The 72,089-nt window shown below is 36.0% G+C and overlaps 4 protein-coding genes across 4 annotated transcripts; 2 read left to right on the top strand and 2 right to left on the bottom strand.

Annotated features, from left to right (window-relative positions):
* Nucleotides 1–23,780: 23,780 nt before the first annotated feature.
* LOC131648727 (uncharacterized mitochondrial protein AtMg00810-like) lies at nt 23,781–24,815 on the top strand. The gene has a single exon (XM_058918455.1). It carries the CDS (start codon nt 23,781–23,783, stop codon nt 24,813–24,815), a length of 1,035 nt encoding a protein of 344 aa, XP_058774438.1.
* A 7,713-nt stretch (nt 24,816–32,528) lies between these two features.
* On the top strand, nt 32,529–34,782 carry LOC131649664 (lysine histidine transporter-like 6). Its single transcript, XM_058919416.1, has 7 exons — nt 32,529–32,867; nt 32,953–33,092; nt 33,161–33,544; nt 33,648–34,147; nt 34,262–34,353; nt 34,429–34,497; nt 34,583–34,782. The coding sequence occupies exons 1-7, from the start codon at nt 32,832–32,834 to the stop codon at nt 34,679–34,681; spliced, it is 1,320 nt and encodes a 439-aa protein (XP_058775399.1). The 5' UTR covers nt 32,529–32,831; the 3' UTR covers nt 34,682–34,782.
* A 1,192-nt stretch (nt 34,783–35,974) lies between these two features.
* LOC131649665 (ATP-dependent Clp protease adapter protein CLPS1, chloroplastic-like) lies at nt 35,975–37,951 on the bottom strand. Its single transcript, XM_058919417.1, has 3 exons — nt 37,780–37,951; nt 36,838–36,988; nt 35,975–36,460 (listed from the first exon to the last, which is right to left on the bottom strand). The coding sequence occupies exons 1-3, from the start codon at nt 37,835–37,837 to the stop codon at nt 36,199–36,201; spliced, it is 471 nt and encodes a 156-aa protein (XP_058775400.1). The 5' UTR covers nt 37,838–37,951; the 3' UTR covers nt 35,975–36,198.
* Nucleotides 37,952–42,648: 4,697 nt separating this feature from the next.
* On the bottom strand, nt 42,649–44,195 carry LOC131648728 (uncharacterized). Its single transcript, XM_058918457.1, has 7 exons — nt 44,078–44,195; nt 43,915–44,005; nt 43,667–43,829; nt 43,373–43,578; nt 43,213–43,270; nt 42,997–43,127; nt 42,649–42,724 (listed from the first exon to the last, which is right to left on the bottom strand). The coding sequence occupies exons 1-7, from the start codon at nt 44,193–44,195 to the stop codon at nt 42,649–42,651; spliced, it is 843 nt and encodes a 280-aa protein (XP_058774440.1).
* Between the last annotated feature and the right edge of the window lie 27,894 nt (nt 44,196–72,089).

A 72,089-nucleotide genomic window follows, 5' to 3' on the forward strand; every position in this document is an offset into this window, starting at 1 on the left:
ACTGACAAAAGGAACGTTAAAGCTACTAAAGGCTACGTCAGTAGACACAGCGTGAACAAGGCTCGAGGTAGTTGACAAAAGCGTATAACATTAAATGCAAAGCTGTACGGAACACGCAAAGCATTAAATGCATTCAACGGTCATCTTCTCAACGCCTATAAATATGAAGTTCTGATGAGAAGCAAGGTTAACGATTCTGCTCCAAAACAATTCAAATTAACTTGCTGAAACGCTGTTCAAATCAAAACTCAGAATCTTCATCTTCATCAACTCACTACATTGCTGTTGTAATATTTTAGTGAGATTAAGCTTAAACTGTAAGAGAAATATCACAGTTGTGATTATCGCTTTTAAGAAGCATTTGTAAACTCTTGAATAGATTACATTAAGTTGTAAGGAACTAGAGTGATCGTGTGATCAGTATACTCTAGGAAGTCTTAGCAGTTGGCTGAGCAGGAAGTCTTGGCAGTTGGCTGAGCAGAAAGTCTTAGGAGTGAACTAAGCCTAGAGTGATCGTGTTGATCAGTAGACTCTAGAAAAGTCTTAGGAGTGAACTAAGCAGTTGTTCCTGGAGTGATCAAGTTGTGATCAGAAGACTCTGGAAGACTTAGTTGCGGCTAAGTGGAAAACCATTGTAATCCGTGCGATTAGTGGATTAAATCCTCAGTTGAGGTAAATCATCTCTGCGGGGGTGGACTGGAGTAGCTTCGTTAACAGCGAACCAGGATAAAAATAATTGTGCAATTTATTTTTATCGTCCAAGATTTAAAGTCACACTTATTCAATCCCCCCCTTTCTAAGTGTTTTTCTATCCTTCAATTGGCATCAGAGCGCCGGTTCTAAGGTGCAAGCACTTAACCGTGTTTAGAAAAGATTCAGGAAGAGAAAAACGCTTCATTTAAAAGATGGTTGATGAAAGTGAAAGGATTACACCTACACCTGCATCTACATCTGGCTCTGCTGAGCAATACAACGGTAACAATGGTTATACTAGACCGCCGGTATTTGATGGTGAAAACTTTGAATACTGGAAAGATAAACTGGAAAGTTACTTTCTGGGTCTAGATGGTGATCTATGGGATCTTCTGATGGATGGTTACAAACATCCAGTAAATGCCAGAGGCGTGAAGCTGTCAAGGCAAGAAATGAATGATGATCAGAAGAAGCTTTTCAGGAATCATCATAAATGTAGAACTGTTTTGCTGAATGCTATCTCTCATGCTGAGTATGAGAAGATATCTAACAGGGAAACGGCCTATGACATATATGAGTCCTTGAAAATGACTCATGAAGGAAATGCTCAAGTCAAGGAGACAAAAGCTCTAGCCTTAATCCAGAAGTATGAAGCCTTCAAGATGGAGGATGATGAAGACATTGAAAAGATGTTTTCGAGATTTCAAACTCTGACTGCTGGATTGAGAGTTCTTGACAAAGGATACACCAAGGCTGATCATGTAAAGAAGATCATCAGAAGCTTACCCAGAAGATGGGGTCCGATGGTGACTGCATTCAAGATTGCGAAGAATCTGAATGAAGTTTCTCTGGAAGAGCTTATCAGCGCCTTGAGAAGTCATGAAATTGAGCTGGACGCAAATGAGCCTCAAAAGAAAGGTAAGTCTATTGCATTAAAATCAAATATCAAGAAATGCACTAACGCTTTTCAGGCTAGAGAAGAAGATCCTGAAGAATCAGAATCTGAAGAAGAAGATGAACTGTCCATGATTTCCAGAAGGCTAAATCAACTCTGGAAGACCAAGCAAAGGAAGTTCAGAGGCTTCAGAGGTTCAAGGAAATTTGAACGTGGAGAATCTTCTGATGAAAGAAGATTTGACAAGAAGAAGGTCATGTGCTATGAATGCAATGAGCCTGGACACTACAAGAATGAATGTCCAAATCTTCAGAAGGAAAGCCCCAAGAAAAAGTTTCATAAGAAGAAAGGTCTTATGGCAACCTGGGATGAGTCAGAAGATGATTCAGAAGATGAGCAGGCCAACTGTGCGCTGATGGCGACAGAAGATGACGGATCAGAATCTACATCAGAATCAGATTCTGAAGAGGTATTTTCTGAACTTACTAGAGATGAGTTAGTTTCCGGATTAACTGAACTTCTGGAATCCAAGTCTCAGATTTGTATTAAATACAAAAAGCTGAAAAAGCTATTTGAATTTGAAACAAAGAGGCTTGAATTGGAAAATTCTGAATTAAAAGAAAAACTTTTAAAATTATCCAATAATGTTGGATCTCCTTCTGATTCAGAAAAATCCACTCCCAGTCTAAACCATATTCTGAAAGAATATGACTTAAGTTTCAGGAAGTTCTTATCTAGAAGTATTGGCAGAAGTCAGCTAGCTTCTATGATATATGCTGTGTCTGGAAACAAAAGAGTCGGCATTGGTTATGAGGGTGAAACCCCATACAAACTTGAACCTGTTAATGAAATGAAACTCACATACAAGCCATTGTATGATCAGTTCAAGTATGGCCACTCTCATGATATTAGGCACACTTCACATGCACAAAGTTTTCACATTACACACACTAAGAAGCATGTGACACAACCTAGGAAATATCATGAAACTCACATTAAGAATTATCATGCTGTTCCTCCTATTGCTTACAATGTTAAATCCAAGTTCAATCAGAACTTGAGAAAATCTAACAAGAAAGGACCCAAGAAGATGTGGGTACCAAAGAAAAAGATTATTTCTTTTGCAGATTCTCTTGATAACAAAGAAGACAACATTCAACATGACATGACACCTGGATTCAAGTTGGTCTCAACACTTGAAGGGAAGAAAGATTGTCTTTCAAGTTCTGGTTCTTAAATCTGTTGAAGAATCTATGTTTGTAGGAATTCTGAAAAGAAGCTTATTAGTCTTGGAACCATCTATGATGTTTGCCTCTAAGTCTTTGATGTTTCTTTCTTGATTATTCTGAATGCTCTAAATGCTACAGAATATACAACATTGAAACATTGATTGTGGACAAATCAATAAACATCTGTTTTGATGATAAACTTGTTTCTGATGAAACAAAGAGCTTGAGATTTTCTGCAGATACAGTTTTATCTTATCAAAAGCTGCAGAACAAAGAAGTGAACCTCCAGAAGCTGTGTACATCAGAAGTAATGGATCAGAAGATCATTCAGACTTATATCAGCACACTTCAGAAGGAGTATCTCCAGAAGAGAAATTAGATCATTTCAGAAGCAGTAATCAGAATTTGAAGGCGTAAAATCTCTCTGATATTTACAGCTGTCATCTATTATCCTATGATGAACACGTGACTGTACGGTTTGTACAAAGCGTGCAGTTGAAAAGACGCCGACCTAGGTAACTGTATTAAATCATTTCATTTACTGTGTTCTCTCTCCTAATGTCATTTCTCATTAAATGCATAATGATTTCTTTTTAAATCTTTTAAATAACCCGCTTCATCTTCATTCCCATTTTTTTCTCTCTTTCTCTCTCTTGTGTGCATTCATCTCGTTGCATCTCTCTTCAAACCCTAGTTCTTGATTTGATCACAAAGCATTATCATAATGAATCCATCTTCTCGTTCATCAATCTCTAAAGATAGTATCACTTCCACACAGAACCGTTTAAGCAAAAATGATGCTCCGTTGAAAACATGCTTAATGCCCACGAAAGAACTGGAAGTTCTATGTGAATCGGCTGTGGACGTCAACAACCTTAAAGCAAATGGCTTTCAGTGTGATGCAAGAATCTTTGAGCAAGGATGGTCTAAATATCTTGATAGATTGGCTGGTCCAATTTATCCTGAACTTGTAAAGGAGTTTTGGGTACATGCAACAGTTACCCCAACTGCCATCATTTCATTCGTGCTAGGGCATGAAGTGACTATCACTGAGAAACTCATCAGAAAGCTGTACAATCTTGATGATGAAGAAGGCTGGTCTGAGTTTCAACCACATACAATTGACTGGGCTCTAGTTGAAAAACAAATCTCTACGGTTGTTGGAACTGACTCTCATTTTACGGGCAACTTAAAGCCTTTTTATAAAGTATGGGCTGAGATTATTCTGGGTTCTCTTCACCATAGAAAAAGGATGCGCTGCTCCTCCTACATCAGTCCTACTCACAAGTATACTCTTTTCTGCATTGGCAAAAAGATAGAGATCAACATCTCTCATATTCTATTTGAAAATCTGAAAACCTCTATTTTTGAGTCAAGAGAAGATGAAAGGGCGAAGTACCCTCATATTCCAAGAACAACCATTCCTTTCGGAAGAATGATTTCAGACATTCTGATTGAAAGCAAAGTGGTGGACTTCGTCAGGAATTCAAATGCATCGCTTTCTCTTGAAGCAACTCATGGTCCCATCTTCAATGGTGTTGATCTGTTCGGACTGGAAGTCATTAAGAATGTACCTGTTATGTGCACGAGCTTTCCTGACATTCTGTCTAGAAGAATTGCTGTTAAAGGGTTCATCTCTCTGTTTCATAAAGAACTTGATCAAGTTGTTAAGTTTTACTTGGAAGATTGCGTGAGGAAGCAATCAGATGTTGATCCTGCTTGGATCCGTGGCAGAGTACTTCCGTCTAAAGAGGATATTCTGAAGAAGGATAAGAAGGAACGACAGGCGAGGTTAAAAAGAAAGGCTGAAGAAGATGAGGCTGAGAGAGCCAAGAAGTTGAGGGTCACCTATGATCCTGACAAGGTGGACTCTAAAGAAAGAAGAGATAAAAGGATCAGAGATTCCTTTCGCAGAACCAGATCTTCTTCTTCTTCTGTACAAATCTCCAGAAATGTCTTTACTCCACCTCCTTCTGTCCCTAAACCATCTTTCCAATCACCTCCATCTGAACCAAAAGTAAACTTCACACTACCAAATCCTTCTCCATCATCCTCCTCCTCTCCCATTCTAAACCCCACACCGTTGAGCATTCTTCCACCAACTCCTTCTGATAATTTCCCCTCACCAATTCCCTTTACAAATACTCCACCCTCTCCTCAATTCATCCCATCTGACACTCCAACCTCATCAATCATTCTCTCAGATATTCCCTCCTCCTCAACCACCGCACCTCCACCTTCTTTATCCCATTCATTACCTACCAGAAAATCCCAACCCTACTGTCTTCTCTATCCTGACTACAAATTCACCTTCAATCCGCCTGAACCTGAACCTTCTACATACCTGGAACTCTTCAGACATGAGGTGATTAGCAGTCTAGACCTTCTGAAGGATGCATTCCAAAATGGTCTGGATGATGTCTCTACAAGAAATCTCTGGAGAAGATTTCGCAAGGATTTTCAAGTAGAAGCAATGGGAGTTCAGAAAAGACTAGTGGCTGCTGCCCCTGGTTACCCTGGTTATCTTCTGGAGGAAGATAATGGTATATACTACCATCCTCTCAGAAATTGTGTTGCTGCTGAGGAGAAGCCCTTTGTGGATGAGATGGAACAGTTGAGACTGGCTGCTGAAATGGAAGCAAACCCATGCAGGGACATGGTTATCTGGATTCCTGAGTATCCTGTTCTGCTTGGAGACTTCAAGACCTTATTTGACTTTCTGAGGGAAAACCCTTCTAAGAAAGACCCTAGCTTGGTCATTCCAGAAGTTGTTGACCCACCAGAAGTTGAAGGCCCTTCTGCTCCAAGGAATCTAGCTGCCATTCTTCAGGCACTTGAGAATGGAGACTCGGAAATTCCTGCTGCAGAGTATGGAGATGCTTCTATGCAAGAAGCAGATGCTGAAGATCATGTTGCTAAATCAGACCCTGTTGAGGATATTCCAGCAAATGATACTTTTATGGAAGCTGCAGATCAAGTTGTCATTCCTGTGGTTGAAAGCGGTGAAGCTTCTTCTGATGAACCTTCTCGTCTTGCAAGGACTCTAGAAGCGATTCAGAGGAGACAGGATGAGCAAAGCTCACTCAATGAGAAGTATGATGCTTTCATTGAGAGGCAAGAAGGACACAACAACGATGTTAAACAGATGCTGGCCAAGATCTTGTCAAGACTAGGGCCATCTTAGATTGAGTCTATGTTGTTTCTTTCTTTTCTTTGCATCTGTTTTGTTTCTATGCATCTGATTTTTTTTCTCATCTTGTACTTCTGTACACATTGGTTGAACCTTAATGAAATCATCTTCTTCCTCCATGTGTTCTGTTTTATTCATCTGAATCTTTTCTATTTTTTGATGATATGACAAAAAAGGGGGAGAAAGATAAATGATAAATGAATGATAAATGATTTGATTAAATCTATCAGTTGCCGGTAAAGGCTCCCACACATTCACTAACAAGAACTGCAAGTTCTATATGGTTTAAGTGTTTTGCAGGTACAGAGAAGTGAAGAAAATCTTCAAGAAGCAAACACTAGAAGCAAAACCATAAGAAGCGTTATTCTGTAAAAGGAATAAGCTCATGGAAACTGAAGCAAGCTGAGTGCTGTCAAGCTTCAGAGATCAGAAGCAAGAAAGAAGAATGAATCAGAAGCACTGATAATAGAATTTGAATATCATTGTCTATCCTGTTATGACAAAATTCTATTTGCTCTGATACATATAATGTTATGGCTCTGATACATTATTTGCTCTGATACACATTTGTAGCCTAAATGCTCTGATACATTTGGCTCTGATACATATCATGTATTTGAATATACATTTTATGTTCTAACTCGTTCATGCTGACTTTTGTCGTTTAGTTTTTGTTCTGTAACATTTCAGGATGTAGAGATGCTCAGATGATGCTCTGGTACATTCAACAATGTTCTGATACAAAGTTCTAGCATGAAGTGATGTTGGTAGACATTCAAAGTTCTGAAGCTATCCGAGGGAAGCAGAAATCAGAAGATGTGAATGTCCTAAAAGATCCAGAAAATTCAAGTTCTGAAGCTGTCCTGAATGGAAGCAGAAATCAGAAGCTGTGAATGTTCTGAAGATCAAAGAAATTCAAGTTCTGAAGCTGTCCTGAATGGAAGCAGAAGTCAGAAGCTGTGAATGTTCTAAGGATCTAAAGAAATTCAAGTTCTGAAGCTGTCCAATGGAAGCAGAAGTCAGAAGCTATGAATTCTCTGAAGGCAGAAGCTTATATGATCGTCTCTACCGAAATAATCAGGGAAGTCTTTTATCAAAGTTCTTCGAGTATTTATTTCAGGGGGAGATTATTTATCTCAGGGGGAGATTGTTAATCTCAGGGGGAGACATATTCATATGCTTATGCTATAGCTGTGTAATTTGTCTTTTGCCGTCTACTCTTTCTGATCGCAAATTCATATCATTTATATATGTTTTTGTCATCATCAAAAAGGGGGAGATTGTTAGAACAAGATTTGTTCTTATCAATTATCTTAGTTTTGATGATAACAATAATATGAATTTTGCTTAAGATAATATGGTACTCTAATCCAATGCAATTTCCCTTTCAGGAAATATATAAAGAGTACGCATAATTCAGCGCTCAGAAGTGGTATCTCAAATGGTTCAGCATGCAACATCAGAACATGGTCTGGCAAGACATCAGAAGATGGTCGAAGCAGAATCAGAACATGGGTCTATGAAAGCATCAGAAGAACATGAGATCAGAAGCACTGAAGATCAGAAGATGGTATCACGCTCAGAAGCACTTCAAGGTCAGAAGATCAGAAGATGCTATGCACCAAGCTGTTTGACTCTGATGATATTCAAACGTCGTATTCACAAACATCAGATCAGAAGGAAGTACACGTGGCAGACTACGCTGACTGACAAAAGGAACGTTAAAGCTACTAAAGGCTACGTCAGTAGACACAGCGTGAACAAGGCTCGAGGTAGTTGACAAAAGCGTATAACATTAAATGCAAAGCTGTACGGAACACGCAAAGCATTAAATGCATTCAACGGTCATCTTCTCAACGCCTATAAATATGAAGTTCTGATGAGAAGCAAGGTTAACGATTCTGCTCCAAAACAATTCAAATTAACTTGCTGAAACGCTGTTCAAATCAAAACTCAGAATCTTCATCTTCATCAACTCACTACATTGCTGTTGTAATATTTTAGTGAGATTAAGCTTAAACTGTAAGAGAAATATCACAGTTGTGATTATCGCTTTTAAGAAGCATTTGTAAACTCTTGAATAGATTACATTAAGTTGTAAGGAACTAGAGTGATCGTGTGATCAGTATACTCTAGGAAGTCTTAGCAGTTGGCTGAGCAGGAAGTCTTGGCAGTTGGCTGAGCAGAAAGTCTTAGGAGTGAACTAAGCCTAGAGTGATCGTGTTGATCAGTAGACTCTAGAAAAGTCTTAGGAGTGAACTAAGCAGTTGTTCCTGGAGTGATCAAGTTGTGATCAGAAGACTCTGGAAGACTTAGTTGCGGCTAAGTGGAAAACCATTGTAATCCGTGCGATTAGTGGATTAAATCCTCAGTTGAGGTAAATCATCTCTGCGGGGGTGGACTGGAGTAGCTTCGTTAACAGCGAACCAGGATAAAAATAATTGTGCAATTTATTTTTATCGTCCAAGATTTAAAGTCACACTTATTCAATCCCCCCCTTTCTAAGTGTTTTTCTATCCTTCAATGTTCAGCTGGGGATTTACGGTTTCTGCTTGGGGATGATCAGTAATTTGATGTACCCTGATTTAGAGATATAAATGGACCATGTTGAAGAAGAGCAACTTGTTGGAGAAATAATAGTGTCGAAGATGTAAACTCTGTTGGGGAGTCATGTCTTTGTCGGGACGAGCACATTTGAAGATATCTTCTTAATGATAACTCTGAGGGGATATGATCTTCTGGCTCTGTGGGGAGATGTGGGTGTCTTGAAAGTTGCCCCCAGTATCATAGTTATTTACTACTCGATTCAGGACACGCTACTGAGTATTGATCGAAATGTTGAACTGGACTTGCATAGATTTGCCCCAGTTAACAGGAACTTTGGAAAGATTCGCCTCACGAGGTCTTTGTGAGATGTACACTATGGGCAATATGCCCCCAGTAATCATAGGCTCATGACAATGTCTCGCGTGGATTGGGGAGTAGCTTTAGATATGCTTGGATGCATGCCCCTGATTGTTCGACCATCCATGAGAGAGTCTCGGAATCTCGACTTGATTGCCTCAGATTGATTGGGCAAAACGCGTCATGCCCCTTGTATACGTAAGAGACATGGCTTCTTGGAGAAATTTTGTTTTGTCGGGATAACTTTCAGTCATTAGTTATACTCTGTGCAAGTTCTTTCTGATGCTAACATTTGAAATTATGTAGCAGGATATGTTTAATAATGTATTCGTGAGATGCAATGCATACGTTTGTCTCGAGTTTTTGAAAAAACATTAAAACCGAAGATGTAGAAGCGTGATATTTGTAAAAACATGCTATTTGTAACAATGTGATGTTTGTAAAAGAGAAATATCAACTCAGCATTTTAGGTAAACCTTAAGGAGTCGGGATACCTTTGTTATGACAGTATGCTTTCGAACTAACCATGCTTCAGTTAGGACTTTCAAGGGTTGTAACGTGGCTTGGTTCACAGTTTAAGAAGCAAGGGATAATTGCTCAAAATTTAATTATACCCATCCCCTTCTTCGTGATGTTCTTCAGTCCTAAGCTCAGTTGATTCGTCTTATGCATTCAGATTCCAAGAGACTTTTGGATTTACACCTTTGGTAATGACGATGGTTCACGAGCAAAGAGAACTTTTGAGACGGCAGTCACTTCCTTCTTTTAGTAGTCACAGCATTGTGTTGTTCAGGAATTTATTGACTTCTCTTTTTTCATCTTTTTGATATCCCTAACTTTTGCCTGAACTGTTTATTTTGAGTTTACAGTCAGCGGAATGCCTTGATTTTTGCCTAAGTCATCTTTTTGATTTTTGACTTAGCAGGCTTTTCTTTGTATATATGTTTTTTCCATCATTTTTCTTTTTGAAAGATACTGACTGCCTTGTTTAATGATTGATGAACCGTCATTGTCTTTTGGTTGACATCTCCAACACTTCTTTGATGTGTGTGGATGAACGCTTGTGATTGAAACCTTTGTTGAAAGGTGTACTAAATGATTCTCTTAAAATAGAATGCATAGCCAAATTAACTGAGAACTACCCTGCCCCAGGTTATAATCAAAGGTTTTAATTAGTACAAGAAAGAAAACTTCTACTTCTTAGGCTCAAAGGGGTTAACGAGGGATTAACATCCTTATATCTCCACTGTTTAGGAATTGAAACAATGCATGTACATCGTCAGCATAGTCTGTTCAAAAGCATACTATGTGAGGTTGCGGTATCGTTCTCGTCATCCTCCCTTAAAAGGCTTACAGCTTAGCAGGAGTTGAGTATCACAAAACATATGCAGAGTAACGACATAATTTTAAAAAGAGTGATAGCGAAATAATTTATTCAAGACAAACATATGCAATGCACTGATGATGATTATTAAAACAAATAATGTCTATCATAATTGGAGTGTTTAAACAAACAGAATAGAAATTGCAAATGAAAGTAAATCTAATGATCTAAAAAGTTCATCCTTCTAGGTATTAATCAATCTTTTTGTGATTAGGCATAGGAGTAGTGATCACCACAGGAGTCTTGGGATGATAGAATTCAATTTCACCAGCATCGATCATGTCTTGAATCTTGTTCTTCAATGGCCAACAATCATTCGTATCATGCCCAGGGCTATTGGAGTGATATGCGCACCTCGCATTGGGCTTGTAGCTAGGGGCGGAAGTGTTAGGCTTTACAGGAGGATCCCTTAAAGTAATCAAGTTCTCTCTCAGAAAATGTTGTAATGCCTGAGCCAGTGACATGTTGATCTTTGTAAACTGACGTTTAGATGTATCTGACTTGCGTCTTTGTTGCGGAGCTAGTGTAGAGGTCAGAACTGTCCCCACAGATTGGTTGGGTTCATCGTGATCTTTCTGGTCGTACACAACGTGAGGTTCCTCGGGAGAGTGGCAGTTAATGATCTTGTCATCGATTAAGTCTTGGATCTTATTCTTCAGTGTCCAACAGTTATTAGTGTCATGTCCAGGACTATCAGAGTGATACGCACACCTTGCATTAGGATTATAACGAGAAGAGGAAGTACTAGGATTCCTCAGAGGGTCCTTCAAGGTGATTAGCCCTTTCTTCAGCAATTGTTGCAACGCTTCGGCCAGAGTCATATTGATCTTTGCGAATTGGCGCTTAGGTGTATCTGACTTGTGTCTTTGTTGTTGAACTGGTGTAGAGATTAGAATTGTCCCCACAGATTGGTTGGGTTCATTGCGACCTTTCCGATTGTACCCAGTATTGGCCATATGAGGTTTCTCAGGTGAATTGAAGTCAATGATCTTGCAATCAATGAGGTCTTGGATCATGTGCTTCAACGGTCCACAATCCTCTGTATCATGACCAGGACTGTTTGAATGATAAGCACATCTTGCATGGTACTTGTACCCAGGAGCGGGATTAGTAGGAAGTGGATATGGAGGCAACAGAGTTATCAAGTTCTGATTGAGCAGTTGTTGCAGAGCTTGAGACAGCGGCATATGTAATGGAGTAAATGACCGCTTAGGCTTGGATCTCTGATTATCTTGACCACCTTGATACTTATATTGATTCTTCTCCTTCTCGATCAGAAGTGCCTTCAATTCTTCTTGCCCCTTGGCCAAGTGAAAGATTACTTTTTGGAACTGGTTATTCTGAGCCTGAAGATTTTTGACAGATTGTTCGAGATTCATCTTTCTTACTGAAATAAACAGCAACAAAGATGAGGCATTTGATTTTATGAAACCTGTGATGCGATGTTTATGAATGATATGATTATGCATATGCAATGTTTTCAAGGACCTTAAAATTTAAATTCACTTTAAACAAGAAAGAAAGAACAAGCTTTGTTAATAATAATAATAATAATAATTAAATTGTACTTTAGTTTATGGTTCTTTGCCATTTTGGCTTACAAAAGTAAATATGTAAACAACTAGGAATAATAATAACAATAAACTAGAATTTCTTCAAGCCTCCCATGGACGCTTCCTCTTTGATCCGATGAAGTTGTTGACGTTTTGTTCTGCTTGAAGTAGTCTTGTGAGTTCTAACACTTATTTCTCTTTGGCGCGGAATTGAGCCTCAAAAGTATCCCTTTCTTCTTTCAATTGAACCCATGACTTTTGTAATTCTTCTAGATCAGTGGGCATGTCTTGATGGAGAACAACCAAAGGAACCTTTTCTTCACATTCAGGTTCAACAATCACAGGTCTAACATAAGGATATGGCATGACAAAACGTTGAGCGCGAGTGCGTACCCATCTAAGATAAGGTTCCGAGGGAAGGGAGTTCTTTTGCCCCCAACTTTTGCTATCCACCCTGTACACCTTGTTCCAAGCGCGTATGAACTCTTGGCGTTGATTACGAACATCTTCTTCATAGTTGAAAACAACCCCTTCAACGAGCAAGTGATGAGGACCATCCCTTCGAGCATAACCAAATTGTCGTAGAGCTAATGAAGGATTGTAGGTGATTCCTCCTCTAATGCCAAGGAGAGGCACATTAGGGAATTTCCCACAATGGTCGATGATAGTGACGTACTCTTGAGACATAACATGCCAACGGATATCTGAGTGAGAAAGTGACATGATTCTTCGAGACCATTGCATCTTTTGATCGTTTCTGACTACTGAGCGTGGAAGGTGCGAAATAAACCACCTAGCCAGCAAGGGTGTGCAACACATAAGAGTCCCTCGCTTCTTCATGACACGAGAGTGAAGGGAATGTAGAATATCTCCAAGTAGCGTAGGCACGGGGTTGTGAGTCAGAAAAATCTTGATTGCGTGCACATCAATGAATTGATCAGGATTAGGAAACAAAACCAAACTATATATTAATAAAGCCAAAACATCTTCAAAAGCATGGTAGCTCATGGCCTTCAGAAATTGTCGAGCTTTTCCAAATAAGAATTTGGCTGAGAGACCTTCTACTCCATTCTTGATGTCCCAGTTGGAGGCGATGTCTGATCTCTTTAGGTGAAGTGCAGCAGCAATAGTCTCGAGTTTCGGAGTGCTTTCCAATCCAGTAAAGGGCAGATGCTTAGATATAGGTACACCAAGTAAGTTTGAGAACTCCTCCAAAGTAGGTACCAACTGATAATCCGGAAAAGTGAAGCAATGATGTTCGGGATCAAAGAATTGGCATAAGACTCTCATCATATCTTCTTCAAATTGAGAGGTGACCAGTCGAAGAAGATAACCATGTCTTTCAGCAAACTTAGAGTCTCCAGGGACTTCCAAGGCGAGCTCCTTAAGCTCAGAAGGTATCCCTACAAAGTTGAGTCGTACATAATCTCTGGTAGAAAAAGCCATGTCCTACAAAACAGTGTAAATATAAATTTCTCGGTCCTTGAAATTTGTTAGTGGATATGATATGTCATGATGCTATGATGTTATGATGTTATGATGCCAAGTAATTAACAAACACAAGCAAGTCACACAATTGCCTTAAGGGTAGGCTTGCATGACGTTCAAAGGTATGTACCCTCCCTCCTTTCGTTTAGTGGGTTCAACCTGTCTTAAAAGTAACCAGGTTCTATGGTGCTCATATCCTTGATCTTTCTCGTGGGCATTGTCTCAACATAGCGCACAATCGGCCAGCCAAAAACATCCCTTGAGTCTAATCTCAATGAGTGTAGCATCGAGTATCAACCGGCTTTAGTCAAGAATCCAAAGCCAGCCATCTCGCTACTTCTTATAAGCCAAAGTCAAGTTCGACTAAGGTTCTAGGGGCGAATTAGTGCTCATGACACCACGCGGTAGCCAAATGTCTCCTCGATCAAATTCAAGGGCCATCAGGACAAACCAAAGTGTCACACTAACGGTGGCCACCAGTTCAACCATAACGATACATGTCGTACAGTCTCCCTGATCTCATGCCACATACCTAAGGTACTCAGATCCGGGTTAGGATCTTTCACACAACAGAATACCCAAAACAGCCCTGCAAAAGTAAAGCAAGCAAAACAAACAATAGAAAACATTTAAGTGAATCCTAAACTTTTAAGGTAACCCCTCTTAATCGAAAAATCCCCAGCAGAGTCGCCAGTTCTGTAATACGGTGAACTGACTTTTTATTAATCGAAATGTCGCGGTAAGCAAGAGTCGCCACCGACTTTTATTTTATCCAAACAATATTCGGAAAGGCAAAAAGAAACAGAAAAAAACCTTTAAAGAAAATCTAAGTTCGGGGGGTAATTTATGCAAAGGGAAGGTGTAAGGCACCCTTTGCATCCATGGTTTTCCATGGGCTCTTAATTGCTTTGCTTGCTCGTTTGTTTAGAAAATGTAGATGAAAGAGATAGGGGCTTTAGCTTGTGAATAAGCGTTGCCCTTTTGAAAAATTATGAGAAAGAATATAATAAAAAGATTTGAGCATTGCAAGGCAATTAGGGGCAATTACCTTAAACTCAGATGATAGGTCTCTTTTTAGCCTTTCAGAATGAAAGGGTCTATCCTTGCCATAAGAGGGCAGGAAGCCTTTCGTTTGGAGGTTGAAGGGTCATCGAAGCATCCTTTGCCATAAGACTGTCCCATGCCATAGAAGGGCAGGTAGTCTAAGGCAAGGATCAGAATAAGCCATTTCGTAGGCAGCCAGAAGATACCTCAGCCTTTTTCCGTAGGCAACTTCCGAGGGTCGAGGTCATTTTTGTGTATCGAAGGCAGCATCATTTAGGGTCGTATGACCTTTTAATTATCGAGGCAACAGGCTGAGGTATCCTCGTATTCGAGGGACATGGCTTATTCTGCAAAAAACACGAAGGCAACAGGCAACAGGCAACAGGCAACAAGGCAACAAGGCAACAAGGCAACAGAGAGGTTACCCCAAAAGCGTGCGTGTGTGCAACAATCACGTGATTATATTCAGATATTTATCTTTTAATTAGTTATTCTAATTCAGTTTAAGGCTTGCACTCCCTAAGATTACTAACCACGCAATAATATAAAGCAATAAAGGGGAAGGGGACAATGAAACCAGCGGATCCCCAATGGGGTTTGACACAAGTAATAATAATAAAAGGCATAAAATAAAATGAGGTTTAGGGTTACCAATGACGTAGCTTTGGCAATTGATAAACCTGAAAAGGAGGAAGAACAAGAAGGCAAAGTACAGTGAGTGCATTATCGGTTCGAGGGCAAACTTCATTAATCACGAAGAAAAATAAAATGATAAATTAAAAGTGAAATAGAGAGAAGGTACTTAGCTTGGCATTTTCCTGACAGGGTTGAGGGCAAGGGTTTGCCAGAAGCGTCGACTCTGACCATTGAGAATTAGCTTTCGAGTTTGATCTGATATGGTTGGAGTCGAAGGTAAACCCTGAAACAAGGGCAAATGCAAAATAATAGATGTGAGTGTATGCAGTGTTCAAAAGGTAACCCTAATAAAATAGACTTTGAAAAATAAATAGGGTACTTAGCTTTGGGTTCTGAAGGCGCGTGATCGGAAAGAATCATGTTGCTAACCCTGAAAAGAGTCAAGGCAAAACAAAGATGAAGGCGAAACAAATCGTAATTTCAAAAATAAACCAAATAAAAATTTAAATTGAATTGAATAGAATACTTAACTTTGTGTTTTGGATCGGGCGCGTAGTCGGAGCTTTTGAAAGACAATCCTGAAAAGGCAAGGCAAAGAAAACATTCAGTGTAGGGTATGATCTTCGCAAACCCTGAAGAGGGTACGAATTTAAATGAGAAAATAACTTGATTAATGATTGGTCGAACGACCTAATTAATTAAATCGAGGAAAAAATAAAATCGAATGTGAAATATATTTTTATGATTTTTTTAGAGTTTAAATAATATATACATGAGCTTTGAAAATATTTATACAATTAATAAAAATTAATAAAAATAGATAAATAGTTTAAACACATTAAACTAATTTAAACAATTAAAATAAAGTTATTTAATAATTAATATTAAATAAATCATTTTTGTTATTAATGTTTCTTTATAAAAAAAGGAAAAATATTAGAACAAATTTTATTTAAAGGAAAAGAAAGTTTTTTTTATTTTTAGAAAAGAAAAGAATAATATGTATAAAAGATAGATTATATAATTAAAAGTAAATAAAATAGAAATTAGAGAATTCTTAGCTGTAATTATGTGTGCGTGGCCTGAGAAGTCCATGGTAGACTGGCGGTTGATTAGCGTGGGATCTGAATCAAGAATGATCCGTGGGCTGATGAACTAAGACGTATGGTGTCCATCTCCAGGTTGAGTGCACTAGATTCTTCAACTTGTTAATTCAATAGAAAAAATTGAAGGGACGGGGAGTCGAACTCGCACCCTCAGACTCCCCCTTTTGGTCTTTGCCAACTCAACCAGATGCATTGGTTGATAAACGTGCGCCCTCGTAACATAATGAACAAGCAATGGGCATTAAAGGAAAACACACGCGCGAAATTCAAATTGGTCCAATGGATTGATGACACCTCATCATCTTCTTCGTTGTAACCTGGATTGCTGTCTTTTACAGCGCTTTTTATACGATAGTTATAGAAAACGTATCTATTATACCTGTCATTTACCAAAACCTCATACAAGCATAGAAAATTAAAATTAAGACCATGGTTACGCTTGTCTCGTTGCCACGAACTCGTATATATCAAGATTGAACCCTAATTCGGTCTAATACGTAAAACCCTAATTTCAAAGACACGAACCCTAACATGGCCGCAGGCCCTAAACGTGCATAGAAACGCAATTAAACATCCAGATACCATCAAAACATCATCATAATCCAGAATATACAATTGAATTTCACAAAGAATGCATGAATTAGCATAATCGACTTCAAGAAAAAAATGACAAACCGTGAGTTCCTGGACGTAATTCTGAATGCGTGATGGCTCGATTTTGATCGCCACAAGTTCAGTGAACACCAAGGCACGAGTTAGGATGCTTCAAATCGCCTGAATTGATCTGCACCTGGAAATCGAATTTTATTTTTCTTCCACTTTTGCAAACTATATTAGGGTTCTCACAGCTGCCAAAAAAACCTCCTCCTTGCCATCTGCACTTGTTTTGTATTTATATGAGACTGATTAGGGCAACTAAAACCTGACCAAATCTTCTTGAATCTTGAATTGCAAGTTTGAGAAATTTGATTGAAAATATGCTTTAGAAATTTCCAATTATGGCCGATATTGACTCAATCTTCTCCCAATCATATGTGCACGAAATTACATTGGATATGGGACATATTTGATGATAAAAATAGATCCAAATCATATCTTATACAAATATTTGATTTTCTCTTTAATTTATTTGATTTTAATCCTTTTTAAATGAATTAAAAATTCATAATAAATCAAGTAAAACTTATAATTTCGTGGGAAAAGGTTTTGGGCCTTGGATGACTTGTGTAGCAAGATTGGATCAAGAGAACTTGGGCCCTTTTGCAAAAAGTATTCAATTCTTTCACATTTTTCTTTCCAAAATAGTCCAACTTTAACAAGGCCTATCTCTCTCATTTTTTGAGGTATGGAAGTGTTATAAGACTTTTTAGAAACCTTAGAGAGTCCTCTAACCAGTGCCTTTGGTCTCATATCAAAATCATTTTCCATGCTCCTTGTGTGTCCTTTTGAAAAAAGTGTCTTTTTGTTGACTTTTGAAAAGGACCTATAATGTATGAAGCCATATCTCTTAAACCATTGACCTATGAGCTCTGATTCTTGGCCCATTGGATAGAGGAGTGAATTCCCTTCAAAATGGGCTTTGGTGGGAATTTTTCTGATGAAGTATGAATATTTGGTGAATTTTCAAAGTTTGGTTGACTTTTTCTGTTCATGCCCAAAATAGTAACTTTTGACTTTTGACTTTTCTGATTTTTCCTTGCATCATCATGATCAACCCTTGATCAAATGATGATTTTAGGGTTATGAGGATGTTGTTGACAAAATATCTTGAACTTTGACTGTATTTTGTCTTGAAATGACTGTTTTACCCTTGAGAGTCGACTGTTGACCTAATCAGGATTTGAGGGACTAAATTTGCTCTGTTTGACTTGAAACTTTATATAGAGATTCTTTGGGATGTTGGTGACCCTATGGAACCACCTTGAGCCATTGATTCAATGATTTTCCATTGAATTAGTCAAACCCTAATTCAGAGCTTTTGTACAGGAGAGTGTGTTTTGGAGCTTTGTGTTTTGATTTGATTTTGTGTGTGAAAAATAACATGGGCAAATTTTGGGGTACGACAAGCTACTACAAATGGTGCTGACACGACAAGAGATCTAATTCTATCATCACGAACGGTGTAGACATGATCATCTTTCAAAGATCCAATTCGTCTACTACGAACAGTAATGACACGATCAACACTCAAACAACTACTTCTCAAACACTACAAACATAATCTAATGCATGATTTACTGGATGGCATCTTTAAGCCCATCTCCATCATACACCTGGATGGCATCTTCAAGCCCATCTCCGACAAAAGTCCCTTCATCATCAGCAGGGGCAAATTCTTGGGTATTCTAGTGTTCAATCCTCTTCTACCCTCAGATTCCGACTGGCATATAAACCAATCTACATCCTCAAGTATAAGAAAATTGAACAGGGGCAGCTGTCATACCTCCAAATTTGCCCACCACATCTTTACTCAAACTCAGAAGCTCAAGACTTGACTGACTGTACACTCTCCTAAACAACAACCCTCAAACTAGGGTTTTGATCTCTTCAAAAACAAAATCAAGTTACAAGACCTCAAATAGAACCCTTGGTCTCTCATACGCCCCAAAGGATCCTCATGCCAAATTGCAAGCTCTGATTCATAAGATTATTCAGTCAAAAGTTCAAATGGTCAACAATCGACTGATTTGACCTAAAAGTCAACTGTGGTCAAAGTACAGTCAAAACTCCTGATTTTTTTGTCAACATCCTTATCTTGAAGTATCATTCACCATTTGATCAAGAATTGATCATGGTTCATCAAGGAAAGATCAGAAATCAACAAATCAAAAAGTTTCTAAATTAGGGTTTGTATAGGAGAAAATCAACTGAACTTTGACCAGCCATAACTCTCACATGGAACATCAGAAATTTCCCATCAAATCTCATTTTGAATAAAATTGAATTCTCTACAACTTTGTCTCTCACATGCCAAGGCCAGAAATGCACCATTTGGGAGATATGAGCCAAAACATTACAGGTCCTTCTAAAGGATCGCAAAAAGTCATTTTTCTCAAAGCTCATAACATGAACATGGAAGACTCAATTGAGATGAAACCAAAAGTATCCTTTAAGGGACTCTTTGAGCTTTCTAAAAAGTATGAGAACACCTTCATATGATTAAAAATGAGGGAGTTACGCGTTCCACAAGTTGGCTAAAAATCAAGAAGCGCATGAAACCCTAATTGCATATTCTTGGGTTTTTAAACTTTTGGGCCCAGGTTTTGGACTTCAAACATCTTCATGACATTAATAGGGGACCCATAAGATTGCTCTCATATTTTATGACCTTTATTTAATTTATTTGGGTTTTTATGCATTAAAAAGCTAAATTAATTAAGTAAAATCATAAAAATAATAAGATAAATTATATGGGCTCACATTTAATCATTCAATGGTCCAAATATCATCATATAGAAGGCCAAATTCGTTCAAGAAAGATTGAAAAGGAGATTGGTCAATTATAGGAAGATTTCATACAAAATAAAACCAAAATTTTCTAATATTTTCAATCATCAATCAAATGATTTCTTTCCCAAAGTTTCAACCCTAATTTATCCCACTATATAATCACAACAAACTCAGCACATTAGGACACGAATTCTTGACGAAAAAATAGGAGGAGGAGGTTAGGGTTTTAACGTGAAACATATTCAAGAATAAGGGCATAGTAAAAAACAAGGTTGCAGCAAATTTGAACGATTTACATTCAGCCTATCAGTTCCCTGAGATTCCCAAGAGTTCACTCACGGTGTGGAACAAAGCCAATCACGCCCAGAATTTGTGCACTACCTCCACCGTAGGTAAGCTTCTCCAAAGCTCAAAGCAATAGTTTTATGTCTTATTAATGTGTTTTGTGTGTATGTTTGTGTTCAGGAGAACAATTAGAACAGGTCTTTCTCATTACATGCGAAGTTACATGTAAGAACACGGTGACACCATTACTAGGGCATCAAGGATGCAAAGTTTCGAATTCGTAGCTACTGTTCGTTTCAGGACGAATAAGCACCACCACTGAAATTGTAGCACGATAATTAGTGGATCTAGGTAATTACTATTCTCGGTAGCTTTGAGTTTTGCAGGTTTTGATTCTCCCAGAATTTGCTACGAACATGAGTTGCAGAATTCATAGCGGAATCCGGGAAAATTCGCAGCTAAATGAATAAGGAAGATGATGAATAGTAATTGAGACATTTGATAACGCGTGGAAGGCCATCAATGGCCAGTCAACAACTTTGATCCTTTCTCTCTCTCTGATAGCGCGTGGAGGAATACTATAGGCCAGTCAAAGAATCAACGTTCTCTCTCCCTCATCCATTGGTTGCAGCGTGATCACAAGGGGGCCCACACTTAACTTTTATTTTGAATTTTGAATTTCTCATTTGAATTATACTTTGTATATATCATTTGATTTTTGGCTTAATATATGACTTAACACACAGCACAAGCGGCCATGCGTAACCTTTGGCAAGCCCAGGATACCCAGTTCGATCCAGGCAGAAGACAAGTTTTTTCTCTCAATTTAAACGCGCAGATCCAGTGTGCTCAGGCTGCGCGCGTCTACAGCGCACCCTCTCATCAACACCAATGGATCTCCTCAGACCAAGATCCAAGGGCTACACAACCTGCAAGCCTACCGTGGACACCCAACGGACAGCCACACAGGATCCTATACGCCCAGGTTTTTAAATCCTTTTCTTTTTTCTTTTTTTGTTGTTGTTTGTTTTTATTTTTCTCATATTTTTCTTCTAATTAAACCTTTTTTTATCAATCCTTTTAAAAACTCTTGGTTTTTTTTAATAACAACAAATTTATTTATAGAATTAGATTTTTTAATTTAATAATTAAATTAGGTTTTAGGTTTAATAATTTTAACTAATTTTGGTTTAATATTTAATTTTAGGTTAAATAATTTTTATTAATTAGGTTTATAATTAATCCTAGGTTCGTAAATTACTCTAAAAAATCATAACTTAGTAAGTGTTGCCCATTAACGGTAGGGTTGGTGTTTTCTCCATTAGGCTAACATTTTATTTTTAGGCTTGTTAAAACTAATCATAAACATAATTTTAGGTTTTCCCTTTAACTTGTAAGATTTAAGGTTTATCACCACAAATTTGTTTTCAAAAACTTAAAATTCAATTCACGATTCTCTTCTCATCTCCAAACTCTTGAATGTCGCATGTTTGTTTAAATTTCGTCTTTTATTAAATTATGCTGTTATTTAATTATTTATTTAATTATTTAATTTCTGTTATTTAAATTCTAGAAGCTGTATAGGTTGCAAATCTTCGAATGTAATAGTAATTAGGATTTAATTTCTGTTTTCCGCATCCCCCGGTTTTTATTATGTATTCCCCAACCCCGAAGCCATGTAATAGCGTAGGATTTAAATTCCGTACTTTATTTTTCCGTAAATATATTCTCTGCGTGGTTAGTAAAATAGGGAGTGACAAGATTAATTAACTGAATGATAGCTCACCTTAATCAAGATATCATAACTGAATTCAAACCACGTGATTGCTGCACACACTCACCTTTAGGGTACCCCTCTTATTGCCTATTGCCTTTGATTTCGATTAAATAGTCAAGTCCCTTCGAGCGTAGGGATACCTTAGCTTGCTGCCTTCGATTCAAAAATCACCACGTCCCTCCGATAAAAGATCATAGTCCCTTCGAGTTGCCTACGATAAATATGATCTCGTCCCTCGATTAAATGGTGATAGTCCCTTCGAATGCTAAGGTATCCTTACTGTTGCCTTAAAAGACTATTATATCCTTCCCTTAGACTATCTGCCCTCTTTATGGCAAGGGACAATCTTGTGGTGAACGATTACTCTCGATGACCCTTCGATGACCCGCACATCCAATTGAAAGACTTCCTGCCCTCTCATGGTGTGGATAGATCCTTTCGCCCGAAAAGCTTAAAGAACACGAAAGACAAACTTAGGGTAGGTAGTTCTTAATTGCTTGCTCACATTCAATTCAACTTTCAAATTAATTTTCACACCTCTCTTTCAAAAACATTTTCAAAACAAGGCTACGCTTACTTACAAGCTAAAGTCCTTAACGAAATCTTTTTACTATTCACACACGACACTTTTCAAACAGTTCAAACAAACAAGTGAGCTAAGCAATTAAGAGCCCATGGATAACCATGGATGCAAAGGGTGCCTTACACACACCTTCCCTTTGTATAACCTACCCCCGAACTCAAAATCTTTCAAAGGTCTTTCCTGTTCTTTTAGCCTTTCCTAATTTGGATAAAATAAAAGTCGGTGGCGATTCTTGCTTACCGTACATTCCGATAAAGTCAGTTCACTGTATTATAGTGGAGAATTTACATCAACAACTTTCAATGAATTTTGTAGTGCACAAGGGATAAAAAGACACTTAACTGCAGCTTACACACCTCAGCAGAATGGAGTATCTGAAAGGAAAAATAGGACTATTTTGAACATGGTCAGGAGCATGATGTCAGCTAGAAGTGTTCCCAAGAGATTTTGGCCTGAAGCTGTAAACTGGGCCACTTATGTCATGAACAGATGTCCTACCTTTGCTGTGAAGAACATGACTCCAGAAGAAGCATGGAGTGGTATAAAACCCTCAGTCCATCATTTCAAGGTGTTTGGTTGTCTGGCACATGTACATATTCCAGATGTGCAGAGAAAGAAATTGGATGGGAAGAGTACAAAGTGCATTCTCCTTGGTGTTAGCGAAGAATCCAGGCTTACAAATTGTACAATCCAACTGAAAGAAAGATCATCATCAGCAGAGATGTTGTGTTTGAAGAACATAAGAGCCGGGACTGGGGAAACAAAGGTAACAGCAGGGGAGAAAATCAGATTGCTGACAATGAAGTAGAGCAAATTAGTGAGGCACTAGATAGCCAAGATGAGATTGAAGCTGTTAATGAAACTGGTGGAAACAATGGTGCAGATGACAACATTACAGAAGAAGGACAAGAAGCTGGAGAAGAACACAGTGACAGTGACAGTGTGGAAGAAAGGCCTGCGAGGACAAGACAACCACCTAGTTACCTCAGAGATTATGTCACAGAAGATCAACATGATTCAATGCAAAGCCTTGCCCTATTTAGCTCTAAAGAAGATCCTGATACTTATGATGAAGATGTAAAACATGAAGTATGGAGAAAAGCAACGGAGTCAGAAATTGATTCAATTCAAAGGAATGACACTTGGGTATTAACTAAACTTCCACAAGGTATAAAATCTATTGGGGTGAAGTGGATTTTCAAGACAAAATATAATGAGGAGGGAAAAATTGAGAAGCACAAGGCTAGGCTTGTAGCAAAGGGATATGCTCAAAGATATGGCATTGACTTTAATGAAGTATTTGCTCCTGTGGCCAGGTGGGATACCATAAGAACTATACTCTCTCTAGCTGCTTTCAAGAGTTGGAGTGTTTTTCAATTAGATGTTAAAAGTGCATTCTTGCATGGTGAACTAATTGAAGATGTGTATGTAGATCAACCCTTGGGTTTTGAAACAAAGAATAGGAATTAGGTGTACAAGCTCAAGAAGGCATTATATGGATTAAAACAAGCCCCTAGGGCTTGGTACAGCAAGATAGAGTCTTATTTTATCATTGAAAAATTCATGAAGTGTTCTCATGAACACACACTGTTTGTTAAGTGTGAAGGAAAAAACAAGATTCTAATTGTTAGCCTATATGTAGATGACTTAATCTACACTGGAAACAATGAACAAATGATGAAACAATTCAAGGAATCTATGAAGGAGATATTTGCCATGACTGACTTAGGCAAAATGAAGTATTTCTTGGGGGTTGAAGTGAATCAGACCCAACAAGGAATCTTCATTCATCAACACAGATATGCCTCTGAGATACTGAGCAGATTTGGAATGACTGATTGTAACAAGGTTTGCAGCCCAATGGTGCCTGGATGTAAACTTATCAAAGATGAACATGGAAAGCCTACTGATGCCACCTACTACAAACAGATGATTGGTTGTCTGATGTATCTATTGGCAACTAGACCAGACATGGCTTTCTCAGTATGTCTTGCTGCAAGGTACATGGAAAGGCCCACTGAATTACATGTAGCTGCTATCAAGAGGATTTTGAGATACTTAAAAGGCACTATGAGTTATGGAATTTTGTACAAGCACAGTGATGATGGAAATTTGAAATTGGTAGGATGGACAGACTCTGACTATGCTGGAGATTATGATGATAGGAGAAGCACATCAGGCTATGTCTTTACTATAGGATCAGGAGCTATATCATGGTGTTCTAAAAAACAGCCCATAGTTACTCTGTCAACCACTGAGGCAGAATTTGTGGCAGCTGCTTCTTGTGCATGTCAAAGTGTGTGGTTGAGAGCTATAATGAAGCAATTGCAGCAAGAACAAACTGGGAACACGATTGTGTACTGTGACAATAGTTCATCCATAAAGTTATCAAAGAATCCAGTCATGCATGGGAGGTCTAAACACATTGATGTGAGATACCACTTCCTTAGAGAATTAAGCAGGGATGAAATTGTAGAACTGAAGCATTGCAAATCTGAAGAGCAACTTGCAGACATCATGACCAAGGCTCTAAAGCTGGAAACATTCTGCAGATTAAGGGAGGGACTTGGAATGTGTGATATTAGTTCCCTTATGTAATTTTACTTACTGTTGTATCTTCTTTTTCTTGTTTGTTGTTTTAGTTGATATCTGTTGTGATATTCAACTTAAGGGAGGGTTTGTTGGGCTTAAAGGCCAATTGACTGGGCCTCTGTGATTTAGCTATTGCATCCTATTGTACTTGTGTATATAAGGCATTGACCTATGAAATGAGAAGCTAATCACCACCTTTACCCTAACAAATAAAGCCACAATTTCTTACTTATTTTAACTCCTTGAAATTGATGCTATTCCAAACAAAAGCAAATAACCTTATGTGCTCTTTCTATCATCTTGATCATCACTCCAATATGAGTTAGAATAACCATAAACGTTTTCCTCCATTCTAGTGTTTTGTTGATGTGGCATAAGTATTTCATGGTCTGTTGTTCCTCTAATGTATCTCAAGATTCTCTTTGATGCAAATAGATGAAAAACCTTGGATTTCCATAAATTTGCTAACCAATCCCACTAGTTTCATTGAGTTACCACTAGTTTTAGTATTTTATACAAAAATCACAATTATCGATACAATTGATATTGAAATTTGTATGAGTGAAGTTAAGGTACAAGAACCATAGTTTTGGATTATTATTTTTTATTATTAAGAAAATCAAGTATTTTTACATTTTTGCGTAAGAAGTACTTATTACTAGGGGTGTTCGCGGTGCGGTTTGGTTCGGTTTTGAGCATAAAAGTCATCCTAACCGCGAGATAAAAATGCATGCGGTTCGGTTTGGTTCGGTTGATTTTTAATAAGTCATCCAATCCAAACCAAACCAAACCAATGCGGTTAGGATCGGTTCGGTTGATTGCGGTTTACACTATAAAATAAAAATGTACTGAGATAAAAGGAAAAAAGAAAGAATTCAATGCCAATATAATATATGATATTATACCATACAAAAGAAATTATATTATAAGAACAGTAGAGAACTAAAAATATATTATAAATGAAATACATATATTAGACAGTAGACAATTACATATATATGTAGCTCAATAAAATACAAAAACTAAGTTGATTATGCCAAAACTTAAGTTAATAAATTAATTATTAAAATTCAAAACGTGAGGTGTGGCTTTATGCAATTAGATTTGGAAAGATAATAACTTAACTATTAATATTCAAAACTTAAGTTAAACATGCGGTTTGGTTCGGTTTGGTTCGGTTTTGTAAAATACAAACCGCAAACCAAACCGAACCGCGCGGTTCAGTCCAAAACTCATCCAAAATCATCCAAACCAAATGCGGTTTTTTGCGGTTTCGGTTTGGATTGGTTCGATTTGCGGTTTTGCTTTTGGATTGGTTCGGATACGATCACCCCTACTTATTACATAGTCTTAGATAAGTATCAATAGGATAAAAAATGATACTTGATTACTAGTCTCTAAGGACGGTAACTCTTTATAATTACTTCAATATTGTTGTATGCTTATATCCTTTTGGATCCCTCCAAGCTAGTATTGACTGTAATTGGTTCTCCATAAGGGATGTCAAATATAAGCTTGAGGTGGATTGACAAAGCCATAATATAGAAAGTAGTTGCGAATGGTATGCCAAGAATGCAATTGTAAACACTTTTGCAAGGAACTGCGAGTTCACAGTCTAGACATCCCCCTCCTTCTCCAATAGATATCATAAACTCAACATAACCTCATGGAAATGTGTTTAGGACGAGGCATTATGAAGAGAGAGAGGGGGAGAAAATTGAGTTTTAATTTATCATGTGCTTCATCTCTTTCTTTACCCTTGTTATTTTTCTTTTTTCTTTTATTTTTTAATTCCCCTGGACACTTGTCCACACCCGCAGTCCTTAGATCCTTTGACCATGGAGATGATCCAATGGACCCAGGCGTTGCCACTGGCCCCTTTAATCAGCAATGACTAATACTTTTGGGTTTTGTATTTGCTTTGTGCTTGGCTTTTCTGTTCATAAACCCATTTTCATTTCACACCCTTCATTTCTATTTCTATTTGCGAATTCCATTTTTTCCATTCAAAATCTTTTTTATTTCATTTTTCAATAATCATTTCCTTCTAATTCAATTAATCATTTCTTTTTTAGTTAATAAAACTAGGGTTAATAGCTATTTATCCCCTGCCATATGGGGCCTTTACGAAAAATCTCCTTGTAAAAAACAAGTCACATGGATGACCCTATAATTTTGAAAAAGTCACTATTAAAACCTTCCCCATGCCAAGTCATCCAAAATGTTGATGTGTCATTGTTTTTCTGTTTTTTTCCATTTTCTTTAAATGCCACATGTGTTTATTCATTTATGTAAGGACAATTTTACCCTCAACCCTCTCACTGTTCATACCTTCTTTAATTTCTCTCTCTGCTTCAACAACAACACTGTTCCTTTGTTCTTCCCAAACGTCATCTCTCTCTGCTTCAACAACAACACTGTTCCTTTGTTCTTCCCAAACGGCATCTCTCTCTGCTTCTATATCTCTGTATTCAAACCAACAAAATAGAACACTACCACACACAAAAAAAATCCTCAGTTCCGCTCTCTTTCTCTCTCTCTCTCTCTCTCTCTCTCTCTCTCTCGGCATCACTCGATTCTCTCCCTCTCTTCTCCTCATGACTCAATCGATTCACTCTCTGTATTCTCTGTTCTTCTGAATCTCACTCAAACAAAACAAACAACAACCAAGAAAACGTCATCTTTCTCGGATTCAAACTCAAACGCTCTCACTCGGTCTCCTCAAACACGCACAAACAAATAACCAACACAGAAATCATGAAGTCCAAACAAAATTGGGAACCCTAAACTTTAATACAAAGCTTTGAGTCATTCCTCTTTGATCGTCTCTCTTATTGAAGATGAAGATTTATTCGGGATATCTCCGGTACATCGTTCGATTCGTCTTTCCTCCGTTCGAAATCGATTCGTGAATAGCTCGCATGAAACTTTGGGTGCAGAGTTCAGATTCGTCTTTCTGTGATGCGTCTCTGGGTTTGTTGCTTCAAAGGAATCGGTAATGAAGAACTTGATGAAGTTATGGTTGAGCTAATAATATGGATTGAAAATTGTGTAGACCAGTTCTGAAGCAGGTTTTTGAAGGTGAACCAGTGATGATATTTTCCAGTTAAGTTTTTGTGCTTCGAAATGGTGATGAAGATGACATATATGGTATGATTTATGCTTATAGAGATTGGAATCTATGAAGGATCTTTATGAAGATGAAAATTGGATCTATGGTGACATATTTTGGAGGAAGCTCGTTTTAATTTCTGTAGAATGAAGTTGGAGTAATATGCAGCATATCTCTAATTTTTCTTCCTCTGTTTCTGTGTGAATGGTTTTGGTATGGTGAAGTTAATAGTTTTCTTTGTATGATGTTAGACTCAATGAAAGTTGTAACGTGGAGAAATTATGCAGGTGGTTTTGGATGTGAAAATTTTGGAGGAAGATAAGTTTACTTTATGCAGAGTTTAATTTGGATGTGAAAATATGCAGGTGGTTTTGGATGTGAGTTTTGGAGAAAGGTTTGAGATTTGGTTCTTGTTCTGATTTGTGCGGCTATGTTTTTGAAACTTGCAGGGTTGAGTGGAGTAGTGGAGAGGTGCTGCGCAGTTGTAGTGGAGGGTTGAGGGCAAAATTGTCCTTACATAAATGAATAAACACATGTGGCATTTCAAGAAAATGAAAAAAAACAGAAAAACAATGACACATAAGCATTTTGGATGACTTGGCATGTGGAAGGTTTTAATAGTGACTTTTTCAAAATTATAGGGTCATCCATGTGACTTTTTTTTTACAGGGGGATTTTTCGTAAAGGCCCCATATGGCAGGGGGGTAAATAGCAATTAACCCATAAAATTATTTTACTAAATGATTTAGTTAGTTAATTTTGTTAATTAATTTTAATTAACTCGATTAATTAACCATCATCCACTTGTTTAGTTTGCTTTCTGCTTCATTTTAGTCCCCATGCGACAAATGTATCCTCATCCCTTGATTGTAATTTTCTTGCACCATTTTGTTTTGATTCTTTTAGGTTCGTTAGCTTAATTGAATTAATAAATGACTTGATTCTAAAATCAACTTCTTTTAAAATAAAAATGTTTGATCCAACGTCGAGCTATTTTTCAAATCATATTCAATCGAACACAACGTCAAATACCTTTTTCTCTGTTCATTCAAATAATTTCGTAATCAAACACTTAATCTAACATCAAGTCGTCGATAATGCTATAAACATCTAACAAACTAGCTTATACTTTAAAAGATGCAATCAATATCAAAGTTATTTATATCTATATATATTTTAAAATTATACTAATTATCATTAATATCCGTGCGTCGCACTGGTATACTACTAGTATCTTATAAAACTCAAACTTGCTTCTGCAGACGGAAAACTGCTAGCAGTAACTGCAACTCTTGTCTTTGCATCATGAGAAGGTTCCAAACAACATACATGCATTGGAATGGTTGGGCCTAATGATTTTAGTTCATTCACAGTCCATAAAAATATGATCAAGTGTCCCTTAAAAAGTATCTTGATCATAAAAGACGCACAAAGGTGAATAGGTAATCCAGTGTGCATATCTAACTAGGATTCTATCTTGCAAAATTCTCCACATCAAATGAGTATGTTCCAAAGCTTGATTGAGAAGTGTCCCTTAAAAAAAACAAGAGAACTAGTGAATTGATATTAGTGGCATGGCAACCCTTCTTTTTCTTAAGAAATAATAGAGAACTACTACTACTTGTCAACTAATATGAACCACTCACCCACCATGTAATCTTCAATCATTTGTTTTCACGACTAAATAAGCCAGGTTATGATTAAACCTTAGAAACCTTTCGTTTACAAGCAAAAAGTTTTTTGTTATCATTGGTTAATTACAAATATAAAAAAGCTGAAAATGATTCAAATTAGTAATTCAAAATGATTCAAAGAGTTAGTGACTATTTTGAAATATTATTAGAGTTAGAGGACACCTTAAAAAATATGATTGGACCTAACTCAACCTTACAAAATTGACTAATAGGATGAGGATTGCTCCCACTTATAAGCATATGTTTAGGTCATATATTGTTCGATGTAGGACTCTTAGCACACCCCCTCATGCCCAGGATTAGACAAGTAGAGTGTAGAAATAAATGGTGCGTGATCCAATAGCGGAAACCATAATAGGTGATCCACCGAATCTTAAACGAGGCTCTTGATACCATGTTAAGAAATGTGGTTGGGCCTAACTCATTCCTACAAAACTGACTTGTAGGGTGGGAATTGTCTTCACTTATAACCCAAGACTAGACAATTGGAGCGTGAAAATAAATGGTGGGTGACCCGATAGCGGAAACCTGATAGTAGGTGGCCCACCGGATTTTAAACCAGGCTCTGATATCATGTTAAGAAATATGGTTAGGCCTAACTCAACCATACAAAACTGGCTAGTAGGGTGAGGATTGTCTCCACTTATAAGCACATGTTTAGGCTATATATTGTCTGATGTGGGACTCTTAACATTTGAGACTAATTTAACCAATTTACTGATGTGAGTTATGTGGCAATAGATGTGGGAATAGGCTGGGCCGATTTAGACATTGCCAAGCCTGAGTCTGGCCTGTCAAAAATTTTAAAGGCTAAGTCTGGTTTGTGGTCTATCAAAGGCTTATTTTTAGACTTAAGTCTGGCCTTTCCAAAGATATGTTTGGCCTAAGAGCCTTCATAAAAGCCTATTTTATTTAAGTATTTGTAAATAAGAAATTTAACTAATGTTTAAATAGACTAACAAATTAAAAGATCAACAAGACTAAATATTTATTTGCGCTGACTTATTCAAGTTTACCTATTAACATAAATTTTGTGATACTATTTGTTTGAGAAAACTTATAAAAACAACTTATGACATTGTTCATAAAGTTTTTGCTATTAATTTTAATCAGTTCTTTAAAATGATTAAGCTTGACTTTTATATTTTAATTCAAATTATAAATATATTATTATAATAACAATTAAACTATATATATATATATATATATATATATATATATATATATATATATATATATATATATATATATATATATATATATATATATATATATATATATATATGAGGAGGGATCAAATTACACCCGAAGAGTTACACCACGAGTTACACTCGTTCAATAACTACATCTCGAATTAATATTTTTTAAATTCAACCGTTGGATTGAAACATAATATCATATAGATCATACCTATAAAGTTTGAGCTTAATCTATAATGATTTACTATGTCATTGAATTACATTAAAATTAACGTTATATGAAAGCTCATTTTGACGTTAATCTTTGGATATCTTGATGATATAGTAAATCATTATAGATTAAGCTCGAACTTTATAGGTATGATCTATATGATATTATGTTTCAATCCAACGGTTGAATTTAAAAAATATTAATTCGAGATGTAGTTATTGAACGAGTGTAACTCGTGGTGTAACTTTTCGGGTGTAATTTGATCCCTCCTCTATATGTATATATATATATATATATATATATATATATATATATATATATATATATATATATATATATATATATATATATATATATATATATATATATATATATATATATATATATATATATATATATATATATATATATATATATATATATATATATATATTCCTAGAGTAAGTTATTATAACTTACTCTACATTGACCATTTATTCTTTTTAATCTAATGGTTAAAAATAATAAGAAATACTTTTCTCTCTCCACATTTAATTACTTATTATTTTTAACCATTAGATTTAAAAAAATTAATAGTCATGTGAAGTAAGTTATAATAACTTACTCTTGGAGTATATATAGGGCATATCATATGAGAATGTCATCTTTATATGAGAATGTGAGAATGAATCTAAACCATTGAATTTTAAAATAAATGGTGGAGATTATGGGTGAATCTTTTTTTTCTCTCTCCTACATCATTTATTTCAAAATGTAGGAGAGAGAAAAAAAGATTCACCCATAATCTCCACCATTTATTTTAAAATCTAATGGTTCAGATTCATTCTCACATTCTCATATAAAAAAGACATTCTCATATATATATATATATATATATATATATATATATATATATATATATATATATATATATATATATATATATATATATATATATATATATATATATATATATATATATATATATATATATATATATATATATATATATATATATATATATATATATATATATATATATATATATGATATCCTAATAGGCTTAAAAAAACCTTTTGTATGGCCAGTGGCCTAGTCTTCTTAAGCTAAATAGGCTTTTAAAAAAACTTAGGCATTTTCTATTTAAAAAAAAAAGTCTGACCTGACTTAAACCTGTGTAGGTTAGACTTAGACCCTATTAATTGGTTTGACGTATTTTCACCCTTAAATGGCGATTAAGGTGACACATTTTTAACACCTCTAATTTGCATAGAAATGATAAATTAAAAAAAAAAGTTTTGACACATACATAATTAAATTGAAATATTAATAGAGTTAGAGAAGACCAATTTTATTTTATAATTTAGTCATTTCAAACATAATTTTGAGGCTTTTATGATATCATTTGTTACATGATGCTTACATGTAATCCTCAATTCTCTAATCCCTAAGCAAACCCACTAAAGAAATGTAGCAAAAGTTTGTAACTGTCCCACTCATTTAAAGGCGAAATACGATAATTACATGTGATCTAAAGTGTGAGTACAAACTTGTAGGAGTGTTACAGTTTCCAATAGAATCATATTATTAAATGAATGATTCTCCATAAAGTAGAACATTACTCTACAAGTTATTATTATGTTTGTTCTAATGTAAGTGGTCTCAATTTGAACTAGATACACACACAAATAGTTGTTGCATTTTGGGTTATTAGTAAGGACCCTCTCCTCTTTAGCAGAAAAATATAACTGCAAAAGTGGCAACAATACTATTATTGCATCTTCATCATTAATACATACTATAGTACTATACCTCCAAAATTCAAAAATGGTTTCAGCTACTTCTTCACCCCCTTCCAAGGAGGTAAGTAAGCCTTGACTCAAGTAAATATTTCTAAATTATTTAGCTTAACAGTTTAATAAAGTTGTTGAATGTTGTATGCTTGCAGGAAGTAGAGACAGATCAAAAATGGGTGGACAACGGAAACGCTCGCAATGCGAAATGGTGGTATTCAACTTTCCATACTGTGACAGCCATGATAGGTGCTGGTGTTCTCAGCCTTCCCTATGCCATGGCATATCTAGGATGGTAAATATTCAAATACAAACCAAAGTTAATATAAAATTGGATCGTATTCATTCGACGTTACGTTGCAGGATTCCAGGGACTTTGATGTTGTTGTTATCATGGAGTCTAACCTTAAACACAATGTGGCAAATGATTCAGCTCCATGAATGTGTTCCGGGCACCCGATTTGATCGTTATGTGGATCTTGGTAAACATGCTTTTGGACCAAAACTTGGACCATGGATTGTGCTGCCACAGCAACTAATTGTTCAAATTGGATGTGATATTGTGTACATGGTCATTGGAGGAAAGTGTCTAAAGAAGTTCATGGAGATTGCGTGCACCAATTGCACACAGCTCAAACAGTCCTACTGGATTTTGATTTTTGGTTCCATTCATTTCTTTCTCTCTCAGCTCCCCAATTTCAATTCCGTTGCTTCTGTTTCGTTAGCCGCAGCTGTCATGTCATTGAGGTAACGAATATATGATAGTGATTCGTGTTTGACACTGACACACGTTCGATCTGAAATATTGGTACTTTTGAAACGCTAAATAACGCATATATGTATGGTGCAGCTATTCAACTATAGCGTGGGTGGCTTGCTTGTCGAGAGGCAGGATTGAGAATGTGAGCTATTCATACAAGCAAACAAGCACGAGTGACTTAATATTCCGAATCTTCAACGCACTTGGTCAGATTTCATTTGCATTTGCTGGCCATGCAGTAGCCCTTGAAATTCAGGCAACAATACCATCAACACCTGAAAAGCCATCAAGAATACCAATGTTGAAAGGTGCTATTGGTGCCTATATCATAAATTCGATATGCTATTTCCCTGTTGCATTTGTTGGATATTGGGCGTTTGGAAGAGATGTCGATGATAATGTTCTTATGTCACTAGAAAGACCTGCTTGGCTCATTGCCTCCGCTAACTTGATGGTATTCGTTCATGTTGTTGGTAGTTATCAGGTTTATGCTATGCCTGTTTTTGATTTGATTGAGACCATGATGATCAAAAGCTGGAATTTCCCTCCAGGATTGCCTCTCAGACTTGTTGCTAGATCTTCTTTTGTAGGTCAGTGATAATCGATATACGCATTAGTGGCTGTCGTTAAAGAGTCTCACATCAGACAATATATGACCTGATATGATAGAATTGTTTAAATAACGGTATCTTATTTTGTTGCAGCATTTACGCTTATTATTGGGGTTACATTCCCGTTCTTCGGCGATCTTCTTGGATTCTTTGGTGGATTTGGTTTTGCTCCTACTTCATATTTTGTAAGGCTCTTTCATTTCATACAAGAATTTATTTATTCAAAACACATAGAAAAATAATTAATCTGGTTGTTTCAGCTTCCTAGTATAATGTGGCTAATAATAAAGAAACCAAAGAGATTTAGCATCAACTGGTTCATCAATTGGGTAAGAGTTTGGAAATGAATTCATGTATGGTATTATCATGCTAGTATATTATATTGAGCCTCTCAATTTGCTTGTGTGTTTTCAGGCTGCAATATGCATTGGTGTGTGCATTATGCTGGCATCCACGGTTGGTGGCTTCAGGAATATCATTGCTGATGCTTCAACTTATAAATTCTATACCTAAACTTATTATTCTTATTACCTTCTATATGAATGTATGTTGCCCTATAAATGATGTAATTTGTATCCTCAATAATTTCTTTCATGCTTAATCTTTTTAACAAATGTCTTGCCAAATTTTAAGCCTTACATTATATTAAAATGAGTTTTTCATGACTGTGTCTTATGTGATTTGAGTCCTTTAATAAGTTTTTTTTTAACATGCTTTTAACCTCTAGAGTACATGATTGAATCATGCTTCATCATTATTTGAATCACTTTGTTTCATCGGATTTTCATTTTGCTCTCGGGTCCTAGTGATTCGAATCCCACTATATAGTGATGCAAATATTCATTGAAATCACATAATCATTTTTCTCATCGGTTGCTTGTTAATTCGATTAAGAAAATATGGTGATTCGAATTATGCTATTAAAACACTATGTTTGAAAGAGTCTCTATTTCATGTGATTTGAATCTCGATTTTAAATAATTCGAGTTATGTGTGAATTTTTCAATTCTTCAAGATTGTATGATTCAAATCTCTCTAAAAGTCTTTAAATATTCCAAGTACAAGCCTTCGCTTTCAAGGCTACCATAGCCGCCTGAAACTTTTCAGCATCATTCATCTCTTTCCATTCAAAAGACTCTGTTTGTCCACCCGTCTTCACCATTAAAACATGAGATATCCAATTCGCACCATCTTTTGTTGCAAGGACGAAAATCACCATCCTCGACAAAAGTGTCTTCATTGTCTATTATGTTACAAACCTTATGGAATGATGTTTTTCTCCATGCGCCAGGATTCCATTAACTCATGTATTCTTTGCTTTGATTTTGCACGTTCAACCCTCTCTTTCACGCGTTCGGCAATACCGAGTCCTATCATATTTAATAATCACTTAAAACCAAGTTCTAATAAGTCCAGTATTGCCTCCATATCTCCTCTTGTTGACAACATTTATTTAACTCAGATCTTACTTGCTATGATACCCAATGATAGAAATCAACTAATATATAAAATAAAATAGAAAATTACAAAACTATATCGCAGAACTTCGAGGGTCTGCATCTCCCCTAATGCCAAAATGAGCTATTTCTAACCAAATTCCCAGATATCAAAACTCTCCCCTAATAATATAATAACTACACTAACCTGCTCCTAAAAATATAATAATAACGGCCACTTAATAATAAGTAGTCTAACAAAATATTCAAGCAATAAAATGAAATTTCTTCAGGCCACAAAATATTCAAGCAATAAAATGAAATTTCTTCAGGCCACTTAATAATAAGTAGCTTAAAGAATATAGATAACTTGACACGAAAGGTGTTGATATATACGGAACATTTAACAAGCTACATAAGTTTTACATGTTATTCATAATCATAGGTCGTTGTCTTCATAAGATAATCAAGTTTTTCAAAAGTTATGCATATTATTTTAGTTTTCTCTAAGGGGAAATTATGTACACCCGATATTTCCTATCTCACCCTTTAATAACATTAAGGCCAGGAGAAGGTTTAAACCGAAAGATGTGATCAGCAACCACCACCCGCAGGTTCAATTGAACTGAGTAACCCGTTGCCTCTAAGTTGCATGCAATGATCTTCAGCATCAGCTTGGGCACAGATAATCACCACTGCCATTCCATTGTGGTGAGCTTCTTGCATGATGTTAACTGCAATATCAAGGGTCATTCCAGGGATCACCTTCATAAGCACTTGGACAACATACTCTCTTTTATTGTAGTTGTCATTGTGCAATATTACCCGATACGGCGGTGCTGTTTTCCGTGACTTCCTGCACATCTTAGAAATGCCTGAATCAAATACTTGCATTTTTTTTCATTTTCTTCACAATTACACAAACAGTTGAATATATCCTAGAAAAGTTAAGCAATCAGCTCGACAGAGCACACATCATCTAAACCACTACAATGGATCTCCAAGTTCAATTTCATCGTGAATTTCTCGACATAAACATGCATTCATATTTTCTGAATGAATAACAAAAAAAATTTGAAGAAAAGGAACCCATTCATAAATTTCCCATTACACGATCAGAAGTATACTCAAATATCAATGGTTATTATTAAACTCGTTGCTATGAGGATCGCCTAATCACATTCGGAAAAATAAATATTCTTTGAGTTCAGAAAATCTAAACTTTCTGCTTACTTTAAATCAAACTCAGATTCCCGGCCTGGGGTGGCTTTCTCAATAACCGGCTTTTCTAGGACTCCTCCCCCTTTACCAGATCCTTTAGTTAATACCGCCACCTGAACACAAAGATTGGAGCACGGACCCTTACAAAAAGAATATCTGTCCCCTGTAATGTAAATGTTCAATAACAAATAAAGAATATCTGCACGTGCACAGATTAAAATGATGGTTCGTGTGGAAATTTAAAATATGCCACCTATCCTTAGCTACAGGACCGTCTCAATTTTTTGGAGGTCCTGTGTAGGTTAGTCATGGTTCAACCATAGAGGCCCTACTTAACCATATTTTAATAGTGACAAAGATTTATGAGGCCCTATTTAGTTAAACACAGTTTAACGGTAAAATATTTGAGGCCCTGTGCGGTAGCCCGTCTTGCACGCCCTCAAAAAGGGCTTGGCTATCATATATTTGTACCTCCTATGCACATGCTTAACTAAATTCTTACATCTATATGAAATGATCTATTACAACATTTATCAAAATTTCAATGGAAAAGATGCCTTGTAAACAATCGAATTTCTAACTTCATTGTTACATATGAATCTTAAAAAATAAGTTTCTATCGATCATATTATCACCAGGTGGTTTCTAGGGTAAGGGTTCAATTAAATCACTCTCCGTGTACAACTTAACTTTAACCATTTGATTAAATAGATTTATATGATTCAGCTACTCACTATCATATTACTAATCTTCGAAGGCCTCTATCATCAAATTTTGTAGCACTTACTAATCATTTATAATTTCATAGATGGATCAGAAACAGGAGGTTCGACTTATTTTAGCAAAAGGAGATAAAATTTCCATTTGCTACTAATTCCCAACCTAGTTGAAATTTCCTGAATATCAGAAACCCTAAGTTAAGAAATTCATTTACTGGAGTTGAAAGAGAGAAACCTGATATGAAAAGGTGGTTGGGAGAGAGGCCCATGCTCCTACAAATCGCACTCTTCATCCCGCTTCTTTTCTATAATTGATCTTCACGTTCTGCGTTTTGTTCAACAGATGAATAAAAGTGGAGCAAAATAAAAATGGATAATTAGGATTTTTTTTGTTACTGACTTACTGTAAAAAAAATTTAGGATTGAAAATTGTTGTTTGTCGAAATCAGAATAAGAATCAAAGATTGAAAATTGGTGGACGTGTGCAATGACACGTGTGTATCTACGACTCAATATGATTATTCTAATTAAATAAATAAATAAACATTTATATGATTATTCTAACTAATTAACTTTATATGATAATTGTTTATTACACACTTAAATAGATCACTTCATTTTTTTTTAAACATTTGAATATATTATATATCTAAATTTATTACACATTTAAATTTTACATGAAATTTTTACTTTGAGATATGTATACAGCTAAGTTTCTCTTTTTCTCCCGTTTCACTATAAAATAAAATCTATTTTATTTTAATTAACAATTATTTTTATTTAAGATACAAAATTTATATTTTTAAGTTTTAAAATTTTCTTCCATCCGCTAATGGGCTAACAAAAAACGTGGATGGTAGAAGAGTTAGTTGTGACTCGGCTTCACACCTCAAAGGCAAAGGCGTGTTAGATCATCGTTCACGTGATGGGAAGTTCGACATGGAAGGGTTGCAAGATTGCGAATGACCTAGTGAAGCTTCCCTGGGGACAAGAGAGAAGGTTTTCCCACCTTCAAGGTCTGGTGCGACAGTGACTTCATCCAAAAGTGAAGGGTAGGTTTGTACAAGAAGTGTAGTTAATGTTTATATTATGGTTTGCATCTTAAAAAATATGAAATGTATGTTTAGGATTTATCAAATGAATTTCAATGTGATGAGCAAGGTGGGTTGTTGGCTATAGATAGTATATGAGAATCATTATTTGTAGTTTGCTGTTAGTATTGAATTTGATTTTAAAACTTGTTGTTATAGCAATATTTGTCACATGAAGTTGCAAGGTATGACATAGGTTATGAAATGGTAGTGAATGTTTAATATGTGAATATATATGTGGCAATTCTGATCTGGTAAGTGCTGACAAACAATTCATGGACCCATGGGATGACCATGAGGTGAGGGAAGAAGAACTTGGTCCATTTGGTAGGGTCCTTATTTGGAGAAGGCAGATAAAGTCGCGCAGGGTTGCGAGAAAAAATGTCCTTGTAAGTCTCTTAGTCGACTACAACATAGTTGCTTATATGATTATAATTTTGTCTTTAATTGACATCAACAACTATTGTGAATATGCAGCAACTGCCTCGGAAGGTTGTTCAAGAGTATCTAATGGTCGAGCATGACTCAATTGTTCTTGTTGATTCAGACCGTGGAAGGGAGTACAATTGTGTATTGCACCTCTCAAAACGGGAAAAATGCACAAAGCGGTATATAGGCAAGGAATGGTACAATTTTGTAAGGAACCAGAAGATAAAAAAGGCGACACGGTTGGATTCAGTTTGAGGGTCCCTTCTGCAGAAAAATTGTTGGTTACGTGAAACGTAAAAAGTCGTCAAATTGAATGTGTTGGTGGTAGGTTCCGTTAGCATTGATGGCGACGTTCATAGTGTAATGGTTATGCACTAAGTTATTAGGATGGTGTTGTTGGCTGAAGATTTCGTTTAGAAAGAATATTCTTTGAAGAGTTAGAATTCGACGGAAGATGGTTACTGATGACCATCTCTGAGATTAAAAATGGCTACTGATGGCCATGTTTCGAGAATGATTGTTTGAGTTGGAACGAAGATAGTTAGAAATTGGAGCTAATTCGAAGAGGGTTATTTTTGAGACTTAAACGTTTTACGAAATACGTAAGGTACTGAGGCTTAACGTGTTTTTCGTGGCATTCTCGGTTCTGATCACGTTGCCACGCGTCGAAAGAGGATTCAGGCGGGATGATTTGAATTTCGAAGTGGTCTATGTAACCGCACAAGGACATATGGCGTCCCAGGGATTCTTGTGAGCAACGTGGCATCAGATTAGTGTAGGACCGTTAGGGTCGAAAAAATAAGGGTCTTAATGTTAGGATTCCAGGTGTTCATTTTGTACAAATCACTCACAAATCACTCAAGTATCAAGTGTTTAGAGAACAAGTTCGCTGAGAAATGTACGTATGACACCAACACCATTTTAAATACATTTGTATCTTTCTTTATTCAAGTATCTTTTCAATTCCTTTTATTTTCTTTGTTTAACTTTCATTTCGAAGCACTTTACATTTCTACATTTTACATTCTTGCACGTTATATTTCTGCACTTTACATTCCTGCAATTTACATGCTTTTGTTTACGTTTCTTTTGTCTAAAGTCATATTAACGTATGTAACAAGTGTTGTTTTTAAGTGAATATTCATTCGATCACATCACAAACAAGTTTTCTTGAAGTCAGAACAAACAAACATGAATCAAATCATATCGAGAGGCAATTGTTTGACTATGTCCTAGGATCAATCTAGTCGATTCTGCGAGTAACCAAAGTATATTTTATAGTTTGGAGGACTAGCGGTTGTTTACCGGAAATCACCGTAAACAGGTGTATCTTTAATAGTTTTGATAGGGAAGATTCAGATGTAAAATAGTATAGGTTGATCAAGTTGAATCCATCATTTCTTTCATAGTGAAATGTTAATATTGAACAATGTTTGAATGTTTTGTGATGTAACTTTCAAATATATATTACGAAACTGTTTCTATATTCAAGTATGTTGTTTATGTTTATGTAATAGCAGCAAAAACACATGCAAATTGGGCAGGTTTAATAAAAGTTATACTGAGGGATAGTGGGTCAAATAGAATTGGCATGTGAAGCCTTAATCCCATGTTTGGTAGAAGCTGAAAACCTAAAAAAATAAATAATCAAAGTACTGTAAGTTTAACATAAAAGGTGGGTCTTTGGATCAAAAAAATAGTAGTCAACTAAAAAGTTAAAGGTGAATAGATAAGGCCATGCACTGTTCACACGTGGTGCTTGCAAGAATCAAATTGTGTGAAGGACACTAACTGTACACATGTGAGGAATATATTCCTTTGGATGCATAAGGACAAAAGATTCTTGCAAGCAATTGTTTTTTATTTGTGGTACCACGTGAAAGAAGCATGTGATGTTGCTATAATTTGGGTAATAAATAGAAGGCCACATACTAGGTAATCTTGCAAAGTGAAAACTCATAAACTTAAATTTCATCATTTCTCCATCTGCAAATTTATAAAACCATACTGTGTAGAGAAACTTCAAAATGGATCTTTGCGGCATTCTCAAACACTCAGACATGATAGATTATTTTATAATCGCGAAGATATCGTCACAGGTTTAGTTTGTTTTTTTGGTTAAATTAATGGTGTTAGAATATTTTAAAAAATATACATATGTATTATTTCATAGATAATTGTGTGTGTATAGCTGGCATTCAGGAAAATGGAATGTATTATTCAATAAATTCGCTTTTCCAGACAGATGCAGAAGGATCAAATTATAGAAGAAATAAATAATGGAACAAATAAACAATAACTACAAATGCAAAAGGAGAGTGTTATGGAACAAATAAGTAATGCATGGTGACATAAAGTTATAGTCAGGAACCTGTATAAGTTGAAAGTAGTTTCCCTTACAACTTAAAATGGTATGTGGCTGAATCTATAAAAGAACAATAATAAAAAGAGAGGGTAATTTGAAAATTTTAAATTTCCCGCAAAATCAACCACGTTTTTTTGAAAGTGAAAAGGTTGATTCAAGTTAATATTATTATATTACATATAATATTTAATTACTAAATTCAGAACAAATCAGTGAGATTGACAAAGTATGTTAGTTGCAGGCTTTTGGGAAAGCACCATGTTGGTTTGATATATAAAAGAAGTAGGTTAATTTTCAGTAAATAGCATGTGATGTCATAGCTATGCAACTACATAGGGTGGCGTGACATCTACAAAAAGCAATGATGGGAGATATGGGAGAGTGAGTTGACACAGTAATAGTTGATATTTATCTTTGTTATATAGGTTTACACAAAAGTTAGAAACCTATATAATATTATATTATATAAATTTTGTGAGACTAAATTGGGTGACCGAGGTGAAGTTGGTTCATACTCATGATACTCATGATACTTGGTTCATACTCACGATACTTATTGGCCAAGTATAATTGGGTGACCGAGTTGCATGAGGTTTGCATTAGTCTACCATACTGAAAGGTTCAAATAAAAAAAAATGCAAGTGAAAAAAGGTTACATCCATTAAACTAATAGTTATGTTGAGCAAAATAAAAGGTTTGGTGAGTAAAATATAATATTTAGGGAGTATCATTCACATTGCACCAAATTGAAGATGTAAGCTTTGTAACAGAATGCATTAAGATGTAATGGAAAAAGATAAAGTATTTAGCTTTCTGAATTACAATAAGCATGGAGAAAAGTAGTTATTAGGGAAGCAAAATGGCATCTCTAGTAGTATCAAAATATTACCTAGTTGTTAAATAAAGGAAACAAAAGTGGCACCCATTGTAGTATCAAAGTAGTACATGTCAAACATCAAAAGCATTATATCAGGACTAAAATTATTTGTTGTTCTCTAACTTGACGGTCTTTTTAAGCTTTGTCGAAGATAGTTCCCCATCACACAGGCCGCCTACGGTTGTCGATTCACTCGAGCCATCATGTATCTTCCTTTTTGCAGTGGTGTTAGCGGGTTCGGGTTATGTTTTGATGTTATCTCTAGATCATGTAAACATAAAATCCAAAGAAATAATCAAGATCCTGGGTTTTGCTTTATTGTTTTGAATAGACATAGTGATATTAGATATTGAATACCGTAACAATGTCACAGTCATCTGCAGCATCAGTTTTGGCTTCATCAACGCCCTCTTTTAACCTGCATAACATAAACACAACATGTGAAGGTATTTTAGTCATACCAATTAGGAAGCGCAAGTTGCATCTGTGTTGAAGAATATATTGTTTAGATTCATGAGAATACCTGCACTAGCAACGGTGTTCCGAAGAGTTCAGAATTTGTGACCTTGGTGTTATAGAGAGAATTGCAATAAACATCACAATTGATAAGGTAAATATAAAGAAAGCTCAATTTGCTGGTCAAGTCATACCTCTATATGTTCCCGAGGAACCTTCAATTATTTTATGAACGGTCTATCTTTAAAGAGCATAATAACTGAGCAGCTGTCCCAGCTGGGCTGCCATTTAACTCTAAAAGCCAGCTTCAAGTCCAACATGCCATCAAGTGCTAATGGAAATTCTAATGGATCTGTGATCCCAACCTACAAAACAAACTGAGTATGTTAAGGATGATCAGCCACATCATAAAATTATTAGTAATTAGAAATGTTGTAGTAGCTAATAAACTTGTATCATTATACCGCGCATCTGAGCAGCAGACAATTGTAATATTTCCGTACATTCCCTGTCCCAGAAAATAAAATTGCAAGAAGTGTCCAAATGGACAACTTCTATTTCAATCTTATACCGATTGTTGGATGACAAGCAATGTTAAAGAAACATAAACTTTGAGAGGTTGTATCGATCAAAGACACAAGTATTAAACCAATCATACTTATATATCTCCGCCTCAGTAAAATGGCCAGCATCACATTCAAACAGAGGTTTCTCATCGCGAGCAGCTTTAGTGCATACATGGAAGCACTGGTAGTACCATTCATATGAAAACGCTATAAGTTTTTTGGTTTTTGCAACTGTAGCATAGAAAGTTTTCTGCAACATCAAAGAAATAAACATTATTACAAAGCATATGTTTCATCGTATTGATTCAACATGTAACATTCACAACGTGTAAAGAAACCTCGCGCAGTTTTTTTATCTGACTCAGAGGTAGAGCAACATCCCCTTTAAGCAACTTATGCGTTTGAGTTTGTCCAACAATGTCAGAAGTCGAGGTGCGGGAGTAACATTGAGATTGAGAGCTTAGTTGGGAGGAAACGGTATACAAAGATTCTTTAGGGAAACTGCATCATGAAATAACAAATAAGAATGTAATTCAAAGTAAGAAAATATGAATGAATGGGAGACAATAAAGTTCATGGAAGCTACCTATTGATGAAGTCCTTGATTGAAGGCAAATCTGCATTGATATGGAGCTTAGTAACATGGAATGTGTTGGTAACCGAGAGTGGGTATTGGCCTACATTAAAAAAAATCAAACGTTAGTCCTTTCACATATACGAATTAAAGAAAATAGGCTTAATCGTCATACCCTGTTTTTTAACTTTTGCATACTGAAGCAAAACCAAGGTCGGGCCAGATGTGGTAGCCTGATCCTCGTTAAACTTAAAAAATTGTTTGGCATAGTCCTCCCAAAGGGTGCAGTTCATTATGTTGTTGCTGGAGAAAGTTCAATGGGCTGGTTAGAATACATGAAATAGAAATGGAGCAAAATGGGAAAAAGTAGAAACTTGAACCACATACCTTGCATCCCTAAGTACAAAATTAACCTGTAATTTTTTTCGTCACTCTGCGTCTGTTGATATCCAATACTCTCGACCATACAAATAATGTCTAAGGGAACAGTGTAAATGAAGAACATAAGACGATGAAATACTATACAATGCGAAAAGAAAACGATCTGGCGATATAGTGTTACCTGTCATACCCCAAAATTTGCCCGATCAGATCTATATCTTTTATTTCATCAAGGGTCAAAATTAAGAGTCATGGGGTTTGACATTCCTATTGTCAAACCTGCCCTCTTATAAAATATCCCGAGAAATAAATGGGGTGCGATTAACAGGTGTTTCAAGGGTTTCATCATTTGTTAATATTATTTTCCTTTTACTAACATTTGCATCTTTTTGGATTATTATTAGTAATTTTTATTACTTCTAACTATTAGTATTTAATATTATTAATTTTATTATTAATATTAATATTAGGTGATATTATTATTAATATTATCTAGGGTTATAGAATTTGTATATATTATTACTAACTATTAGTATTATTATTAATATTAATAATTAGTATTAGTTGTTATTAGAATTATTATTACTAATATTTATTATTAGAATTAATTTTAGGATTATTAGGTTTAGTTTTAGTAGGCCCATTAGGTATAAAGAAAACCTAATTGGTGCAATATAAAAGAGGTGCATAATCCTATTTACAGGGGGAGGCCAATTTTGATTCATTGGGGGCCAATTTTCACTAACCCTTATTTCACTCACCTACAAACACTCTCTGACGGAGAAACAACAACTTTTTCTAACCCACACAAGTGTTGTACTGGAGCAATACACCATTTTTTTTCGAGCAATTCTTTTTCATGTATAAACCCTTTTCTATAAACTAACCTTTTCCTACAATTGCTATCAAGCTTCCACCAAAAAACAAAAAAAAAAAATAGAATAGATATATTAAATCGCCAATACACTGTGTTCTCTTTTCCATACTAATGCTTGAAACAGCTACAAAGAAGAAAAGGAAGAACTGAAACCGGTGTCGTATCGCTATGAAGACCGCATCACCTCCGGTAGCAGCTTGACGTCGACGTCCGGATACCTCCGCCATCACTCCGATGGCTCAGCAAAAACTCGATGGAGCCACTTCCGCACAACACTCAGTCGTGATTCGTCGTGCTGTCACTCACCGAGTCCGATCGCTACAACTGATTCCGCGTGAAGCCCTCAACTCACACCACGTGTTTGTTCATCCACGGCCGCCGCTCAGATCCGTGCTGCAACGCACGATCGATGGTTTGAACCTCGCCTCCTTTGCTCTCTTCCTTTGTGCATTTTTATTCTTACGTTTGTCGCTGTTGAAATATTAAATTTGTAATGTTCTGGTGGAAATCTAAAAAATGTTTGTTATTGAAATGGTGGATCTATTTGTTTGTTGAAATCTAAAAGGTGTGTTGTTGTTGAAATATTGACCAAGTTTGCTTTGAAATCTAAAGACAAGTTGTTGAAATAATAGGCCTGCTACTTAATTTTTGCAGGTTTAGAAACACAAGAACTAGAACTACACGTCACCTAAAATTGTACCTTACTGTTTCATGTTTTATTGGTTTATCTCATCTCTTTACTTATTTATTTTAATGGGTTGATCATTGGATAAAAAAAGAAAACAAAAAATATTTAGTTCATTAGTTTAGAACTAGTCTAGTGGTATTAGTTTTCTTAAAACTATTTATATTTGTTTATAAAAATCATGAAAAACCTTAGAGAATTTCATCAATGCATTAGGGTTCGCCCAATCCCATTTGGCAAAAAAAAAACATTAACCTTCAAATTAATTTTCTCCTTGATCTGACTATATCTATTGGTCGCATTGACGAGGAATAAAATTCATCTAACCAATTCATCTAATCTAATATTAATTTAATCAATTTTTTATTAATTCTCTCCTCAACCCGACTAAAGCTATTAGTCGCATTAGACGAGAGATAAAAGAATAAAACATGAAATTTAATTACGAAATTAAAATACATTTTAATTTGCTGCCCGCGACGATCAATCTATCGATCTGAGTAATCAGCAATGCCCCGTAATCCGTTAGCTATACTGACCAAATCTATTGGTCACCGCATCTAACGGTGCCATATTAAATCAGGGTTGTACGCCCAAATCTAAAACACACTAAACCACGACACTACAGATTTTCATCCCTTTAAATACTGCGATGTTCAAACTAAGATAAGGTAATTCAAAATACCTTCGAACTTCGCATTTCAAAAACTACGATAAGGCCATTCAAAAAGCCTTTAAAATAATTTCAAACCATATCAAATCAAATTCAATTCTAAGGCGTACAACCCTGTGCCCGAACTACGTTGACTCTGATTCTCCATAAGGAGATACGTAGGCACTTGGATAACCAAGGCGAGTCCCCCTCCATAAAATCTCAATTCACTTAAAATCTCAATTTTGCACTTTTCATTTCCTTAGCTATTAAACCTCTAAATTTTAGCCATAAAACCTTTACCTCAGAACAAACCTTAGGAAAGGGTTGAGGGTGCCTAACACCTTCCCTCGACCTGATTATAATAACTTACCCCGATCTCTAAACTGCGTAGGGTTTCCTATTCGCCCTTCAGAATAGGTGGCGACTCTAAAAGCTTTAATTTTAGGGCAGGTTGCTACATTACCGATCAACACATCCTACTGAAACTTGCCGGTCATAATAAAGCTGCGTTGTTTGGGTGGTATTACGTGTTTGTTAACATCAGAAACAGAAGTTCCTCCAGTAAATTTCACCATAAAATTGTGGGTGCTCAGTTTAAAAACTAAGTTATTTGGCTGCACTGCAAAGTTGGACACAATGTACGTCTGGTCCAATTCAAATTTGTTATTGTATGCGGCCATGTATGTAGTTGGAACAACTACGTGGATATCACACCCCTAGAAAATTTATAAAACACGCACATCATAACAAAGACAAAATAAATAAGATGGAACGCAAAGATGAAACACATGCACAACATAAACTCTTTACATGAAAAAACAAACATTGTTCAACAAATCAACCTAAATTTAGGGCAATACAAATTTTAACCTAAAGCTTAAAACCCTTTGAAGACAAACACAAAACATGATAGTTGTAGCCTAAATTTAAACGCAAAAATATATTTTAACCTAAACTAAAGCATAGCTTGATAGTTGTGAGACAAAGTGGTTAAACATTATAGTTGTAACACGAAGTTGTAAAAGCAAAGCCTGATAGTTGGAGACAAAAAATATGGTTAAACATCGAACCTTACCTCTTTATCTAGAAATATCATCTCAAAGTGTTCCTTATTGTTGGAGACTACATTCCATCAATGGGCTAATCTGACCGCCACCTTCCATATCTCCTTGGTATCGTTGATGTCCATTATTTTCTCCAACGGTCGTGCCATGTAAGAAGAGAGGTTGAAGACAAAAGATGGTTGAGTTTTGAAGATAGAAGATGGTTGAATGTAGAAGAAGGTTGCTGAAGAGAGAGAGAGAGAGAGAGAGAGAGAGAGAGAGAGAGAGAGAGAGAGAGAGAGAGAGCGAAGTGAGAGTATAGGTAAGAGTAGGAAAAGACTATTGAGTAATAGAAGGGGAAAGAAAATATCTGTGTTTCCAAGGAAAGATTTAAACTATTTGAATTAGATTTTAACTGAGCCAAGCCATGCTTTGGAAGCAATGCATGTATCATCATGAAATGAAACGTGATGAGAAAGAGAAGTAAGCAAGACAAATGAGTGTTGGAAGGAGAAGGCACACACGTGGCAACATATTGAAGCAGAGGGGTATATTAGTATTTTCCAAAATAGTTTCTTTTCTTATATTATAGATATTTGACGTAGAGGGAATGCTCAAAGGATGCTTCCCAGCTCCCCGCCCTACCCCAAATTTATTCTCATCTCCATCCCCAATCTCCGCCTTGGGAGGATATTTCCCTATCCCCATCCATACAGATTTTCACGTAGATCCACAAAGATCGAATCTTAAGAAAATTTCTATACTTTTTGATCAAAATTATGACACTAGCATTACGTTATTACCATATATTTGAAGAGTAATTACCATAAGCACAATGAACAAAGAGAGTGGTTGTTGTGATGATGAAGAGAACAAAGAAGATGATGAATGGAGGAGACAAAGATAATTGAGAAAAGAAAATGAAGAGACGGTGCATACATTTTATGTATTGGGTGCACTTTCTAGAGTTAGATACTTGGGTAGTGAAACAATACATTATACAATAACACATAAAAATAAAATGTTACACTAATGACTCTTTATTTTCTATTACATTAATATTTTTTATGTAAGCTTTTATAATTATATATTATATAATATACAAAATATATAAGTTAAATAATATGGTCGGAGTCGGAGAATCCAGGGGCGGAGGGTACTTTCCCAATCCTCCCCACAAAGTGTCATCGAGGGAATTTTTCCCTCCATCCCCGTCCCTGTGGAAAAAAAATCTCCAACTTCGATGCTCCAAACAGATAATTCCCACAGGGGTCTCCATTAACAGATGCAAATTGACATCACTAATCCGACGTCGCCCATATTTAAGGGTGGCGGTTAAACCATTATGGAAAGTCTCTTTTGTTAGAACAAGATTTGTTCTGATCAATATTCTTAGTTTTAATGATAACAAGGATATGAATTTTGTGTGAGATAATGTGGTACTCTAATACATTGCAATTTCCATTTCAGGAAATACATAAAGAGTATGCACAAATCAGCGCTCAGAAGCTTTGTCTCAGAAGGTTCAGCATGCAACATCAGAACATGGTCTGGCAAGACATCAGAAGATGGTCAAGGCAGAATCAGAACATGGGTCTATGGAAGCATCAGAAGAACTTGAGATCAGAAGCAGAAGCACTGAAGTTCTCATGGTATCACGCTCAGAAGCACTTCAAGGTCAGAAGACAAGAAGATGCTAGGCACCAAGCTGTTTGACTCTGATGATATTCAAATATTTTATTCACAAACATCAGATCAGAAGAAAGTACAAGTGGCAGGCTACGCTGACTGACAAAAGGAACGTTGGAAGCTATTAAAGGCAACGTCAGTAGACACAGCGTGAACAAGGCTCGAGGTAGTTGACAAAAGCGTGAAACATTAAATGCAAAGCTGTACGGAACACGCAAAGCATTAAATGCTCCCAACGGTCATCTTCTCAAGTGCCTACAAATATGAAGTTCTGATGAGAAGCAAGGTTGACGATTTTGAAAGAACCAATTCTGAAAAACTTGCTGAAACGTTGTTCAAACTCAAAGCTCAGAAACTTCATCTTCATCAAAGCTCACTACATTGCTGTTGTAATATATTAGTGAGATTAAGCTTAAACGTTAAGAGAAATATCACTGTTGTGATTATAGCTTTTCAGAAGCATTTGTAATACTCTTAATTGATTACATTAATTTGTAAGTAACTAGAGTGATCAAGTGTTGATCAGGATACTCTAGGAAGTCTTAGCTTGTGTCTAAGCAGTTGTAATTAGAGTGATCACGTGGTGGTCAGGATACTCTAAGAAAGTCTTAGCTTGTGTCTAAGCATTTGTTCCTGGAGTGATCAGGTTGTGATCAGGATACTCTAGAAGACTTAGTCGCGGACTAAGTGGAAAACCATTGTAATCTGTTGCGATTAGTGGATTAAATCCTCAGGTGAGGTAAATCACTCCGTGGGGGTGGGCTGGAGTAGTTTAGTTAACAACGAACCAGGATAAAAATAACTGTGCATATTATTTTTATCGTTCAAGTTTTTAGACTACACTTATTCAAACCCCCCCTTTCTAAGTGTTTTTCTATCCTTCAATTGGCATCAGAGCGCCGGTTCTAAGGTGCAAGCACTTAACCGTGTTTAGAAAAGATTCAGGAAGAGAAAAACGCTTCAGTAAAAGATGGCTGGTGAAGTTCATACAAATCCAACTGCATCTACATCTGGCTCTGCTGAGCAATACAACGGTAATAATGGTTATACTAGACCACCAGTATTTGATGGTGAAAACTTTGAATACTGGAAAGATAAACTGGAAAGTTACTTTCTTGGTCTAGATGCTGATCTATGGGATCTTCTGTTGGATGGTTACAAACATCCTGTTAAAGCTACTGGTGTAAGGCTCACGAGAAGCGAAATGACTGATGATCAAAAGAAAGATTTCAAAAATCATCATAAATGCAGGACTGTTTTGCTGAATGCTATCTCTCATGCTGAGTATGAGAAGATATCTAACAGGGAAACGGCCCATGACATATATGAGTCCTTGAAAATGACTCATGAAGGAAATTCTCAAGTCAAGGAGACCAAAGCTCTTGCTCTAATCCAGAAATATGAAGCCTTTAAGATGGAGGATGATGAAGATATTGAGAAGATGTTCTCAAGATTTCAAACTCTAACTGCTGGATTGAGAGTTCTGGATAAAGGCTACACCAAGGCTGATCATGTAAAGAAGATTATCAGAAGCTTACCCAGAAGATGGGGTCCAATGGTAACAGCATTCAAGATTGCCAAGAATCTGAATGAAGTTTCTTTGGAAGAGCTTATCAGTGCCTTGAGAAGCCATGAAATAGAGCTGGACGCAAACGAGCCTCAGAAGAAAGGTAAGTCTATTGCATTAAAATCTAATGTTAAAAAATGCACTAACGCTTTTCAGGCTAGAGAAGAAGATCCTGAAGAATCAGAATCTGAAGAAGAAGATGAACTGTCCATGATCTCCAGAAGGGTAAACCAACTCTGGAAGAGCAAGCAAAGGAAGTTCAGAGGCTTCAGAAGTTCAAAGAGATTTGAACGAGGAGAATCTTCTGGTGATAGAAGATCTGACAAGAAGAAGGCTGTCTGCTATGAGTGCAATGAGCCTGGACATTACAAGAACGAGTGTCCAAAACTTCAGAAGGAGAATCCTAAGAAGAAAGTTCTTATGGCAACATGGGATGATTCTGAATCAGAATCAGGATCAGACTCTGAAGGAGAGCAGGCAAACTTTGCACTGATGGCGACAGAAGATGATGGATCAGAATCTACATCAGAATCAGATTCTGAAGAGGTATTTTCTGAACTATCTAGAGAAGAGTTAGTTTCCAGTCTAACAGAGCTTCTTGAATTAAAAGCTCATCTTAGTATCAAATACAAAAAGCTGAAAAAGCAATTTGAATTTGAAACTAAGAAGCTTGAGTTGGAAAATTCTGAATTAAAAGAAAAAGTTTTAAAATTATCCAATAATGTTGGATCTCCTTCTGATTCAGAAAAATCCACTCCCAGTCTGAATCATATTCTGAAAGAATATGATTTAAGTTTCAGGAAGTTCTTATCTAGAAGTATTGGCAGAAGTCAGCTAGCTTCTATGATATATGTTGTGTCTGGGAACAAGAGAGTTGGCATTGGTTATAAGGGTGAAATCCCATACAAGCTTGAATCTGTGGATGATATGAAAATATCATACAAGCCTCTGTATAACCAATTTAAATTTGGCCACTCCCATGATATTAAGCACACATCACATGCACAAAGTTTTCACATAACACACACCAAGAAGCATGTGACACAACCTAAGAAATATCATGGAACTCAGAATAAGAAGTATCATACTGTTCCTCCTGTTAAATATTTTGCTAAACCCAAGTTCAATCAGAACTTGAGGAGAACTAACAAGAAAGGACCCAAGAAATTGTGGGTACCTAAGGAGAAGATAATTTTTGTTGCAGATATCCTTGGCGGCGAAGAGGACAGAAAGCAAAATGTCATGGTACCTGGACTCTGGGTGCTCGCGACACATGACGGGAAGAAGGTCTACATTCCAAGACCTGGTGCTTAAACCAGGTGGAGAAGTCAAGTTTGGAGGAGATCAGAAGGGCAAAATCATTGGCTCTGGAACCATAAGTCTTGGTAACTCTCCTTCCATAACTAATGTTCTTCTAGTAGATGGATTAGCTCATAACTTATTGTCCATAAGTCAATTAAGTGACAATGGTTATGACATAATCTTTAATCAAAAGTCTTGCAAGGCTGTAAGTCAGAAGGATGGCTCAATCCTATTTACAGGCAAGAGAAAGAACAACATTTATAAGATTGATCTTTCTGATCTTAAGAATCAGAAGGTGACTTGTCTTATGTCTGTTTCTGAAGAGCAATGGGTCTGGCACAGAAGATTAGGTCATGCTAGTTTTAGAAAGATTTCTCAGATTAACAAACTAAATCTGGTCAGAGGACTCCCCAATCTGAAATTCAAATCAGATGCTCTTTGTGAAGCATGTTAGAAGGGCAAGTTCTCCAGACCTGCATTCAAGTCTAAGAATGTTGTTTCTTCCTCAAGGCCGTTAGAACTCTTACACATTGATTTGTTTGGCCCAGTCAAAACAGCATCTGTCAGAGGGAAGAAATATGGATTAGTCATCGTTGATGATTATAGACGCTGGACGTGGGTAAAGTTCTTGAAACACAAGGATGAGTCTCATTCAGTGTTCTTTGAATTCTTCACTCAGATTCAATCTGAGAAAGAGTGCAAAATCATAAAGGTCAGAAGTGATCATGGTGGCGAATTTGAGAACAGATTCTTTGAGGAGTTCTTCAAAGAAAATGGTATTGCCCATGATTTCTCTTGCCCCAGAACTCCACAGCAAAATGGAGTTGTAGAGCGAAAGAATAGGACTCTACAAGAAATGGCCAGAACCATGATCAATGAAACCAATATGGCTAAGCATTTCTGGACAGAAGCAATTAACACTGCATGCTGTATTCAGAATAGAATCTCTATCAGACCTATTCTAAATAAGACTCCTTATGAATCGTGGAAGAACAGAAAGCCCAACATTTCATATTTCCATCCTTTTGGATGTGTATGTTTTATTCTGAATACTAAAGATTATCTTGGTAAGTTTGATTCTAAAGCACAAAAGTGTTTCCTTCTTGGATATTCTGAACGCTCTAAAGGCTACAGAGTATACAATACTGAAACATTGATTGTAGAAGAATCAATCAATATCAGGTTTGATGATAAGCTTGGTCTTGAAAAACCAAAGCAGTTTGAGAATTTTGCAGATTTTGATATTGATATCTCAGAAGTTGAAGAATCAAGAAGCAAAGCTGCAGAAGCTGGCAGTCTCAGAAGCAATGGATCAGAAGATCAAGTTGCTGCATCTTTAGAGAATCTGAGAATTTCTGAAGAACCAACTATCAGAAGATCACCTAGACTTGCCTCAGCTCATTCAGAAGATGTGATCCTTGGAAAGAAAGATGATCCCATCAGAACAAGGGCATTCCTTAAGAACAATGCAGAATGTCAATTAGGTCTTGTTTCTTTGATCGAGCCAACTTCTGTTGATCAAGCTCTAGAAGATCCAGACTGGATAATTGCCATGCAAGAAGAACTAAATCAGTTTACAAGGAATGATGTATGGGACTTGGTTCCTAGACCAAAATGATGTAACATCATCGGTACTAAGTGGGTTTTCAGAAACAAGCTAAGTGAGAAAGGTGAAGTGGTAAGAAACAAAGCCAGACTGGTTGCTCAGGGTTATAGTCATCAAGAAGGGATTGGTTATACAGAAACCTTTGCACCAGTGGCCAGGTTAGAATCTATTCGTCTATTAATTTCTTTTGCCACTCAACACAACATCACTCTTTATCAGATGGATGTCAAGAGTGCCTTCTTAAATGGTTATATAGATGAAGAAGTTTATGTTCACCAACCTCCTGGTTTTGAAGACTCCATGTCTCCAAATCATGTTTTCAAATTAAAGAAATCATTATACGGATTGAAACAAGCTCCCAGAGCTTGGTATGAACGTTTGAGTTCTTTCCTTCTGGAAAATGATTTCACTAGAGGAAAAGTGGACACTACTCTCTTTTGTAAAACATTTAAAAAGGATATTTTAATTTGTCAAATATATGTTGATGATATTATCTTTGGAACATCTAATGCTACACTTGGAAAGGAGTTTGCTGAGTCTATGTAGGCTGAATTTGAAATGAGCATGATGGGAGAACTCAAGTATTTCCTTGGGATTCAAATCAACCAAACTTCCGATGGAACCTATGTTCATCAAACGAAGTATGTGAAAGAACTTCTGAAGAAGTTTAATCTTTCTGAAAGCAAAGAAGCCAAAACTCCTATGCATCCAACATGTGTACTGGGTAAGGATGAGGTAAGTAAGAAGGTAGATCAGAAGTTGTACAGAGGTATGATTGGATCTCTTTTATATCTAACTGCTTCTAGACCTGACATTCTCTTTAGTGTTTGTTTGTGTGCTCGATTCCAATCAGATCCAAGAGAATCTCATTTAACAGCGGTTAAAAGAATTCTAAGGTATCTGAAAGGTACTACTAATGTTGGTTTAGTTTACAGAAGATCTAAAGACTACAACTTAGTAAGATTCTGTGATGCTGACTATGCTGGAGATAGAATAGAAAGAAAGAGCACTTCTGGAAGTTGTCAATTTCTTGGAAGTCATCTGATCTCATGGTACAGCAAGAAGCAAGCTACTATTGCCCTCTCAACAACAGAAGCAGAATATGTTGCTGCTGCTGGTTGTAGCACACAAATGCTCTGGATGAGAAGTCAGCTGGAAGATTATCAGATATATGAGAGTAACATTCCTATTTTCTATGATAATACTTCTGCTATATGTTTATCTAAGAATCCTATTTTACATTCAAAAGCTAAACATATTGAGATTAAACATCATTTCATAAGGGACTATGTTCAGAAGGGTGTTATATCTTTAAACCTTGTGGATACAGACCATCAATGGGCTGATATCTTTACAAAACCCCTTGCTGAAGATAGGTTTAAGTTCATTCTGAAGAATATCAGTATGGATTTATTCCCAGAATGAGAAGATGAGAAGATCTTATGTATGAGTATCTTCTGAAATGAAATTGGATTTTTTTTATAAGAAGTTCTGATTGAAATCAATTAGAAATTGTGATTCAGTTATTACTAACGTTTCATTGTCTAAGTTGATTCAGAATCTCTTTAAAAGCAAAACAGTTGTAACTGGCTATCCAGATGGTAAACATGTGTTCACTATTTCTGGACAAGCGTGCGTGCAGTTGAGGGGACGTCTACTTAGGTAACTGTGCAAATCACTTCTTTTGTCATTATTATCTCTCCTCACGTCATGTAACATTAAATGCCATTCATCATCTCTTTTATTGTCCTTTACGTTTTTATATCTGTCAAACGTTTCCCTTCCCTAGAACGTTTTCCTTCCCCACATTCCCTCTATTTATTTCTCCATTTCTTTGCATTCTTCAATCAATCTTTGCGCTCCCTCTCTCTTTCTCTCACTTTTCTATGAATATCTTTTGCGATAACCCTAGTTCATTCTTCATCGATCTAGCATTCATCATGAATCCTTCGCCCAGTTCCCTTCATCAAAACTTTAAACCTGTTGAAGAAACTAAGTCTCAAAAGTGGACGATCTATTTGAATAGAACAGATGGAAGGGTTAATCAGTTACAGGATGAGAAATATATCTCGGGATGGCATTCCAAGTTTTTTTCTCAAGTCAGATCTCTTCCTTGATGCTGTTATTAACTTTTGTCCAAAGGAAGAAGACTTTCTTAAAATATTGGATGAAGTTAGGTTCCAATAAGGACTTAACTTCTATGTTAAGGGAAAGCTCATATGAGAATACGCTCTCTCCTGGTGAACTGTTCTCAGTTCCTCCTTTGTATTCATTTACTTCTTTCTCTGGGAGCTGCTCAAGCATGCAGAGTTTCAAGATTTGATGACCAAGCAAGAGCAAGAACACCGCAGGGATTCATGATATGTTAGCTAGGATTATGTCTAAGCTAGGGTTGTAGTTCTTAAGTCTTTGTAGTTTTCTTTCCTTGTTGCATCTGTTTTCTGCATACATCTTTTGTAATCCTTCTTGTTGAAATCAATGAAAAGTTATTTATGTTTCTTTCCTTTTGTCTCTTGCTTTACCTCTGAATCTTTTATGCTTTTTGATGTTATGACAAAAAGGGGGAGAAAATATATGATAAATGATCTGATTAATATTATCAGTTACCGAGTAAAAAGGCTCCACATTTACTAACAGAACTTGCAAAGTTCTATGTTTTTAAGTTGTGTTGTTGCAGGAATCGAAGATTCAAGATCAACATAAGAAGCAACGAGATGATGAAGCAACAAAATGAATTTAGCTATTGGATTCTTGAAGCAAGCTGAGTGCTAGGAAGCTTCAGAATCAGAAGCAAGAAGGAAGAATGATCAGAAATTCTGATAATAGAATATGATCCAAATCATTGTCTATTTGCTCTGATACATTGTCTATTGGATCTGATATATTCTATATGGCTTATATGGCTCTGATACATATTTTGTGTTCTGATACACATTTTATGTTCTAACTCATTCATGCTGACTTTTGTCGTTTAGTTTTGTTCTGTAACATTTCAGGATGTAGAGATGCTCTGATGATGCTCTGGTACATTCAACAATGTTCTGATACAATCTAGCATGAAGTGATGTAAGAAGAAATTCAAAGCTCTGAAGCTATCCGAGGGAAGCAGAAATCAGAAGCTGTGAATGTTCTAAAGATCCAGAAAACTCAAGTTCTGAAGCTGTCCTAAATGGAAGCATGAATCAGAAGCTGTGAATGTTCTGAAGATCAAAGAAATTCAAGTTCTGAAGCTGTCCTAAATGGAAGCAGGAATCAGAAGCTGTGAATGTTCTGAAGATCAAAGAAATTCAAGTTCTGAAGCTGTCCTAAATGGAAGCAGGAATCAGAAGCTGTGAGTGTTCTAGGGATCTAAAGAAATTCAAGTTCTGAAGCTGTCCAATGGAAGCAGAAGTCAGAAGCTATGAATTATCAGAAGACAGAAGCTTATGTGATCGTCTCTACCGAAATAATCAGGGAAGTCTTTTATTATTAAAGTTCTTCGAGTATTTATTTCAGGGGGAGATTATTCATCTCAGGGGGAGATTGTTAATCTCAGGGGGAGACATATTCACATGCTTATGCTATAGCTGTGTAATTTGTCTTTAGCCGTCTGCTCTTTCTGATCGCAAATTCATATCATTTATATATGTTTTTGTCATCATCAAAAAGGGGGAGATTGTTAGAACAAGATTTGTTCTGATCAATATTCTTAGTTTTGATGATAACAAGGATATGAATTTTGTGTGAGATAATGTGGTACTCTAATACATTTCAATTTCCATTTCAGGAAATACATAAAGAGTATGCACAAATCAGTGCTCAGAAGCTTTGTCTCAGAAGGTTCAGCATGCAACATCAGAACATGGTCTGGCAAGACATCAGAAGATGGTCAAGGCATAATCAGAACATGGGTCTATGGAAGCATCAGAAGAACTTGAGATCAGAAGCAGAAGCACTGAAGTTCTCATGGTATCACGCTCAGAAGCACTTCAAGGTCAGAAGACAAGAAGATGCTAGGCACCAAGCTGTTTGACTCTGATGATATTCAAATATTTTATTCACAAACATCAGATCAGAAGAAAGTACAAGTGGCAGGCTACGCTGACTGACAAAAGGAACGTTGGAAGCTATTAAAGGCAACGTCAGTAGACACAGCGTGAACAAGGCTCGAGGTAGTTGACAAAAGCGTGAAACATTAAATGCAAAGCTGTACGGAACACGCAAAGCATTAAATGCTCCCAACGGTCATCTTCTCAAGTGCCTACAAATATGAAGTTCTGATGAGAAGCAAGGTTGACGATTTTGAAAGAACCAATTCTGAAAAACTTGCTGAAACGTTGTTCAAACTCAAAGCTCAGAAACTTCATCTTCATCAAAGCTCACTACATTGCTGTTGTAATATATTAGTGAGATTAAGCTTAAACGTTAAGAGAAATATCACTGTTGTGATTATAGCTTTTCAGAAGCATTTGTAATACTCTTAATTGATTACATTAATTTGTAAGTAACTAGAGTGATCAAGTGTTGATCAGGATACTCTAGGAAGTCTTAGCTTGTGTCTAAGCAGTTGTAATTAGAGTGATCACGTGGTGGTCAGGATACTCTAAGAAAGTCTTAGCTTGTGTCTAAGCATTTGTTCCTGGAGTGATCAGGTTGTGATCAGGATACTCTAGAAGACTTAGTCGCGGACTAAGTGGAAAACCATTGTAATCTGTTGCGATTAGTGGATTAAATCCTCAGGTGAGGTAAATCACTCCGTGGGGGTGGGCTGGAGTAGTTTAGTTAACAACGAACCAGGATAAAAATAACTGTGCATATTATTTTTATCGTTCAAGTTTTTAGACTACACTTATTCAAACCCCCCCTTTCTAAGTGTTTTTCTATCCTTCAATTGGCATCAGAGCGCCGGTTCTAAGGTGCAAGCACTTAACCGTGTTTAGAAAAGATTCAGGAAGAGAAAAACGCTTCAGTAAAAGATGGCTGGTGAAGTTCATACAAATCCAACTGCATCTACATCTGGCTCTGCTGAGCAATACAACGGTAATAATGGTTATACTAGACCACCAGTATTTGATGGTGAAAACTTTGAATACTGGAAAGATAAACTGGAAAGTTACTTTCTTGGTCTAGATGCTGATCTATGGGATCTTCTGTTGGATGGTTACAAACATCCTGTTAAAGCTACTGGTGTAAGGCTCACGAGAAGCGAAATGACTGATGATCAAAAGAAAGATTTCAAAAATCATCATAAATGCAGGACTGTTTTGCTGAATGCTATCTCTCATGCTGAGTATGAGAAGATATCTAACAGGGAAACGGCCCATGACATATATGAGTCCTTGAAAATGACTCATGAAGGAAATTCTCAAGTCAAGGAGACCAAAGCTCTTGCTCTAATCCAGAAATATGAAGCCTTTAAGATGGAGGATGATGAAGATATTGAGAAGATGTTCTCAAGATTTCAAACTCTAACTGCTGGATTGAGAGTTTTGGATAAAGGCTACACCAAGGCTGATCATGTAAAGAAGATTATCAGAAGCTTACCCAGAAGATGGGGTCCAATGGTAACAGCATTCAAGATTGCCAAGAATCTGAATGAAGTTTCTTTGGAAGAGCTTATCAGTGCCTTGAGAAGCCATGAAATAGAGCTGGACGCAAACGAGCCTCAGAAGAAAGGTAAGTCTATTGCATTAAAATCTAATGTTAAAAAATGCACTAACGCTTTTCAGGCTAGAGAAGAAGATCCTGAAGAATCAGAATCTGAAGAAGAAGATGAACTGTCCATGATCTCCAGAAGGGTAAACCAACTCTGGAAGAGCAAGCAAAGGAAGTTCAGAGGCTTCAGAAGTTCAAAGAGATTTGAACGAGGAGAATCTTCTGGTGATAGAAGATCTGACAAGAAGAAGGCTGTCTGCTATGAGTGCAATGAGCCTGGACATTACAAGAACGAGTGTCCAAAACTTCAGAAGGAGAATCCTAAGAAGAAAGGTCTTATGGCAACATGGGATGATTCTGAATCAGAATCAGGATCAGACTCTGAAGGAGAGCAGGCAAACTTTGCACTGATGGCGACAGAAGATGATGGATCAGAATCTACATCAGAATCAGATTCTGAAGAGGTATTTTCTGAACTATCTAGAGAAGAGTTAGTTTCCAGTCTAACAGAGCTTCTTGAATTAAAAGCTCATCTTAGTATCAAATACAAAAAGCTGAAAAAGCAATTTGAATTTGAAACTAAGAAGCTTGAGTTGGAAAATTCTGAATTAAAAGAAAAAGTTTTAAAATTATCCAATAATGTTGGATCTCCTTCTGATTCAGAAAAATCCACTCCCAGTCTGAATCATATTCTGAAAGAATATGATTTAAGTTTCAGGAAGTTCTTATCTAGAAGTATTGGCAGAAGTCAGCTAGCTTCTATGATATATGCTGTGTCTGGGAACAAGAGAGTTGGCATTGGTTATGAGGGTGAAATCCCATACAAGCTTGAATCTGTGGATGATATGAAAATATCATACAAGCCTCTGTATAACCAATTTAAATTTGGCCACTCCCATGATATTAAGCACACATCACATGCACAAAGTTTTCACATAACACACACCAAGAAGCATGTGACACAACCTAAGAAATATCATGGAACTCAGAATAAGAAGTATCATACTGTTCCTCCTGTTAAATATTTTGCTAAACCCAAGTTCAATCAGAACTTGAGGAGAACTAACAAGAAAGGACCCAAGAAATTGTGGGTACCTAAGGAGAAGATAATTTCTGTTGCAGATATCCTTGGCGGCGAAGAGGACAGAAAGCAAAATGTCATGGTACCTGGACTCTGGGTGCTCGCGACACATGACGGGAAGAAGGTCTACATTCCAAGACCTGGTGCTTAAACCAGGTGGAGAAGTCAAGTTTGGAGGAGATCAGAAGGGCAAAATCATTGGCTCTGGAACCATAAGTCTTGGTAACTCTCCTTCCATAACTAATGTTCTTCTAGTAGATGGATTAGCTCATAACTTATTGTCCATAAGTCAATTAAGTGACAATGGTTATGACATAATCTTTAATCAAAAGTCTTGCAAGGCTGTAAGTCAGAAGGATGGCTCAATCCTATTTACAGGCAAGAGAAAGAACAACATTTATAAGATTGATCTTTCTGATCTTAAGAATCAGAAGGTGACTTGTCTTATGTCTGTTTCTGAAGAGCAATGGGTCTGGCACAGAAGATTAGGTCATGCTAGTTTTAGAAAGATTTCTCAGATTAACAAACTAAATCTGGTCAGAGGACTCCCCAATCTGAAATTCAAATCAGATGCTCTTTGTGAAGCATGTTAGAAGGGCAAGTTCTCCAGACCTGCATTCAAGTCTAAGAATGTTGTTTCTTCCTCAAGGCCGTTAGAACTCTTACACATTGATTTGTTTGGCCCAGTCAAAACAGCATCTGTCAGAGGGAAGAAATATGGATTAGTCATCGTTGATGATTATAGACGCTGGACGTGGGTAAAGTTCTTGAAACACAAGGATGAGTCTCATTCAGTGTTCTTTGAATTCTTCACTCAGATTCAATCTGAGAAAGAGTGCAAAATCATAAAGGTCAGAAGTGATCATGGTGGCGAATTTGAGAACAGATTCTTTGAGGAGTTCTTCAAAGAAAATGGTATTGCCCATGATTTCTCTTGCCCCAGAACTCCACAGCAAAATGGAGTTGTAGAGCGAAAGAATAGGACTCTACAAGAAATGGCCAGAACCATGATCAATGAAACCAATATGGCTAAGCATTTCTGGACAGAAGCAATTAACACTGCATGCTGTATTCAGAATAGAATCTCTATCAGACCTATTCTAAATAAGACTCCTTATGAATCGTGGAAGAACAGAAAGCCCAACATTTCATATTTCCATCCTTTTGGATGTGTATGTTTTATTCTGAATACTAAAGATTATCTTGGTAAGTTTGATTCTAAAGCACAAAAGTGTTTCCTTCTTGGATATTCTGAACGCTCTAAAGGCTACAGAGTATACAATACTGAAACATTGATTGTAGAAGAATCAATCAATATCAGGTTTGATGATAAGCTTGGTCTTGAAAAACCAAAGCAGTTTGAGAATTTTGCAGATTTTGATATTGATATCTCAGAAGTTGAAGAATCAAGAAGCAAAGCTGCAGAAGCTGGCAGTCTCAGAAGCAATGGATCAGAAGATCAAGTTGCTGCATCTTTAGAGAATCTGAGAATTTCTGAAGAACCAACTATCAGAAGATCACCTAGACTTGCCTCAGCTCATTCAGAAGATGTGATCCTTGGAAAGAAAGATGATCCCATCAGAACAAGGGCATTCCTTAAGAACAATGCAGAATGTCAATTAGGTCTTGTTTCTTTGATCGAGCCAACTTCTGTTGATCAAGCTCTAGAAGATCCAGACTGGATAATTGCCATGCAAGAAGAACTAAATCAGTTTACAAGGAATGATGTATGGGACTTGGTTCCTAGACCAAAATGATGTAACATCATCGGTACTAAGTGGGTTTTCAGAAACAAGCTAAGTGAGAAAGGTGAAGTGGTAAGAAACAAAGCCAGACTGGTTGCTCAGGGTTATAGTCATCAAGAAGGGATTGGTTATACAGAAACCTTTGCACCAGTGGCCAGGTTAGAATCTATTCGTCTATTAATTTCTTTTGCCACTCAACACAACATCACTCTTTATCAGATGGATGTCAAGAGTGCCTTCTTAAATGGTTATATAGATGAAGAAGTTTATGTTCACCAACCTCCTGGTTTTGAAGACTCCATGTCTCCAAATCATGTTTTCAAATTAAAGAAATCATTATACGGATTGAAACAAGCTCCCAGAGCTTGGTATGAACGTTTGAGTTCTTTCCTTCTGGAAAATGATTTCACTAGAGGAAAAGTGGACACTACTCTCTTTTGTAAAACATTTAAAAAGGATATTTTAATTTGTCAAATATATGTTGATGATATTATCTTTGGAACATCTAATGCTACACTTGGAAAGGAGTTTGCTGAGTCTATGTAGGCTGAATTTGAAATGAGCATGATGGGAGAACTCAAGTATTTCCTTGGGATTCAAATCAACCAAACTTCCGATGGAACCTATGTTCATCAAACGAAGTATGTGAAAGAACTTCTGAAGAAGTTTAATCTTTCTGAAAGCAAAGAAGCCAAAACTCCTATGCATCCAACATGTGTACTGGGTAAGGATGAGGTAAGTAAGAAGGTAGATCAGAAGTTGTACAGAGGTATGATTGGATCTCTTTTATATCTAACTGCTTCTAGACCTGACATTCTCTTTAGTGTTTGTTTGTGTGCTCGATTCCAATCAGATCCAAGAGAATCTCATTTAACAGCGGTTAAAAGAATTCTAAGGTATCTGAAAGGTACTACTAATGTTGGTTTAGTTTACAGAAGATCTAAAGACTACAACTTAGTAAGATTCTGTGATGCTGACTATGCTGGAGATAGAATAGAAAGAAAGAGCACTTCTGGAAGTTGTCAATTTCTTGGAAGTCATCTGATCTCATGGTACAGCAAGAAGCAAGCTACTATTGCCCTCTCAACAACAGAAGCAGAATATGTTGCTGCTGCTGGTTGTAGCACACAAATGCTCTGGATGAGAAGTCAGCTGGAAGATTATCAGATATATGAGAGTAACATTCCTATTTTCTATGATAATACTTCTGCTATATGTTTATCTAAGAATCCTATTTTACATTCAAAAGCTAAACATATTGAGATTAAACATCATTTCATAAGGGACTATGTTCAGAAGGGTGTTATATCTTTAAACCTTGTGGATACAGACCATCAATGGGCTGATATCTTTACAAAACCCCTTGCTGAAGATAGGTTTAAGTTCATTCTGAAGAATATCAGTATGGATTTATTCCCAGAATGAGAAGATGAGAAGATCTTATGTATGAGTATCTTCTGAAATGAAATTGGATTTTTTTTTATAAGAAGTTCTGATTGAAATCAATTAGAAATTGTGATTCAGTTATTACTAACGTTTCATTGTCTAAGTTGATTCAGAATCTCTTTAAAAGCAAAACAGTTGTAACTGGCTATCCAGATGGTAAACATGTGTTCACTATTTCTGGACAAGCGTGCGTGCAGTTGAGGGGACGTCTACTTAGGTAACTGTGCAAATCACTTCTTTTGTCATTATTATCTCTCCTCACGTCATGTAACATTAAATGCCATTCATCATCTCTTTTATTGTCCTTTACGTTTTTATATCTGTCAAACGTTTCCCTTCCCTAGAACGTTTTCCTTCCCCACATTCCCTCTATTTATTTCTCCATTTCTTTGCATTCTTCAATCAATCTTTGCGCTCCCTCTCTCTTTCTCTCACTTTTCTATGAATATCTTTTGCGATAACCCTAGTTCATTCTTCATCGATCTAGCATTCATCATGAATCCTTCGCCCAGTTCCCTTCATCAAAACTTTAAACCTGTTGAAGAAACTAAGTCTCAAAAGTGGACGATCTATTTGAATAGAACAGATGGAAGGGTTAATCAGTTACAGGATGAGAAATATATCTCGGGATGGCATTCCAAGTTTTTTTCTCAAGTCAGATCTCTTCCTTGATGCTGTTATTAACTTTTGTCCAAAGGAAGAAGACTTTCTTAAAATATTGGATGAAGTTAGGTTCCAATAAGGACTTAACTTCTATGTTAAGGGAAAGCTCATATGAGAATACGCTCTCTCCTGGTGAACTGTTCTCAGTTCCTCCTTTGTATTCATTTACTTCTTTCTCTGGGAGCTGCTCAAGCATGCAGAGTTTCAAGATTTGATGACCAAGCAAGAGCAAGAACACCGCAGGGATTCATGATATGTTAGCTAGGATTATGTCTAAGCTAGGGTTGTAGTTCTTAAGTCTTTGTAGTTTTCTTTCCTTGTTGCATCTGTTTTCTGCATACATCTTTTGTAATCCTTCTTGTTGAAATCAATGAAAAGTTATTTATGTTTCTTTCCTTTTGTCTCTTGCTTTACCTCTGAATCTTTTATGCTTTTTGATGTTATGACAAAAAGGGGGAGAAAATATATGATAAATGATCTGATTAATATTATCAGTTACCGAGTAAAAAGGCTCCACATTTACTAACAGAACTTGCAAAGTTCTATGTTTTTAAGTTGTGTTGTTGCAGGAATCGAAGATTCAAGATCAACATAAGAAGCAACGAGATGATGAAGCAACAAAATGAATTTAGCTATTGGATTCTTGAAGCAAGCTGAGTGCTAGGAAGCTTCAGAATCAGAAGCAAGAAGGAAGAATGATCAGAAATTCTGATAATAGAATATGATCCAAATCATTGTCTATTTGCTCTGATACATTGTCTATTGGATCTGATATATTCTATATGGCTTATATGGCTCTGATACATATTTTGTGTTCTGATACACATTTTATGTTCTAACTCATTCATGCTGACTTTTGTCGTTTAGTTTTGTTCTGTAACATTTCAGGATGTAGAGATGCTCTGATGATGCTCTGGTACATTCAACAATGTTCTGATACAATCTAGCATGAAGTGATGTAAGAAGAAATTCAAAGCTCTGAAGCTATCCGAGGGAAGCAGAAATCAGAAGCTGTGAATGTTCTAAAGATCCAGAAAACTCAAGTTCTGAAGCTGTCCTAAATGGAAGCATGAATCAGAAGCTGTGAATGTTCTGAAGATCAAAGAAATTCAAGTTCTGAAGCTGTCCTAAATGGAAGCAGGAATCAGAAGCTGTGAATGTTCTGAAGATCAAAGAAATTCAAGTTCTGAAGCTGTCCTAAATGGAAGCAGGAATCAGAAGCTGTGAGTGTTCTAGGGATCTAAAGAAATTCAAGTTCTGAAGCTGTCCAATGGAAGCAGAAGTCAGAAGCTATGAATTATCAGAAGACAGAAGCTTATGTGATCGTCTCTACCGAAATAATCAGGGAAGTCTTTTATTATTAAAGTTCTTCGAGTATTTATTTCAGGGGGAGATTATTCATCTCAGGGGGAGATTGTTAATCTCAGGGGGAGACATATTCACATGCTTATGCTATAGCTGTGTAATTTGTCTTTAGCCGTCTGCTCTTTCTGATCGCAAATTCATATCATTTATATATGTTTTTGTCATCATCAAAAAGGGGGAGATTGTTAGAACAAGATTTGTTCTGATCAATATTCTTAGTTTTGATGATAACAAGGATATGAATTTTGTGTGAGATAATGTGGTACTCTAATACATTTCAATTTCCATTTCAGGAAATACATAAAGAGTATGCACAAATCAGCGCTCAGAAGCTTTGTCTCAGAAGGTTCAGCATGCAACATCAGAACATGGTCTGGCAAGACATCAGAAGATGGTCAAGGCATAATCAGAACATGGGTCTATGGAAGCATCAGAAGAACTTGAGATCAGAAGCAGAAGCACTGAAGTTCTCATGGTATCACGCTCAGAAGCACTTCAAGGTCAGAAGACAAGAAGATGCTAGGCACCAAGCTGTTTGACTCTGATGATATTCAAATATTTTATTCACAAACATCAGATCAGAAGAAAGTACAAGTGGCAGGCTACGCTGACTGACAAAAGGAACGTTGGAAGCTATTAAAGGCAACGTCAGTAGACACAGCGTGAACAAGGCTCGAGGTAGTTGACAAAAGCGTGAAACATTAAATGCAAAGCTGTACGGAACACGCAAAGCATTAAATGCTCCCAACGGTCATCTTCTCAAGTGCCTACAAATATGAAGTTCTGATGAGAAGCAAGGTTGACGATTTTGAAAGAACCAATTCTGAAAAACTTGCTGAAACGTTGTTCAAACTCAAAGCTCAGAAACTTCATCTTCATCAAAGCTCACTACATTGCTGTTGTAATATATTAGTGAGATTAAGCTTAAACGTTAAGAGAAATATCACCGTTGTGATTATAGCTTTTCAGAAGCATTTGTAATACTCTTAATTGATTACATTAATTTGTAAGTAACTAGAGTGATCAAGTGTTGATCAGGATACTCTAGGAAGTCTTAGCTTGTGTCTAAGCAGTTGTAATTAGAGTGATCACGTGGTGGTCAGGATACTCTAAGAAAGTCTTAGCTTGTGTCTAAGCATTTGTTCCTGGAGTGATCAGGTTGTGATCAGGATACTCTAGAAGACTTAGTCGCGGACTAAGTGGAAAACCATTGTAATCTGTTGCGATTAGTGGATTAAATCCTCAGGTGAGGTAAATCACTCCGTGGGGGTGGACTGGAGTAGTTTAGTTAACAACGAACCAGGATAAAAATAACTGTGCATATTGTTTTTATCGTTCAATATTTTAGACTACACTTATTCAAACCCCCCCTTTCTAAGTGTTTTTCTATCCTTCATCTTTTATCCACACTTTTTTTGGAAGGTTTTAGATTTATACATTTTAATATATGATCTTCTGCGCCCTTTTATTTTTATCAGTGATCGCATGTAAAAGTGTTCGTGGTGCGGTTTATATTTGTTTTGATGTAAAAACTCATTCAATTTTATTCATTTTAATTTAGATCAGCTTTTGAACATCCAAATCATAAATTATATTTTTTGTTAAGATTTTAAAATTTTAATAAAAATATATTTTACATAATATATAATATATTATATATTAAAAATTAATATTAAAAAGTGAGATTGATCGATTATAGTTGAAACAAATAAAATAACATAAATAGATAGATAGATTAAACTAAAATATTAAATAATATTAAAAAAATAAAATATTAACACAATATATCCTATTAATAAAAATAAATAAGTATAAAAATATATACATGCGATTCAATTTGGTTTGGATTAGTTTTGAAAAATCGATATAAAATTCGATCTGAGTCGAGTAGTTTCTACAACACGACATTCAAACACATTCAATAATATTTTGTTTTTTTGCAATGTTTGGTTTTTTTGGACTAATTAGCATTTTTATTTAGATCGACTTGAATTTGAACACCCCTAATTATAGTTTAGCCTTACCTTGCCTTTATTCTTTTATAGGGTGGAGCAGACATATTTTAAGCTTGTGTTGTGAACTATGTCCGCATCATTTTTATCAGATTTTTATAAGACGAACCTAAACATAGGAGACTTACTCATTTGTCACTGTTACATTCTCTATATGGTCAAATTTATTTATATAATAATTTTAGTTTTAGAGTAAGTATTAATACCTCTGTTCTTAAATAAATAAATATAATACATCTAAAATAAAGTTAGTTAGATAATATAAAATTTATTAATTATTTATAGTAATTTTATAAATTTATTAATTATTTATCAATATGTAATGTATGTAATGTTTATTTAGTTAATTAGTCAAAATAAAGCATTAAATTAAATTAAGGGATCTGGGACTAATTATGGCTAAAATTAATTTTTTAAAAATCATGTTTATTGATCTACAAAACTCAGTTTTTTATTATAAGTCGTTTTAGACTTTTCACACAGATTAAGAAAAATAATAATTGTTGTATGAAAATGATAAATTATGAAGGTTTTTACAAAATTATCCTTCATTAATGACATGTAGAAGATAAATTTATGAGTGAAGACCCATTTTGGTCCCTCACAAATATTACACGAGTCAAATTAATCCTTCACAATAAAATAGATTCAAATTAATCCCTTATAAAATTTAACCGGATCATATAAGTCCTTCTGTTAATATTTTTTTTAAACCGGTTTTTTTTCTAGTTTTAAACCGTGACTGGATTGCCACGTTGGATTTTATTTTATTTTCATTTTTTAAATTTTTATTTTTAATTTCATTTTTAAACAATTATAAATTAATAATATAAAAAAGTCAAACTTGTTTATTATAAGGAGTTGAACCCAGGCCCATGTGGTTAATCTTAAATGATAGGCAATTTAATAAAATAGAAATTGATTTGTCTATTTGTAAATGATAGTCACTTTACTAACTATAAAAATTGATTTGTCTAGTTGTTATTGATAGTCATTTTACTAACCGTAGAAATTGATTTGTTTAGTTGTAAATGATAATCACTTTATTAACAATAGAAGTTGATTTATCTAGTTGTAAATGATAATCACTTTACTAACAATAGAAATTGATTTGTCTTGTTGTAAATAATAGTCACTTTACTAACAATAGAAATTGATTTTTCTAGTTGTAAATGATAGTCACTTTATTAACGATAGAAATTGATTTATCTAGTTGTAAAGTGAAAATCATTTAACTTGAAGAGACTTGGATTTGAGACCTCATAGATAAAAATTTATGTATAAAATTTGTTAATATTAGTAGAAATTATGAAAATTACTTATTTAAAAATTACTTTATAAGAAATAATTTTGGCTTTTTTGATATTATTCATTGATAACCGTTTAAAAATGAAATTAAAAATAAAAATTAATTTAGTATTTAAAAAATAAAAGAATCCAACGTGTCAGTCAAGTCACGGTTTAAAAGTATGTAAAGAACCGGTTTAGAAGTAGGAAAAAACCGATTTGAGAAAAATATTAGCAGAAGGACTAATATGACCCGGTTAAATTTTGTAAGGGATTAAGTTGGGTCAATTTTTTTGTGAGGGACTAATTTGACTCGTATAATATTTGTGAGGGACCAAAATGGGTCTTCACTTTAAATTTATATAATTGAAAGAAGAGAATAATAAATATTTAAGGATATAATAGGAAAAATAACATTAATTATTCATTGAAATTGTAAAACGACTTATATTTAAATACAATTTTTTTTTTCAAAACGACTTATAATAAAAAACGCAGAGAGTATCATTGAGTCTCTAACATTTTTAATGTAATGTAATTGTTTTGGAAAAATACTTATTTCATTCGATAGAGTACACACCCACACATTTGAAAACTCAAAAATATCTTTTTTAGTGTTTGAATATGCATCTCTAAATACATCTAAAATCACATGAGCCATTTATTTATTTTCGGACAAAATAAAGTACGAAGATGTACATGCCTAAAAGGGCCTCTCACTAATTATGTTTCCATTCCCTCCAAATTCAGAAAATTCAATACCACCAATCCACTAGAGAATCAGAACATGGGTCTATGGAAGCATCAGAAGAACTTGAGATCAGAAGCAGAAGCACTGAAGTTCTCATGGTATCACGCTCAGAAGCACTTCAAGGTCAGAAGATAAGAAGATGCTAGGCACCAAGCTGTTTGACTCTGATGATATTCAAATATTTTATTCACAAACATCAGATCAGAAGAAAGTACAAGTGGCAGGCTACGCTGACTGACAAAAGGAACGTTGGAAGCTATTAAAGGCAACGTCAGTAGACACAGCGTGAACAAGGCTCGAGGTAGTTGACAAAAGCGTGAAACATTAAATGCAAAGCTGTACAGAACACGCAAAGCATTAAATGCTCCCAACGGTCATCTTCTCAAGTGCCTATAAATATGAAGTTCTGATGAGAAGCAAGGTTGACGATTTTGAAAGAACCAATTCTGAAAAACTTGCTGAAACGTTGTTCAAACTCAAAGCTCAGAAACTTCATCTTCATCAAAGCTCACTACATTGCTGTTGTAATATATTAGTGAGATTAAGCTTAAACGTTAAGAGAAATATCACTGTTGTGATTATAGCTTTTCAGAAGCATTTGTAATACTCTTAATTGATTACATTAATTTGTAAGTAACTAGAGTGATCAAGTGTTGATCAGGATACTCTAGGAAGTCTTAGCTTGTGTCTAAGCAGTTGTAATTAGAGTGATCACGTGGTGGTCAGGATACTCTAAGAAAATCTTAGCTTGTGTCTAAGCATTTGTTCCTGGAGTGATCAGGTTGTGATCAGGATACTCTAGAAGACTTAGTCGCGGACTAAGTGGAAAACCATTGTAATCTGTTGCGATTAGTGGATTAAATCCTCAGGTGAGGTAAATCACTCCGTGGGGGTGGGCTGGAGTAGTTTAGTTAACAACGAACCAGGATAAAAATAACTGTGCATATTATTTTTATCGTTCAAGTTTTTAGACTACACTTATTCAAACCCCCCCTTTCTAAGTGTTTTTCTATCCTTCAATTGGCATCAGAGCGCCGGTTCTAAGGTGCAAGCACTTAACCGTGTTTAGAAAAGATTCAGGAAGAGAAAAACGCTTCAGTAAAAGATGGCTGGTGAAGTTCATACAAATCCAACTGCATCTACATCTGGCTCTGCTGAGCAATACAACGGTAATAATGGTTATACTAGACCACCAGTATTTGATGGTGAAAACTTTGAATACTGGAAAGATAAACTGGAAAGTTACTTTCTTGGTCTAGATGCTGATCTATGGGATCTTCTGTTGGATGGTTACAAACATCCTGTTAAAGCTACTGGTGTAAGGCTCACGAGAAGCGAAATGACTGATGATCAAAAGAAAGATTTCAAAAATCATCATAAATGCAGGACTGTTTTGCTGAATGCTATCTCTCATGCTGAGTATGAGAAGATATCTAACAGGGAAACGGCCCATGACATATATGAGTCCTTGAAAATGACTCATGAAGGAAATTCTCAAGTCAAGGAGACCAAAGCTCTTGCTCTAATCCAGAAATATGAAGCCTTTAAGATGGAGGATGATGAAGATATTGAGAAGATGTTCTCAAGATTTCAAACTCTAACTGCTGGATTGAGAGTTTTGGATAAAGGCTACACCAAGGCTGATCATGTAAAGAAGATTATCAGAAGCTTACCCAGAAGATGGGGTCCAATGGTAACAGCATTCAAGATTGCCAAGAATCTGAATGAAGTTTCTTTGGAAGAGCTTATCAGTGCCTTGAGAAGCCATGAAATAGAGCTGGACGCAAACGAGCCTCAGAAGAAAGGTAAGTCTATTGCATTAAAATCTAATGTTAAAAAATGCACTAACGCTTTTCAGGCTAGAGAAGAAGATCCTGAAGAATCAGAATCTGAAGAAGAAGATGAACTGTCCATGATCTCCAGAAGGGTAAACCAACTCTGGAAGAGCAAGCAAAGGAAGTTCAGAGGCTTCAGAAGTTCAAAGAGATTTGAACGAGGAGAATCTTCTGGTGATAGAAGATCTGACAAGAAGAAGGCTGTCTGCTATGAGTGCAATGAGCCTGGACATTACAAGAACGAGTGTCCAAAACTTCAGAAGGAGAATCCTAAGAAGAAAGGTCTTATGGCAACATGGGATGATTCTGAATCAGAATCAGGATCAGACTCTGAAGGAGAGCAGGCAAACTTTGCACTGATGGCGACAGAAGATGATGGATCAGAATCTACATCAGAATCAGATTCTGAAGAGGTATTTTCTGAACTATCTAGAGAAGAGTTAGTTTCCAGTCTAACAGAGCTTCTTGAATTAAAAGCTCATCTTAGTATCAAATACAAAAAGCTGAAAAAGCAATTTGAATTTGAAACTAAGAAGCTTGAGTTGGAAAATTCTGAATTAAAA

This window comes from Vicia villosa, linkage group LG2 (assembly GCF_029867415.1).
Source record: "Vicia villosa cultivar HV-30 ecotype Madison, WI linkage group LG2, Vvil1.0, whole genome shotgun sequence".
Taxonomy (NCBI): Eukaryota; Viridiplantae; Streptophyta; class Magnoliopsida; order Fabales; family Fabaceae; genus Vicia; species Vicia villosa.

Coding starts and splice junctions, on each gene's coding strand:
- LOC131648727 (XM_058918455.1), top strand. CDS start 23,781: ATGAAGTGTTCTCATGAACACACACTGTTTGTTAAGTGTGAAGGAAAA.
- LOC131649664 (XM_058919416.1), top strand. CDS start 32,832: ATGGTTTCAGCTACTTCTTCACCCCCTTCCAAGGAG. Junction 32,868..32,952: donor CTTCACCCCCTTCCAAGGAG/GTAAGTAAGCCT, acceptor GTATGCTTGCAG/GAAGTAGAGACAGATCAAAA. Junction 33,545..33,647: donor GCAGCTGTCATGTCATTGAG/GTAACGAATATA, acceptor TGTATGGTGCAG/CTATTCAACTATAGCGTGGG.
- LOC131649665 (XM_058919417.1), bottom strand. CDS start 37,837: ATGAAGAGTGCGATTTGTAGGAGCATGGGCCTCTCTCCCAACCACCTT. Junction 36,989..37,779: donor CAACCACCTTTTCATATCAG/GTTTCTCTCTTT, acceptor TTTACATTACAG/GGGACAGATATTCTTTTTGT. Junction 36,461..36,837: donor GAATCTGAGTTTGATTTAAA/GTAAGCAGAAAG, acceptor TAAGATGTGCAG/GAAGTCACGGAAAACAGCAC.
- LOC131648728 (XM_058918457.1), bottom strand. CDS start 44,195: ATGAACTGCACCCTTTGGGAGGACTATGCCAAACAATTTTTTAAGTTT. Junction 43,579..43,666: donor AGATAAAAAAACTGCGCGAG/GTTTCTTTACAC, acceptor TTGATGTTGCAG/AAAACTTTCTATGCTACAGT. Junction 43,128..43,212: donor TGCGCGGTATAATGATACAA/GTTTATTAGCTA, acceptor TTTGTTTTGTAG/GTTGGGATCACAGATCCATT.